This window comes from Peromyscus leucopus, chromosome X, assembly GCF_004664715.2.
Source record: "Peromyscus leucopus breed LL Stock chromosome X, UCI_PerLeu_2.1, whole genome shotgun sequence".
In the NCBI taxonomy this organism is placed as follows: domain Eukaryota; kingdom Metazoa; phylum Chordata; class Mammalia; order Rodentia; family Cricetidae; genus Peromyscus; species Peromyscus leucopus.
Window position 1 is genome coordinate 92,666,636 of NC_051083.1, and position 72,089 is coordinate 92,738,724.

Consider the following 72,089-nt stretch of genomic DNA (forward strand, 5'->3'; position numbering starts at 1 on the left):
AGTGTAGACCCAAACACCTGGTAACCACGCCCATGGTCAAATCATCCCCTTATACAGCCCTGCTGGGTAAAGCAAGCTCAGATTCTCTGACCCTGAGTAATTTGGACTCCCACAAATTCCTCCTTTTTTTTTTTTTTTTTTTTTTTTTTGGTTTTTTTGAGACAAGGTTTCTCTGTGTAGCTTTGCGCCTTTCCTGGAACTCACTCTATAGTCCAGGCTGGCCTTGAACTCACAAAGATCCACCTGGCTCTGCCTCCCGAGTGCTGGGATTAAAGGCATGTGCTATCACCGCCTGGCCAAATTCCTCCTTCTTAATAATATAAATCTTTTAAGTGAGGGTACAGAGCTTAACTTGATGCAGCTCTGAATCAGCTTTCCCACTAAGAGATTGAAAATAGCTAGAATCATTACAGCAATACACCTGCTCCTTATGGCTATACCTCCTAATAAAGTAGTAGAGGATGATCAAGATGGAATGGACTTTTTGAATGGGTCTAAGATGACTACAGCAGTCTTAACTGCACCAAGCCCTTTTGTAAATCAATAAACTCCTGATACAACTGCATCAAATAAATCAGTAAACTCCTGATGCAACCACATCAAATCTAAAGACTCCTTAGCATCACCATTAACATTAACAGATTAACATCATAATTCTAATGTAAAGATTATGATAAACAATTATAATTCTCACCAACACATCCAAAAGCAAACTCTCAATAGAACTAGTTACACTTTCTAAACTTTAGCAAACAAAAGCAACTTCTTAATGGAACTTTTTGCATTTCTTGCTAACAGAACATAGGGTACATTAGTACAAGTTAACATTAATCCACAGGGGACAAGAAAATATTTTTTTAAATGTGGTGGACCAGCCCCCACTTTTGTGTAGGGAGAAGTGAGGAGTATTTAGATAGAAAGAGATATGTAGATGATGAAAGGAAACACAGAATAGCCTGGGAGGGCCTGGGTCAAAATCCACCAGCCTAGAACTTTATTCCAAAGGGCTTTTTATAACAATTCCAAGGGGAGGGGCAAAGACCTCCCCTTTGCTAGATACAGCCAAGTGTAGGCCCTTCCAAGCACCTGGTAGTCAGGCCCATGGTCCAATTATCCTCTTATGCAGTCCTACTGGGCAAAGCCACTAGGAAACCTAGGTGGGCTCTAACATTTAAAAAGTTAAATAGTCTGAGGAATATTAACTCCCCCCTTTTTTTATAATTTTTTTAAGCTTTATCTTGAGCCTGGGCAGAAAAAAACAAATTTCTCCATTTCTACACAAAATATTTTCATTTATACACAAACAGTTCTACAAAACAGCTCCATTTCCACACAAAGTTTGTGAGTCACTACAGTTAACAAAACAAGTATGCATACACAAAACAATTCATAAGTCATCAGTTAATAAAGTCTATATGCATAAATGAATTCAAAATTGTCCCATTTCTGCAGTCTGAAAAATTCAAAAAGTCAGTTATGATAGCAGTCTTAATGTTCCACTAAAAGCTTTCTGATCAGAGCCTGGCTCACCAGCTGCCCTGAAAGTCCTTGTATAGCTGTCCAAAGTCATAATGAGTCTGAAGCAAAACTCCAAATATGAAGACCCATAACCAAAAATTTTGTCAATTCCTTTAAATACAACTCAGTTCAAACAAGAGTCTCTGAAACCTCCCTCTCAGCTACAACTTGCTTTCCAGCCTTATCCTAGGAAATTTGCTCCATGGAGCAGATGCAGAGTCCTCTCAAAAAAGTTTTTCTTGCAGCCAGCTGAACCAGGAAGCTGTCTCTTAAAGGAGCCACAACTTTGTCCACTGCCAGGAAACAGAAGCTGTGTGACGTTAGCTGATGACTCCTGGTCTGCTTTATTTATGGTCCAGGTCTGTCTCTCATCTATGGACCACCAGCCCAGAGACCCTGTGTCCGGAAGCCCCAAAGCTCTCAGCAGCCTCGTGTTATTGGTGAAATTATTTTGGCCACTCCACATAGTTAAAAGGATATTTATTTAATGGTGTAACTCACAAATTAAGTAATGGGTAGGTCGCAGGGTCTGGGGAAGGTGTATCGCAGTCCAGCGGTGTTCTCTGGAGCTCTGCACAGTCCACCTTCACCGTTCAGCAGTCCCGGCACCGAGAGCGCGCACAGAGAGAGCGCTGGTCCATCCAGCTCTCGGGTCCCCAGGCACCTCCCCTCGCCCCGCCTTGTAGGCGTGACAGTTGCCAGAGTCTCAATGGGGGTTGGAACTTCCAGATCCAAGCTGAAATGGCTACCCACTACATCATGTCATAAGGGCTCAAACTACCACCCAGCCACTACAAGCTGTGGCTTCCTCAGGTCCCATTACCTGCCCTGTCAGTGGCTCTGTATTCAGCACTATGGTCCCAGAGTTTGCATGGCCGATTGCTGCCCTCATGGTAGCCCTATGCTTCACCCTGCCACTGGGAGCTCAGGCTGGTCTCCAGTGAGTCTCCACCATTCAGTCTAGAGTGCTGCTGCCACAAGGTGCTGCTAGGGACTCAGACCCTGTACATTTCGTTGCAGGGTAGATTTCAAAACCTCCCAGGCCAGGGCTCATCCCACCCAGTGTACTGGTGTGTTGTTGTTGTCGTCCCCGCCCACCCCACCCCCATCCCTCCATGGTTCTGCCTTTGGGGAGGCTGCCTGGCCTCCACAGGCCCCACAGGGCTTCCCTGACTCACTGCAGCTCGCAGTACTTGGGCCTACCTCTGTGTCCCCGACACACGCACACACACAGAGACTCAAAGGCACCTGTTCCCTGGCCCTCCTGGTCTGCACCTTGAGGGTGTCTTTCTCTGGAGGCTTTGTCTCTAGCACAGTTGCCACAACACCCTGCAATCTCACTTGTCAGCTGCCCACACTCTCCAGGGGCATCCCTTGCTGGGCTCTGGCCTCAGGGGACTCTGGCTCCCAGTGACAGACCTGCTGTGGTCACTGGGGTCCAAAGTCTCTGCTGCTCCTCACCATAGCTTTTTCACAGCAGAAAGTACACAGACCCTGTGAGGATCAGAGGAAAAAGCCAGCTACTATATTAAACATTGAAGTCAGGCAATGGTAGCACATGCCTTTAATCCTATCACTCAAGAGGCAGGGATCTGTCTGGACCTCTGTGAGTTCAAGGCCACACTGGGAACAGAGCCAGGTGTGGTGGCACACACCTTAAATTCCAACACTAGTTAACCATGGAGATCTGTACAGACAGACAGGAAGTGACAGAGCTGGACAGGAAGAGGAAGCAATGCAGCTGGGTGGAGAGAGCAAACAATATAGCAGAACAGAAAGGCATATAGGTGGGTATAAAGGAGGTAGGTTTTTTTGGAAGCTGCAGTGCTGGGGATGTCTTTCTGTATGCTGTGAATGTGATGCTCTGATTGATTGATAAATAAAACACTGATTGGCCAGTAGCTAGGCAGGAAGTATAGTATAGGAGGGATAAGAGAACAGAGAATTCTAGGATGTGGAAGGCTGAGTCAGGAGACGCTGCCACCATGAGAATTAAAATGTAAAGTACCGGTAAGTCACAAGCCACGTGGCAACTTATAGATTAATAGAAATGGGTTAATTTAAGATATAAGAACTAGATAACAAAAAGCCTGATACAGCCATACAGTTTATAAGTAATATAAGTCTCTATGTGCTTACTTGGGTCTGAGCAGCTATGGGCCCGAGCAGTACTGGTGGGTGGGAGAGATTTGTCCTGACCACCGGCAGGCTGGGACACAGGAAAACTTCAGCTACACTGTGGGATTGGTGAGGTAAGATTAGCTGTGGCTTTTCCTATTATTTTCCTCTAATCTCTCAGGTTTTAACCCCAATATCTGATGATTTTTTTTAATTAATAAGCCATTTAACAATTTGTCTACAAATCCCAGGTGTCAGTTTAGACAGATCCATGCTTCTGGCCCACCCCTAATGCCAGATTTATTCCTTAGCTTTAGACACAAACATGCAAAAATTAATCAACAGTGGGTAAAAGATGCAATTGAAAATAAAATTTTAGAATGCATTAGAAGGAACAAAAAAAGTACAACTTATCCCCATTTTTGGCATTCAGGAGGAAATCACTAACTGTAAGTAACCACATTTAAAAAGTAAACAACTCAATAATGATTATGCAAACAAATGATATTATATTTGGAGCAAAATGTAAAGATATACTTTTTCTGCTTTTATAAAATCTATTTTTAAATGTTCTCTCACTTATGATAAAATAATAAATGCATTTATACTTTTAAAAAGTCAACAATTCCAGCTTTTCAAGGCATGCATGTCTGTAATCCCAACACTTGGGAAGTGAAGGCAGGAGGATCAGGAATTTGAGACTATCTTTTGCTATTTAGTGAGTATGAGGCCACTCAGCTAAGGTTTCTCAGAGATTGTGTGCTAGACAATATTCCAGGGATACCTTGGCATCAGAGTGTGGTGATAATTTGTTATACTCTAATAAAACTTGCCTGAAAGTCAGAGGACAGAACTAGTCACAGAATTAGCCATAGTGTTTAAGTAGTGGTAGCACACACCTTTAATCCTAGCACTTGGGAGGCAGAGATCTGTCTGGATCTCTGTGTGTTCAAGGCCATCCTAGACTACAAGAGATTAATCCAGTCTAAAAGAAACAGAGTCAGGCAGTGGTAAAACACACCTTTAATCCCAGTACTTGAGATCTCATGTCTTTGCTACCAGTATTTAGGAAGCACACACGCCATTAATCCAAGCACTAGGAAGGTTGAGACAAGAAGTAATATTGCTGGGCAGAGAAGGGCATATGAGGCATGAGGAGACAGGGAACTAGAGCCCTTTTGGCTGAGGACTCAGAAGCATTTAGTCAGAGCATTCGTGGAGTTGGCAAGGTGAGAGGTGGCTGTGGCTTGTTCCTTTGTCTCTCCAATCTTTCAGCATTTACCCCAATATCTGGCTATGGGTTTTAATTATAAGACCATTTAGGATTCATGCAATACAGAGAACAGAGACCTTTTTCCCCTGGAGGAGATACCAGGCACCTCCAACTAATGGTGAAGTCTGGACACACAAACACACACACACACACTTAAAATCCAGACAATGTGTTTGAGAGAAAACATGTATAAGTCTACTATACTAAACATAGCACCTCATTAATTCATAGCTTTTATACATTTGTGTAAGGTGAGAATACCTTTTTTAAAAGAAAGAATAGTCACCTGTCATCTTGAGAGACCCCCAACCCAGTTCCCCCTAAGGCCTGGAGAACTGAGGGAAGGGATATCTTAAAATAACCAGAACTGAGTCAGTTCCCCATTCTCAGACAGGGTGAAATCAGAAGTTTTAAAGGCACAAAGTCAGGACGTCTGGTGGTGACTAACCACGAGATGCTCCCTCCCCCAAGATAACATGACCAGACTTTGGAGATGAGCCATAAAACTCCTGACAGAGCAAACAGACAAACTAAAATAAGATAAAGTCCAGGTTCAGGAAAACTGGACCAATCAAGGATGGACCCGTACTAACCCCCTCCTCTCTGAAGAATTCTGTGGTTTTTGCCTTCAAAAGCTAACCTCCCCAAGAAAGAGAAACTCTCCTCCCTGCCTCGCTGTGCTGGGCCATGTGGACAGGGTTCCCTGCTAGCTTGTACTGCACCAAAAAGTAAACCTTGCTGTTGCATTCTGGACACCCTCTCCAGTGGTGTCTTTGGGGGTCCTAATCTGGGCAGAACAATCTGACTCCCACAATGTAAAAGCATACCCTTAAATCTAAGGTCATTTGTGTCCTGGGAACAAAATAGTCCATAATTACAAATTTGGCCGGGTTTTTTTTTTTTTTTTTTTTGTGTGGTTGTGTGTGTGTGTGTGTGTGTGCGCTCTTATTTGAAATTAGAACCTTTGAATGGAGACCTATCCAACCAATGTCAATAACATGCATCCACACTGCAAAGATGACAAGCCCTTCTGTTAGATTCCCCTGGAACCGGGGAGCAGTGGTGCACACCTTTAATCTCAGCACTCGGGAGGCAGAGCCAGGTGGATCTCTGTGAGTTTGAGACCAGCCTGGTCTACAGAGCGAGATCCAGGACAGGCACCAAAACTACAGAGAAACCCTGTCTCAAAAAACCAAAAAAAAAAAAAAAAAAAAAAAAAAAGAGTCCCCTGGAAACTACTAATGTACTAATAATGTACAGGGACTTTAGCCACCTGTTAGCATTCAGACCCACTTCTTGGAATACTGACCAATAAGCAGATAATACCCTGGCCTACCCAGCGTCCTGACTATCATCCTGTTCCCTTTAAGAAAGGACCCCTTCCCCTTTGCTGTCTCTCTCCCTCTTCCTCCTCTCCCTCTTTCTCCTTTAATAATAAAACTTTCAGCGTCTATCTCCCTTTAAGAAAGGACCCCTTCCCCTTTGCTGTCTTTCTCTCTCTTCCTCCTCTCCCTCTCCCTCTTTCTCCCTTTAATAATAAAAACTTTCAGTGTCCTATCATCCTGTTCCTTTAAGAAAGGACCCCTTCCCCTTTGCTGTCTCTCTCCCTCTTCCTCCTCTCCCTCTCTCTCCCTTTAATAATAGAAACTTTCCACATGGATGCGCATCTGTGGTGTAGCTTTCCACTGCGCCATACCGCGGTCTGCTGCATGGCATGCCTCACCCGCTGCAGAGTACCTTGGTCCAAACCCACCAAGACCTCTCATGTGCCATTTCACAACATTAACACCACCACCCCTCACGCCTCCTACAATCTCCTGACCTGTGAGTCTCTTGCTGTGTCCACCTACTAGCACGACTCCACCCAATGTGGCTTGTGTGGCGAAGATGGTGGAGGTGGAGGGCGAGACTGGATCACGAATTTCTTGCAGCTGCTCTGGTGTCTCTGGAGTGGCAGACTGTGTTGAGCACCATGAGTTTTGCTGAGCAATGGCCATGGGCAGTTTTAATACTGTTAACACATCCAATGGCCATCCCCTTTCCGGTGTGAAGTTTAGGGATTGTGAGTAACAGTAACGTAACGTATAGCCGTGTTTTCTCATGTTAAAAGCCTGTGTCCTTCCTGCTACAAGCTGTTCTTGGAGGACATGGGGAGACACGTCTATACGAAAGAATCTGGTATACAGAAACAATATACAGAAGTTCTATTGCCATGGGAGAAAGAAAAGAACCCTAAGCCCCTAGAAACACGAGAAGTGTGAAGATCCTGGTCATTCATTGGGTACATGAGCTTTGCAGGGTCTCATTTCTCAGCCAATGAGCTTAATGTTCTCCAGGAAGGTCAGGAGCCTTGGGTAGGAACCTTTGCAAGTTCCGCCTACAGCTCCAGCACATCCTTTGGTTTCCTGCTTTGTACCCTTCCACGTGAGAAAGAAGTCCCGGTTTACTCCACCCTCCCTGTGCAGACTCAGCCTATAAAGGTCTTCCTAGGAGAGAGGCCCCACCTCCACCTCTCCCAGCATGCAATGTGTCATCAGCATTGCCCTGTGTGGGTCTAAGAAGTGAACTGCCGTCCAGTGGCTCACTACAGTTGTTTTCACTTATAGTAGCTTCTGGCTGGTGCCTTTTGTGCTATGTCTGATAACAAGAAGCCAGACTGCGGCCATAGTGACTCAAATGGTGAAGATGATGGAAATAGATTCCTGGAAGAAATTCTAATGTCTCTGCAGTGGCTGATCTTCATTGCTGCCACAGCAAGTTTTCTGGCATTCCAGTTAATCACAAACGCCATTTATGAGGAGCAGTATGGGGGAGATGTGGCTTGGATATCCAAGCAGAGCAGGCAGATGTTCCCGATCGACGAGGAGGATGAGGACATCAAGGATAAGGGCATGGAGGATGAGGATGAGGAAGAATGAAGAACCAGATGGAAGCAGAGGAGGTCGGGGCAGAAAATGAGATGCTCATGGAAGAGAGTGCAGGAGCTCCGTGCCTCCTGACTTAGCGACCTGTAACTGTGAGTGATCCATGGTCCTTACTCTAGATGCAGGTTGGGTGTATTCTTAACCACATCCATAGTAAAATCCACCTGATAATATTTAGGCTCATTCCTCAGCGCCATTACTGTCTCTCATCCCCTCCTCCTCTCCACTCTCTTCTCGGACCTGTCCTTAGCACCTCTCCTACCATCCCCTGTTCCCACTCCTCAACCTGCTCCCCTGCATCTCTCATTTTTGCACCTTTCCTCTCCCTGCTCTGCTTCCTGTCCCGGCTCCCCTTTTTGTGACTTTCTACTCCCTGCTCCATCCCCCTCCATGTTCCCTTTATTGCATCTTTCCTGTCCCCCTCCCTGCTCCCTTTTTGTGCCTTTTCTCTCCCTGCTCCATCCCCCTCCCTACTCCCTTTTGGCTCCACCCCCTGGCTCCATCCCCCTCGCTGCTCCCTTTCTCCTCTCCCTGCTCCCATCCCCCTCCCTACTCCCTTTTGGTGCCTTTCTTCTCCTGGTTCCATCCCCCTCCCGGCTCCATCCCCTCCCGGATCCATCCCCTCCCCCTCCCGGCTCCATCCCCCTCCCCTCCCGGCTCCCCTTTTCCACGCCTTTCTTCCTGTTCCATCCCCACCCTGCTCCCTTTATTGCATATTTCCTCTCCCTGCTCCATTCCCCTCCCTACTCCCTTTTGGCACCTTTCTTCTGGTTCCTTCCCCATCCTGGCTCCATACCCCTCTCAGTTCTATCCCCCTTCCGGCTCCATTCCCCTTCCTGCTCCCCTTTTCCGCACCTTTCTCCATGTTCCAACCCCCTCCCTGCTCCCTTTTTGCACTTTTCCTCTTCAGATTCCTTCCTGGTCCATGCTCTGGTTTTCTAGCCTTTCCTGTCCTGCTCCCCTACCCCTCCTGACTCCCCTTTTGCTACACTCTTCTTCCTGCTCCTCTCTCCCTCCCTGCTCCCCTTTTTGCTCCTTTCCTCTCTACCTCCCCTCCCTGCTCCCTTTTGCCCCTGCCTTTTTTCTTCTTGCTCCTATCCCCCTCCCTGTTCCTCTTTTCCTGCCTTTCTTCTCCTGTCTCCCATCCCCCTCCCTGTTCTCTCCTCCTCCCTCCTCCCATTTTAGTTCCTTCTCCCCCAGCTAACATTCCCCCTCACTTTGGCTTTTTCCTCTCCAGCACTCATCCTCCTCCCTGCTCCCCTTTTTATGACTTACCTCACCCTGCCTGCCTGCCTGACTCCCATTTCCTGCTTCCCTTTCTCCCAGCTCCCCTCCTTCCCTGCTTCCCCTACTTGCCTTACACCTTTCCACCTTTTGCTTCTTCTGTCCTTCCTGCCCTCCCCTCGGCTTCCCTGCCCCATTTCCTGCTTGCCTCTTCATCTCCTCAGTCTTTCTTTTTGCCCCTCCTCTGGCTCCTCCATCCCCCTCAATCCCCTACTGCTCTGATTTCCTCACCATCCCTGCCCCCTGCCTTTTCTCCCCTGTCAATCAATCCCCCTCACTTCACTCTCCCTGTCCCCCCACCCTGTGCTCCCTTCCTACCTCTGCTCCCCCTCTAGCTTTCTACTCTAGTCTATCTATCCTCCCATCCCTCTCCCATCTTCGCTCTTCTCCCTTCCTGCTCTCCACCTCCCGCCTGTCCCCCTGGCTTTTAGCCCTTCTTCTCACCCTTCCCTTTTCTCCTAGTCCCCTCCCTGTTCCCCCCTCCCTGCCCCCTCGCTGCCTCTTTCTCCTCCTTACATTTCCATTTTCTTACATCTCTACTTTCTTTCTGCCTCCCTTCTCCCTTCCCTCTCTTCACTCCTCTCCCCACCCCTGATGCCCAGCTTCCTGCTCCATCTGTGCTCCTACTTCCTGCCTCTCCTCCTCTTTGTTCCTCTCTTCTCCCTGTTGTTTCTGCTCTCCTTCACCTCTTCCCTCCCTCTCTTGATTCTCCCCCTGCCCTCCCCCTTCTTGCACCTCCCCCTTCATCCTTTCCACCCCCTGTCCATCAATCTCCTCCCCTCTCTGCTTATTCCCCTTCCTGTCTCCTTCCCCACTTCCCTTTTCTGTCCCTCCCTTCCCCCTCTTTGTTCTTCCCACTCTGCTTCCTGCAATGCCTCCAGCTATCTTCTTGCTCCCTCCCCCAGTTGGCTTCCCTTACCTCCTTGCTGCCTCTTTGTCTGTCTGTCTCTCCTCTCCTCCCTTGTTCTGTCCCCCCACTCCCAGGTTGCTATCTGATCCCTCTTCCCTTCTGTTACCCAAGTCCCTTCTGTTCTCTCTGTCCTAGTCATCACCCAGCTCTGCCATTCCCTGCCCCCCTCTTCCCATTTCTCATTATCCTTTCTTCACTCTCTCTCTCTCTCTCCACACACCCTTTCTCCTCTGGATTCCCCTTCCCACTCTACCCCCCTTCCTCCCTTCCCTCTCTCCCCCAACTGCCCTTCTTCCCTCCCCTCCCCCTCCCCCTTCACTCTCCTCTTCCTCTCCCACCTCCCCCAGCCTCTCTCCTCTCTAAGTCCCCTTCCACCCTCCTTTTTGTTCCTAGGCCTTTTGCTTTTAAAAGGAGGTCCCAAAGCCAGGTGGTAGTGGCAGCACAGGCATGCCCATGCCTTTAATCCCAGCACTCAGGAGGCACAGGTACGCAGATCTCTGTGGGTTCAAGGCCAGCCTGGTCTATAGAACGAGATCCAGGACAGGCACCAAAACTACACAGAGAAACCCTGTCTCAAAACCAAACTGAAACAAACAAACAAACAAAGGAGGTCCCATCTGGGAGGCTAGGAACCTAACAGAATTGCAAAGTCAGAGCTGTGGGCAGAAGAAGTTGAGTGCAGCTAAGGCCAGGTATCTGATGATGACTGGAATCCAGCCAACTGGGGCTGGTGTAGCCCTAGGTAACAAGGGACTACAGAGTGGTAGTGAAGTTCTTGGTCCTTGCTGCTTCTTTTTTCTCTGTTGGCACATCTTTCCCAGATGCAGGTCATGCTCAGAGCTTGCCCAGCCTGGCTGAGTAATGGTAGAGTCTGAAAGCTACGGGCCAGTGGCTTGTTTTTTAGGACAAATTAGCATTTTGTTGATGATATTATGCTAAAAATTAACAAATACAGAATGGAGATTTTGATACCCTTCTGTCCCATGGGTTATGAATAATGAGCTATGTACACAGGAAAAAACTGTCACCATGAAGATTTTTTTAGGCTAAAATACTTTTTTTCTCCCATGTTTATATTCTCCAGATGTTCATAACCATCAATTAAGGAAGAAGGAATTTAAGTGTCTGCTGTTTTATTTCTTCGGTGAGCCTAAGTTCATGGTGTCTGCCCCATCCAAATCTGACAAACCCAATGAATGGGAGTGCGAAAATGCTGCTGAAGAAGCTGCAGGGGAAGAAGAGGAGGAAGATGGTGAAACTGGAGAGCTGGCCAGAGAGTCAAAAAAGAGCCTGGACCCTGCACAGGGCTCCCCACCGTAGGAACGCAGGTACTGGCTTCTCTAACTAACCATTCCTAACATAGCCCTGTGACTAAGAGCTTCATGTTTTTAAAACATTCTTGGTAAACAAAACAGTTGTTAAATTTTCATACTACTAAATATTAAATTAAATAAATTTTAAATTTATTTAATATTTAACTAGACTAGTTTAACATCCACAGTGTACTCATTTGTTAAGCAGGAGTGAGTTGTTTCTAGATGGAAGGCCTTTAGACTATGAGATGACTTAGAACACATGGGAATTTGTCAGACTTGGTAGTAAAAGATCATGAAGAGACATTCTGCCTGCATTGTGCGGCCACAGAAATAGAGTGTATTGTTCTTATGGTGCTGATGAAAGTTGGAAAAAGTTAAGTGTTTCAAGTGAAATCACACCTCATGATTCATTTGTAGATTATCAGCCTAGTTTTGATTTTAATATTTCAAATTATATGAAACTAAAAAAAAATTAAAGTTTGTTTTTACTGAATTGGGAATTGGGCATTATATTTTCTGTGTTCACCTTTGTCTCTTTTTATCTTTCTGAATTTTCCCATTTCTAGATCTAGTTTTAAAGAGATGAAAATCTCTATTTAAAACAAAATTAAATCTTTTTCAAATTTAATTTTTTATTTTAAATTTTAATTATTTATTTTTTAAATTAAAATATTTTAAATGAGATTTTTCAAGAGATGAAGATCTCATTTTAAAGAGATGGAAGCTGAGTAGCTGAGAAGCTAAGGAATGTGTAGGGTTGGTATATAAACATGCAAAGTTTTGTGCTCTGAGAAGCAGTTAAAGAAAAAGAAAAACCAGGCCTTTATAGTGGTTGCTAGTTGGATTATGTGGTTGATATGACCAGATTATGGAAGCTATGAACCCCATGAGCATTCTGGTAAATGAAGATCAGCTAGGGAAGCATGGCAGGGAAGTGGTTTACTTTTTCCTTGTTGAGAGACAGTGGTATTACATAGAATTGGCAAGAGTGTCAGTAGTGCCTTTTAAGAAAATACAAATGTTGCTTATCTCTTATTTCCTCCTACAGTTGGAAAGCCGAGAAGAAAGAAATGGATGAAGGAAGAAATGGTTTTCATTAGTTTTCCCATTTTTAGTAGTTTAGAAAATTGATTGTGTTCTAAAGTCACTATATAAACATGTCATCAACAGACATCTGACTACACAGTGACCTTTTTATAGATATGTTCATGTTAAAAATAAAAGTTTGTTTTGCATAAAACTACAGCCATTTTATGTTATGTTAATCCATGGGGGTTTTTTGTTTTATCTTTTTAGTTTTGTCTCATCTTGAAAAAGACGATACTAAATAATACTAATGGGTAACTGAACCAGCAGCGCCAGCAGCAGCTGGAAATTTGCTAGAAGTGTACATTCTCAGACTCTACTCCAGATGTATTGAATCTGAGCTACTCAATGCAGACCTTCAGTCAAGGTTTCCTAAGTCCTCTAAGAGCTCTGAGCGCTTGAACCTCAGAGCACCGCTGGTTTGCTGCAAGAAGGGGAAAGGTTTTGTAGAACCAGCCTTCCTTAACTCATAGGTACTGTGTTTGTGATTTGAATGTCAGCCAAGAACCCAGCTGTTAAAGGTTTGGACCTTTGGTTTGTTGCACGCTTGGTAGGTATTGGAACCTTTATGAAGTGGAGCATTTTTGGAAAGATGTTAGTGCTCTGGGGTGTGCTCTTGAAGGAGATAACAGGACTCTGGCCACTTCTGGTTTTTGTTTTTGTTTTTCCTTGCACTGCCATAAGGCAAACAGTTCAATCCACCACATCTTCCTTTGCTGGCATAACGGCTTGTCACCAGCAAACACCGAGCTGATGAAAGGATGGGCTTATTTCCCAGGGAAGCCATAACAAAGTCATGAACTGGGTAGCTTCAAACAATAGAAGTTCATTTGCTCATAGTTCTGACGGTTGTAAATCTGCAATGAAGATGCTAGCGGAGTCATTCCTTCTGGAGGTGCTCAAAGGAAAGTTTGTCTTTTCCTCTTTGCTGGCTCCTGGAGGTTGACACCAAGTTTTGGCAACTTTTGAATTTCAAATGTATCATTCTAATATTTTTCTCCAACCTCATGTAGCATTTCTTTTGGATCCCTGTCTCTAGGTTTGTTCTTTACCAGGGTGCCAATCAGTGAATTAAGGGTCCATCTTTATCCAGTATTACTTCGTCTTAACTTTATGGGGGAAAATTTTCTTAGGTCACATCCATGGTTTCTAAGAGTTGCCTCTGCAGCTTATCTCTGTGAAGGACACCATTGAACTCATTAAGGTGTGATGGGGAGCCCAGCAGATGATAACTACTCAGACACAGTTTATAGTCAGTTAAAAGTCTTAATTCCAAGCAGCTGGGACTGCACTCAGGCATCAGGACCCAAGTTGTAGCCACTGTGGAGCATTATTATGAGCAAAGAAGTTTAGACAGGCGAGCGAATGGATGGCAGCCTCGTCTGGCGCTCTCCGTGACCAGTGCAGATTGACTGTGTAGAGCTCCGGAGAACACCGCTGGACTGCATTACACCTTCCCCAGACCCTGCGACCTACCCATTACTTAATTTGTGAGTTTCGCCATTAAATAAATATCCTTTTAACTACGTGGAGTGGCCAAAATAATTTCTCCAATATCTGGCGCCCAACGTGGGGCACGAACCCACGACCCTGAGATTAAGAGTCTCATGCTCTACCGACTGAGAAGACTAGATAGTCGTAATTTCCTCAGTTATGATAAAAGATAAGTTAGATATAAAACCTTAAACTCACAAATATAAGATAGATAGGACATCTTCTTTAATATTGTAACTATAATTCTTGCTCGGTAATTGTTTTGTTATATGTAATTTTACCATGTTAAAGTTAAAACCTTCCTTTTTAAAAAAAGAAGAAAGGGGAAGTGCTGTGGATATCACTCTATATAAATAAACACTGATGGCCAGTGACCAGGCAGGAAGTATAGGCGGGACAAAGAGAGAGGAGAATTGGGGAAACAGGAAGAAGGGAGAGAGACACTGCAGCCACTGCCAGGAGAAGAGCATGTAGAGACGCCGGTAAGCCACCAGCTCTTGTATAATATTAGAGGAACCAGCCTCAATATTATACATCCCAGGGGCTCAGGAGAGAGAACTACTGATGGCGAGGACTATTATCAGGAAATATAATCGCAGCACACCGAGTTCTATAGTCCACTTGCTTTAATTCCTCTGGCATAACATCCTTTATACACAGCTTCAGTTCTGTTCTCATGTCTAGCTCCTTTCTTGCCTGATTTCTCTCTGTATTTATCTACTGTCCCCTCTAGGTTCTATCTTAATTCCTTCATCTAGTTCTGTCCCTTCTAGGTTCTCATCTATCTAGTTCTTTCCCCCATCAGCTTCTCTCCCATCTCCTTCTCTCGCATCTGGCTCTTCCTCATCTTGTTCTTCCCCATCTGGCTCTTCCTCATCTTCCATCTCGTTCCTCTAGTCCTCTCTTTTTGCTCTTCAATCTAGTTCTTCCCCATCTCAGCTCGTTCCTCTCAAGTTCTTACCCATCTCGTTCTTCCATTCTCTTCTCTCCTCCTGTCCTCTGCTTTACAGTTATATATCTCCCCCAAATCACAATCCTCCCCTCCACCCAGGACACTCAGCCTGAACTTCCTCAGACAGTGATTGTCTGAGGAAGTAAGGCTTAATTGGCACATCCGCCAGGCCTTCTCAAACAGGTAGCCTGGATGCTTAAGTCTGTTCTAGAGAGTACAGAGGTATCTCTGATAAGGTACTTTCCTCCATCCGGTGATGGACCTGGCCAGATGCTACCAATAATGATAATTACAGCGAGGCTTGAACTGGGAGTTCTGGCTGAGCATAGCTGTTAGCACAGAAGTTTATCTAAATATTCCTAGAAGTGGTTAGGTAAGTAGCTAGAGGTCTATAAAGTTAGTAAGGCTGTAAGAAAGGAGGGGTCTGAGCTAAATTGTGTAAGGCTATTACTTAATGTCTACCTGACTTGGGCAGTGTCTCCTTGTGGAATTTACCTTAAGTCAGGAGACTCGCCTGTGGGCTGTTATCACTGTTAATCCTCGGAAATTGGGTGACCACCTGGGTGATGTCTCCTTGTGGAATTTAAGTCAGGAAACTTTCAGGTGGGCTGTTATCATTGTTAGTCCTTGGCAGTTGGGCGTCCACCTGGGTGGTGTTTCCTGTAGTCCTTGAAAGTGGCCAAGGGAGATATCTGATTCCAGAGAAAGCCTTTCCCTGAGGCTGTTCTCCAAATTACCTGGAATGTGTATGTCCAGAGAGTGCTCAGTCTACACTGTTAGTCCTTCTTAGGGAAAAGTCAATTGGGAAAGCTATGAAGGCACACATGATTTTCATAACAGAATACAGCTGATATATAACAAGCCAAGTAACACCAAAAACTCCTTGGATTTGGCTTCCTCTGGAGGAATTCCATGATCCCTCCAGGTAGTGACTTTGCCATGACCAGCTGAGTTCTTATGATATATTTCTGCGGCCCGCAGCAACCAGCCACGTGGCAAGCTATAAATAAAAATGGAATTAAGAAAAAGAACATACAAAAGCTGCACGCAAAGTAAATGATAAAGTTGAGATATATAATGATTATGCCAACTGAAAAAGCCCCAGCAACATCTCACTTTGCAGTTCCAGCAGGGAGGTTCTACACAAGCAGGCTGTTTAGCAGAAGCTAAGATAAGCAGTCATCTGGAAGGGGAGGTTCTGCACAAACAGGCAGTTTAACAGAAGCTAAGTTATCAGGAGAGTGTCTTGATCTTGATTTTCTTGAACAGAGTTGGGTAATTTTCCATGGGATTCTCCATCAAAGAGATAAAATTCTAGTTAAACCTAAAGTAACCTCAGCAAGCATATAAGAAGGAAGAACCATTGCAATATTTTGCTCTGTCACAAATGTGCAAAGATTGAGCAATGGCCATAAAATACAGATAGAGAAAAACTCGGGAAATGTAAAATAGTATTTTTATTTTGTTTATGGTGAAAGGCATATATATATATGTATATATATATATATACATATATGTGTGTGTGTGTGTGTGTGTGCGCGCGCGCACGCGCATTTCTTTTATATGGTGTTTTTCTTCATAATTCTTTCTGAATGCTGTTTGTATCATTCTATATATGTACATATATGTATGTATATAAAAATATATGTATATATGTACAAATATAGCATTCAGAAAGAATTATGAAGAAGATAAATACCATACTAAGGACAGTGGTTAACGTTTGTGGAACAAAAGGTAGAATTCAGCTAGGGACATGCACAGTGAAGTTCAATTCTTTTTATAAGTGTGTTGCTAGATTGGATGAGAAACATGTGGATATAATACTCTACATACGTTTTTACAGGTTCAGAACTTTTTTTGAATTAAGGAGGAAATTTAAAAGAACAAATTTGCTTTAAAAGCCTACCTAAGGAAAATGAGTAACATAACTAAATAGAATAAAGGATTAGAGACAACAAGGATCATGTATTATAAGTAGGAATCTGTTTTCTATGCTTAGTTAAGGCTGCCTAGAGTCCTGCTTACTAGCTTCAATAGCGGTTTGCATGTTATATAGCAGCATATTTCATATCCTAGTTTATATTGATATTTTTTATACATGATCATCTCTTCACCCCATAGAAAGTGAAATTCTGAAGGGCTCCAATTACACATGAATTTATTTGTATCTTGTAAACCAGCTACACTACACGGCCTTTTTTTTTTAGAAGGTGTTTGAAGTGCTTGATAACAGTCTGGCTTTTGTGTAGATGGCCCTTCTTAACTTTAGCATCCTTTGGTGTCTTCAGACATTGGTATTTTTTAGAATCTCTGACACCTTTCTCCTTTTTGTTTAAGATAAAACCTATCTTTTAGTAACCAGAAAATGTAAAATCTAGGCAGTATCAGCAAGGGGGCAGAGAATCCATCCACTGAACTGACCAATCCATGGGTGGGAAGAAGGTTTTTTTTTTATTGTAGCTACATGAGAAGATAGCCAGGGGCTTTTGGGGAGGTACAAAGCAGCCTTGGCTCCCTCTTATGTAGCAGAGAGGATAGGATGGGGGCAGACTGGCGAGGGCAGAGAAGAGCAGGAGCAGGAAAAACCTCGCTGGTTTACCAAGAAAAACTGGTAGCTGCAGGGTGGGGGTAGTGAATCCTGTGAACTGGAATAGCCTGGAAGTTTATGATATGGAGGAGGGGGCTGGAAGCCCAGTGGCTTTGGCATGCACCATAGGCAAGTGTCAATAAGGAAGTGGTTCTTCCTGACAGACACAATCCTTTTCACAGGTTCCTAAGTAACTATGAGAGTGAGCAATAGTAGTCCTTCTATAGTGCAGCTTAAGCTGAGCCAAAACTCATCTTGGGGTTCCCTTTAGACATGACAGGCATTACTTCCCTTGAAATGTTATTTGAGTTCATAACTGCACTTTCTACTCTGCTGCTATAGTTTGATCTGAAATATATACCAAAGGCCTGTGTGTTTAAGGTTTAATTCTTAGTCTATGATGTTATTGGGAAATGATAAAATTTTTAAGAAGTAGAGCCTACCGGGAGGTATTAGGTTATTGGGTATAGGATTTATGGGACCTTGGTCTCTTTGCCTTGATAGTATGCTCTGTTGTTTCCTCAATGCCTTACTGATCACATAGGTCCAATCTCTTAAATAAGGGAGTATATTCTTAGAGGTTGCTATCTCAGCAATTAGACTGAATCAATGAAGAAAATCCTGTATGCCCCTTGGATACTGGGACTTTGGACTACAAGGACAGCATATATAAGCCCCAGATATAGGTACCACATGTGACTGCAAGGGAGCTTGGGCTCTATGTATGTCTATCTCCTTGACCTATATGCCAAACTCATCACTTTTTGTAGAGAGCCAGTGGTGGGTATAATAGAGCAAGAATAAAACCTTTGAAACATAGGGGTTCTGAACAGCTCCATTCAGAACCAGTTAATGAAATTATAGAATATTAAACCATAAAGGATTATTGGAAGAATTTTGGCTTTTAATGTGGACTCTTTTCCTGATTTCTTTCCTTCTGTCTCTCACTTGTAGTGATATATTGTGTACCCTAATAAACTTGCCTGGGAATCAGAGGACAGAGCCAGCCACTAGATGAGACATAGAGGTCAGCAGTGGTGACACACACCTTTAATCCTATCACTTGAGAGGCAGAGATCTCTCTCATCTCTGTGAGTTCAAGGACACAATGGGCTACATGAGATTGATCCAGTCTAGGAGAGAAACAGAGCCAGGCAATGGTGACACACACCTTTAATTCCAGCACTTGAGATCTCATGCATTTGCTTGGGAAGCACACATGCCTTTAATCCCAGGAAGTAATATGGCAGGGCAGAGAAAGGTATATAAGGCATGAGGAAACAGGAACTCACTCTCTTTAGGCTGAGGATTTCGTAGAGGTAAGAACTAGTGGCTGGCTGTTCTGCTTCTCTGATCTTTCAGCTTTCACCCTGATATCTGGCTCTGGGCTTTTTATTAAAAGGTCTTTTAAGATTCATGTTTTATCTGACATCCAACTTGCAGGGCACAGATTCACCAAAAAGCCACTTCTCTGTGGCCTTGCAGGCTCAGGCCCAAGCTGAACATAGCCAGAGTCTCCACCCCACATGGGCCAGAGTCCCTAACCTGCTGGCTAAAATTTTGTTGCAGCCTTTTTGCAGCAAACTCCATAGGTTTTTTTTTTTTTTTGGGGGGGGGCTCCAAAAACCATAGGAGTTAGCTGCTTTCTAGCATTCCCTCATGCAGATTGCTGGCTCTTTGGTTTCTCTCCTGGTGGTTTGTGGGCTCTCCCTGGATCCACTTTAGGTAGCTGCCTTGAAACTCGCTCAGGCTTCTAATGTACTATGCAGAAGCAGTCAGCCTCACATCAGCAGATTTGGTGAGACAATTGGGATTTCTTAAAGGAAGAAATTAGTTAAAAAAAGAATTTTTCCCACATTAAAAAAATGGGAAACATTTTTACAATGGAGGTAATTTGGTCACTGATAATATGACTGACATTCTGAAAATGGAACAATTAAATGAGAGGATAATTAATGTGATGGGATGTCTGTAATATCAATCATAAATATTATTTGCTTGATAATTTCTGTTTTATAATTAAAAAAGTTGGTAATATAAGTGCCAAGATAAAAGTTTTAGAAATATTTATTAAAACAGATCATTGAGAAATTCAGACCCAGACACAGGAATTTAAAGGTGAACCAATCTCAGCACTGCATTATACGGTTACAGAGAAACAGCCTATAGATAATACATTGTCAAAACTGGACATACAGGACCCATAGGAAAATGACCACTGAATTTTGCCAAAACAAGGCAAGATGGTCTTTCAGGTTCTTGCTTCGCAAAGAAGACTGCCAGACATTCTGCAGGACACAGGGAGAAGGGATTGAGAGACTCTACACCTATAAGCTGAAGATAGATGCCCCAATGTTGCAGAGGAACTTTGGATGATTGTCCAGGCAGCTAGATGTCTCTGTCATTTCTAGAACTTTGGAAGTTGCTTACAATGCACTTCCTCTTTACTTAGGTAATATTATACCCTTCTGGAGTCTTTGATGTAGTTGAAGATTAGATAATTATAATTTTTCTTGGTTATGAAAAAGATAAATTAGATATGAAACTTTAGATTCAAATATAGGATAGATGATAGAATATTTTCTTTAATTTTGCCAAATACAAATAAAATAGATATTGTAACTGTAATTCTTGCTTGATAGCTGGTTTGTTATATATAATTTTACTATGTTAAAATCTTTCTTTTTGATTAGACAGAAAAGGAGAAGTACTATGGGATGTCTTTCTGTACACTGTGAATATGTGTTGCTCTGATTGCTTGATAAATAAAGCTGAATTGGCCTATGGCAGGGCAGGATGGATCCAGGAGGGAAAATTCAGGAGAGACAGGAAGAAGAAAGGCAGAGGCAGAGGCACAGGAGACATCAGCCTACTACCCAAAGAGCAACATGCTAGCAGACTGGCAATGCTACAGCCATGTGGCAATACATAGATTAATAGAAATGGGTTAACTTAAGATGAAAGACATAGCTAGCAAGAATTCTTAGCCACAGGCCATACAGTTTGTAAATAATATAAGCCTCTGTGTGTTTATATGGGATCAAGAAGCTGCAGGATGTAGGTGGGAGAGATTCGTCCAGACTGCAAAGGCCGAGCAGGACCGGACAAACTTCTGACTACACTCATTCTTTTTCTTTACCTTTTTGTCTGCATCCAGAGTACTGGAATTACAGACATGAGCCACCAACATCTAGTTAGGACAGATTTATTTATATCCATGAATGGGCTCATGAAATTTAAGACACTATAAACACATTTAAAATTGTTTAAAATATCCAAAGCTCTTACCATAATTTGATAATGGGCACACAGACACAGACACAGACACACACACACACACACACACACACACACACACACACACACACACACACCATACATATATAGTAAACAAAAGCATTAAGTATGATGCATATAAAGAATGAGAGAGCCAGGCGGTGGTGCATGCCTTTAATCTCAGTACTCTGGTACTCTGGTGGCAGAAGCAGGTAGATGTTTGAGGTCAGCCTGGTCTATAGAGAGAGTTCCAGGACAGCTAGGGCTACACAGAGAAACCCTGTCTTGAAAAACAGAGAAAGAGACAGGGAGAGAGGAGGAGGAGGACGACAATGAGGAAGACGAGGAGGAAAAGGAGAAGAAAATAGAATTGAATTAAATTTGGGAAGGTATCTGGTACACTTCTGCCATATTTGTGGTGTAGGAATCTAAATTACTTTATATAGCTTAGCAATGTTTTCTAATAAAACATTTTAAACTAAAATTGTAAATTGATAACAGAATTATCCTAATGAAGATCTGGTTAAAGAAAGTTACAGCTGGCTATAGTGGAAGTTCAGAGAAGGGGAAGGGACAGGGCATAGGCAAGGACAATATAAGGCCTCATTGTACATTAATAGAAGTTTATCTCAATGCTTTGTGCATAGTCTTAATATCTTCTCACATGTTCCTTGGTAGCACATTTGGTTTGTAATTCTTTTAGAGATGATCAGTCAGTGGTGGCCACAAGGGGAAAAAGAAAAGAGGCTCAGGAAAATACTTAATGCATTACTCCATTATGCTCACAGGACTTTGAGACAGGAGGTGTATTGTTACTAAAGTATTAGTCCTGACTCTGAAAATCCCATGAGACTAGATTTGGCTGACTGCTACCTCAAGAGATGGTAAAACAAATGTAGTTGGTCAGACCAGGAAAACATGTGGTCTAGAAAACTTCCTTCCCTTTTCAGACAATAGCTCCAGGATTATATAAAGGTAGGATAAAAGTAGGGAAACCCACAATTAGGCATGTGCTTATCCGTTTGAGTCAGGCCTGCAAACCACAAGTGTGTATATGTATAGCAGTGTGGGTTATGGTGTGCTTTGGTTGCCGGCCTGGATTTGAGGATTCCTTTGGAGTCCTCCTAACATGCTCCTGAAGCCAGGGCTTGAAAGTCAGTTTATGTTCAGTTTTTGTTACCAGTATGAGATGGTGGCCTTCAAAAGTCTGGACAGTGGCATAACTTAAAGAGACTGGTTAGAGAAACACATAAAAAATATTAAAGCCATTCAAAAACAATGGCAGTCACCCTTTTAATTTTTATGCTTGAGGCTGGAAAGATAGCTCAGAATATTCGTTGCTTGTGCAAAGAACCTGGGTTCAGGGTTCGTGTCCCAGCAATCATGTGGTATCTCACAACCTTTTGTAACTAGTTCCAGGAAATCTGATGCCCTCTTTTTCCTCTGAAGTCACACACATGCTGCAAACACACACATGCAATGCAAACTCTCATTCACATAAAATAAAGCAAATCTTTATTACAGGGACCTGTGAGCCACAGGACTTGAGTGCTAGGAATTGAACTTGGGTCCTCTGGAAGAGTTTACCAAGTGATCTTAATCATTGAGACATTTCTCTAGCATCAAAATAAAATACATCTTTCAAAAGTTCTCCCTTAGTAAAGGAGACCCGGTTACAATGCCAAGCAATGCCAGACCACCTATGAAAGACGTTATCACCAGGCAGAAAACAGGAAGGAATGAGCTCTTAGGTTAAGAATTTGACTCAAGTTTCCATAAAAGAAGCAAGGGAGGAAGTTTGAAAAGTTCTGGGTTGTTTACTTTCAATAGTTTTGTGATTCGCTACACTATATGCATTTATCTGGTACCTGGCTTTGGGATGACTAAGGCAGAGGAATATTTCCTCCTGGAGTGTAAGTGTCAGAGAGAAGGACAGTTATTGCTTGGTTAATTTATGTATTAAAAGGCATGCTTTGGTTGGGCCTCTATTAACTTTGAGAATTGGCTACCCAAGGGAGGGACTGTTTTCTTTCTCCCAGGCAGTGAGGTATATGATTTTCTGTTTTTTCATTTGTCAAAACATATAGTGGATTTTTAAAAAACTCAAAGTGTTTATAATAAAATTGATTCTTTGATACTTGGCATCATGATGGAGGTTTTAGAAAATAGGACAGAAATTTTACTAGTACTCTAAATATTTTATTATGAGAATTGAAAAAAAGAAGGCACATGAGTAAAAGGGAATCTCTGCAGGCTGATTCTTAACCACATCCTCCATTCTTACAGTATTAGCAAAGTGAAATAAATTTGCAGCTTTGTAGTATGTGTTAGGAAGTTATCAGGCAAGGAGGCCAGGTCCATCAATTAAGTTGTTAAGGATATGAAATCATAGGGTAGGAAAATATATGTAAATATTAATAATATTTGAGTGCAAACCAAGGAAAGAATCATTGAAGTTGGAGTTATAAACAGGAATGCATGCTAGAAGTCTAGGAGGGTTAGTAGAAGAAAGAAGTGGAGAGTGGGTGATCCTCTATGGAAGAAGATGCATGGTTTGCTGATATGAGACAGGTGCATCATAGGGAAAGCAAATTTTTTAAGTCCAGGAAATTGAACCTAAGGCCTCATTCATGCCAGGCATGTACTCTACCACTGAGGTTCATCAGGGTCTCACTGTTTCCACACTGACCTGGAACTCACTCTAGCCAGCTGAACTAAAACTTACAGTCTTCCAGTCTCAGCCTTCTGGCTAGCTGAGATTACAGACTTATACCTCGAGGCTAAGCAATGGCACATTGTAATAACCTCAAATTTCCCTTTACACATAGGAGCTGTATTTAAGGAAGAAAAGATTTCTCAACAGTCATTAGTTTCACGGCTGAAATACACACCCATAACAAAACATAGATTATCAAAATAAAAGTATATAAATTAGTGTAAATTTTATATGGCACAAGAATCTCCAGAAATTAAGCCTCAAAGCATCAGTGAAACTTGTATATTTTTGTGCTTGCATTTGTCAAGAGTGGACAGTAATGTAGAAGAAGGATCAGACATGTGCCAGTGGTAATAAGCTGGGGAAATTTAGCAAGGCTTGCTATTTTTGCTTTTCTGATTAAATGAAGAGCCATACACTTGCCACATAAATGCCGTACCACTGAGCTACATCCTTAGCCTACACTTTTTGTTTTGATGCAGAGTTTTGATATGTTGGCAAGGTTGGCCTTGAGCTCAGGCTGAAGACCAGACAGCTCTTAAACTTATGATCCCTCCTGCCCCAGCCTCCAAAATAGCCTGGAAGACAGAATTATGTCATTATGCCTGATGATCCTTGGCTTCTACTTATAATTCATAGCTATTTTTTTTTTGGTCTTCCTACATCTGTGGACTTCATCATTTTACAGCTTCAGCAAAACTACATCTCATAAAATGGGCTGGAAACTCATTCATAAAGACATTTTATGAAATAACTTTTGACAAGCCAAATGTTCCTATTACTGTGCTTGTGTATTTCAGGAGAATTTTAGTATTATTTTTTTTCCACATACTTCAAAGAAATTTATTTATTTTCATATGTATGAGTGATTTATCTGCATATATGTTTGTGCACCACATGCCTGCTTAGTGACTGTGGGGCTCAGAAGTGGCCATCAGATGTCCTGGGACTGGAGTTACGGATGGTTTGGTTGAGAGCCATGATGTAGGTGCTGGCCATTTAAACTGGCTCCTCTGCAAGAGCAGTATGTGCTCTTAACTGCTAAGCCATCTCTCCTGCCCCCAACTCACTTTTTAAAATGCTTTCAGGACTGGTAATGAATTTGTATCTCTAGTGTGTTTTATCCTGTTTCACTAGTATGTATTTCTTCATAAAGGTCATTTCTAATTTAGATTAGATCATTTTACAGATGATATTGCTTAACTAGTTATTATGAGTCTGTTTAAGGGGGTAACAAGGATTTATTAAGGTAATAAAAGAAAAGATACACTCACCAATTCAGAACCAAGTGAACAGCCGCGGTCCGTCCTGCCCAGGAAGGAATAGATCCAACCGTCTGAATCCATGAGGAGGGGGAGGAGGGGAGGAGGAGGAGGGGGAGGAGGAGGAGGGGGAGGAGGAGGAGGAGGAGGGGGAGGAGGAGGAGGAGGAGGGGGAGGAGGAGGAGGAGGAGGAGGAGGAGGAGGAGAACAAGAACGATGCGGACTATGAGGACAGGGACTACCGGGACAGGGACAACAATGACAGGGAGGACGCAGATGGGGGACAACCAGGAAGTAGAGGAGGATAAGGACGAGGAAGGAGAGGCGCGACTCGCTTTCTCTCCTTTTAAGCCACCAGGTAAGCAGATCAGAAACCACGCCCTAAGACTTATACCTTAAAGCTAATTGGTGGAATGAATTCCCACTACAAATAGTTATTTGAAACTGAAAATATAAACATATAAAAGTTAGGCTTCCATGATTACTAATATCCAAGGGAATGAACAGCACATGCCTTCCTGGAACTGTTGATAGCCCTGTATTTTATATAAGGATAAGAAGTTCCTCATGCCCCAATAGTAAATCATCTCACTATAATTTATTGTATCAACAAAAATGGATATAAGAAAGGCACTGTGTGAAAGACTAAAAAAATAGCCTATCACAACAAAGATATATTACTTAATCAATGGGAAGTACTATGTAGATTTAAATATACTAACAGATTTTTTTAAAACATTACCCCTAGGATGTTTATTACAAAGGTAAACCCTGATCCTTGAGATGGGCTTATCGGTAGGATTTCTGTATCAAGCACGGGCACCAGGACCTCCGAAATTTTGGATTCACAGTGATTTGGATTGGCTACAAGCAGGATTGACAGGGACGCGATCAGCTACAAGCGGGATTCACAGCGACGTAGATCGGCTGTAAGCAGGATTCACAGCGAAGCTGATCCTCTACAAGCAGGATTGACAGGGACGCGGATCGACGCTGATTGGCTACAAGCAGGGTCCGGGCTTCGGAGATGGACTGTAGGATAGCATAAATTTGGGTCACATGACCACCACCCTTTACACGGACCCGGATATCCACACCAGCAAATCGCTCCTTACTCAGTAGCAGAACGGACTCCAAAAACTTGTACTGCAGGCTCAATCATCTCCAGGGGATATCTGTTCACCTTGATGACCCCATTTCCCCGTTTGCAGTGCACCATGGCTGTGGTGGTCTTCTTGTGTCCGAAGACTTGAACCGACCTCAGCGGACCCTTGGACCATATTGCTGCGAGTATGAACACAAACTCCTCACTGTAGCGCTGCCACCGGAAAAGGAAAGCTTGGGGCCGCCCCAGCCCCTAACACAGTTTTAAAATGCAAATAAAAATCAAGTTAAAAGACCTAAAAAGTGCAATTTCTTCATGCAAAGCATTCACATATAAACAATGGTATATGTTCCTGTGTTTTGATATTTTTTAAGGTAGTGTCTCCCTACCTAGGGTTGCCTTGAACTCACTATATAGCCCAGACTTAGCTCAAATTTATGGTCTTCCTGCTTCGTCCTTCCACATACTGTGATGACAGGCATACACCATGAAACCTGGCTTAATAATGGTATATGATTGGTGTTATGTTTTGAGATGAGGTCTTGCTGCAAAAAACAGGCTGGCCTTAAACTTAAAATAATCCTGCTAACACCCCCGAGTGCCTGGATGACAGGCATATATAGCCACCATGGTATATGGTTTTATCCTAGAGAAAAAGGCAAACATATGTGAATGACAAATGGAAATTTCCTAACTGGATTATACCTAAAAATTATGAGAGATGAATGGAATTCTGTGGTGGGGAAATGTGAAAGTCAGGGAATTTGTGAGCAAGTGTTTAAGTGTGTTTACAAGAATGCCGGTTTGTCTTATATGTGAGCGAAGTTGGGAGCATATTCATAAATATATATATATATATAGCATCTACATACTTACTGAGTATAATATGTATGAGTGTGTGAGTGGTTTGTGAGAGTTGTGTAATTATAGTTACGTACAATAATCATGTGTGTACTAGTTAATACTGATTTTAAGCTTGACAGAATCTAGATTCACCTAGCAGACAAACCGCTGGACAGACCTATAAGAGAGTTTCTAGGTTAGGTGAATTGAGATGGGAAGACATGCTAAATATGGAAAGCATTATTCCATGGGATGAGGTGCCAAACAGAATAAAAGAGAAAATGAGAGCTGAGCGCCAGCCTTGATCACTCTCTGCTCCTGACTGCATGTGCAATGTGACCAGATCCCTCATGTACCCGCCACCAAACCATCTGTGCAGTGAGTTAGTGTATCCTCAAACTGAGCCAAAATACAGCTTCCCCTCCCGAAATTGCTGTGTCACAGCCCTGAGAAAAGCAACTAATAGAATGCAAATATGCTGTTTGGTGGTCATAGGAACTTTTGTGTGTGTTAGTGGGGCGAGGATAGGCCCAAGTGGAAAAGTCTATCTGCTCTATAACTTAGAAAGCATGTTCATGCTCGTATGAGTAAATGAGTAAATAAACATGATGGTGTGAAAAGGCTTGCTAGGCATACAAGCTAACAACTGAAATTAATTTGTCACTACATTCTTGTTTTCATTATTTATAGATTTATTTTTATTGTATTTGTATGAGTGTTCCCTGCAAGTGTGTATGTATACCCTACGTGTACAGTGTCCACAGAGGTCAGAAGACAGTATTGGATTCCCTGGAACTGTTGCTGTAGTTGGCTATGTGGTACCATGTATTCTGGTATTGTGCTGAACTGGCCAGATTCTTCATAAAAAGGTTCTGCCTTTTGCAACACTGAAAAAGAAAAGCAATGGTCTCCCTTTAGCTATGGACTATGCATAGAGTAGAAAGAAGCCAGTGTCTCAGACAGACAATTAAGGGTGAGTTTACTTCAATCCAGTAGATAACGTTTCCATTTTAATGAGGAGGATTCTGCTGGTAATCTAATTGAATGGGAATATTTTTCTATGACTTATGGTATAATAGGAATATCAGTCTACAGGGCAATTGTTTCTTTCATGGTAAGGGCTTCAGTTGTAATAAGTGCCTAATATGTCTCCAGGGGTTGGTTCCCTAGAAAAAGTGTCATCTGGCTGAATCTGGGGCTTGCTTACACCGAAATATGTGGGTAAGACTGTTAACTTGTCTGTTTGGTCCAGAGGATCTAGGAAGTAAATCTTGGAGTTTCAGAACTGGTTGTTGCTGCGATATTACAGGGATAGTCAAATTAATATCTGTCCAGATTAGTTGGTCTGCAGTGGTTCTCAATCTGTGGGTCACAACCCCTTTGGAGTTGCATATCAGATATTTATACAACGATACCTAACAGTAGCAAAATTACAGTTATGAAGTAGCAATGAAATAACTTTATGGTTGAGGGGTCACCACAACATGAGGAACTGTATTAAAGGGTCACAGCATTAAGAATGTTGAGAACTAGTGGGCAAGTGCCTCTTGTTGCTAGGGTACCCACTGAAAAGTGTGTGACCCAGTATATAGGGCCAATAAATATTAGAGATGAAGAATGCATTTATGGTTGTAGGCCATGTTCATAGAATTAACGAGAAACCCTTGATTTGATTGGTCTTCCACAAATCTATTAAATCCATGGCACTGTGATTTCTTGAATTGTTTTAGCATTAGCCATCACTGCCAGTAAGAAGGGATTATAGTTGTTAGGAAGCCCCTGAGAAACAACTGGGTAGGCTCAGAGCTCAATTCAGCTTCCTCCATTCTTGCCAACTTACCATGCTGCATACCATCTGTTGCCTTATAAGCCCATCCCAAGATCCCAGATGATGGGAAGCTAACATTCTCCATTGTCCATCTCCTGAGGGCTGTTAGAAGGCCTAATATAGGATGTAAACCCTGCTTAGCCATAAAAATTCATATCAACAAGTTTCTATATCTGTAGACTAGTGTCCAAGTCCTCGCACTCCTACTTTCCCTATTGTGTGGAATCTTTTAGAAATGCTATCACTTTCCACACTATATAGTAGCAGTGCATTATCCAGTTTTAGGTCCTGTTAGGTGGAGCTGGCAACCCCAACAGGTACATTCTATATAGCTGGTAAGCCAGTAAGTTCAGCAGGGACTAGAGCTAGGGCAGCCGTAAGGACAGACTGGGTCGCAGGGAAAGAAAGAAAACATATGCAGTCAAGGTGTGGCCTCACATTCTTGGCCGTTCACTTTTGCATGTTCTGTTTACTACTCTAAGTGGTCCAAGAAAGTGGAAAGCAAATTGTCCTTATCAGTACCGTAGTGGTATTTTACTGTCCTTGCTTGTGAAGGGCACCAGAGTCCTTTCCTCTGTCGAACACCCTCAGGCTCTTGGATCCCAGCATCTTATCTGGCAACACTTTACTTACATACCACACTGAGCAAAGCCCAGGCTTATGGTTTAGAGCCCCTGTTCAGTAGGATAACAACTGAATTCAGAAGACTGAGAGGGACAAGAATATAAACATTCTTTTATCTCGTCACAGGCTCAGCCCAAGGATTTGGGTATGGAGACACTTTGAAGGATGAATTAGAATGGCACCTTCTTGTCACAGCAAATCCCAATTAGACAGCAACAGGGTGATGCCAACCATTTACACAAATATCTCTCCAAATTATGATTAAGAGAGAAGTCTTGACCCAAAAAAAAATAACTGCCTCGTTGGCTTATTTACATCTCACAGAAATAACTAGGAGGAAAAAAAAAACATCTTCTTATCTACAAATAACACAAATATCCAGGGAATCGGGAATAATTTACTCTCAGTTCAGAGGTTTACAGCCCTGTCCTTTCTCTATTTGGGCCTACAGGGTAGGCTGACATTCTCATGAAGCTCCATGCTTCAGACTTCGAATCAGTTGCACCAGTGTGAGTTCACAAAAATGCCAGTGCTGCTGCCTCATTAGGCTAATGGGGCACAGGAGGAGGCCATAACAAATACAAAGTTGCTAGCACAGAGGAGTGATGCTGTGACTGACCTGGAAGCATTCCAAAGTTTGATTCCCAACCATAGAACACTGCCTATGAGAAATGTGTCAATTGATTGTTCTGTTGCCTGGTTAATTTCCTGATTAACACCCATATTCTCTCCTGTTCTCATCACCACGTGTGCTGGCTTCAAGGGATTTAGGGCTGATTGAGCCAAAAGATAGGACCTCCAAGGTGGATATAGCACACAAGGAGATTTCCCTAGATGACACTTTGACAGGTTTACATGAGGTGAATATCCCACATAATCAAAGACCTTCCAGAAAATAAAAAGTCCGAGAATTCCCAGAGGATTGGGAAATCAGCGAGTGGACCTATATATCTATCTCAATGATGGTATTTGGCAGCAGGATGGGAAGTTTCTAGGTCAAGGAATACAGAAGAACAGCAGTGTAATTGGGGTCTTTTATAACTATAGGCTTTAACTTATCTATGGGTAACAGCTGTTGGGTGCAGTTTTGTGAGGAATGCAAATCAGGAAGGCACTTGGTGGCCAACAATCTGCTTATTTTGAATATATTTAAAACAACTGAGTGTGTAAAATTTGAGTTTGGTGCTAGCTGGCTTTTGCACTAATGGGTTCCAGCTTGCTGTGAAAAAGAAAACAACATAGTCAGTTTGCAGAAGTCCCTTTTGTATCTTCAATATGCCAATGTCCATGTAAATAAGTAAATAAGTGGGTCTGTTTCAGTATGACTGCACATAGTTGTGTGATTGTGTGGATTTGCACATTCATGTATATGAGTGAATAGATAAGCATATGTTTGGGTATTAACTTGTGTATGAGTATACACTAACATGTTTTGTGTATTCTTAATATGTGAGCATGTTTGAGCCAGTGTGTGTGCATATGTGAGCCAGTTCCTAATCATCTGCACTGATGCTAGGATGTGCTTATTTATGAATAAATGTGTAAGCTAATTAATGTGCAAATATATAAATAACTGAATGTAAACATAATCATGTAAGCACACAATATGTGTGTGTTTGTGAGTATGTGAGCATAATTTTTTATTCACATATGAAAATATATGTGCATTTGTATGAAAATAGCAGCCAAAAGATGTCTGTGTTTGTTTGCAAGTGGAAAGGAATAAGCAAAGAAATGATGTGAATTTGTTTATAGATAAATAATTATGGGAGTAAATCACCCTACTTGTGTTAATATGCAGTCATGTTCATGCTTCTGAGTGAATGATCATTGTTCTGTGTCTAAAAAATTCTAATTGTAGTTATGAACATAAAAACTTGTGAATATATAAAAAGTTTCATACATAAATTATTCTGTGAATGTTTTTCACGTGTCTTTGTATATTAATGTTTAGTATGTTTACATATTATGATTAGTTTTCTGTGAGCATAAGCATGTATAAAGAAAAATATATGAGCCGGGCAGTGGTGGCGCACGCCTTTAATCCCAGCACTCGGGAGGCAGAGCCAGGCGGATCTCTGTGAGTTCGAGGCCAGCCTGGTCTACCAAGTGAGTCCCAGGAAAGGCGCAAAGCTACACAGAGAAACCCTGTCTCGAAAAACCAAAAAAAAAAAAGAAAAAGAAAAATATATGAGCATTCATATTTTTTATGTGATATGTATATCTGTGAATTAATTCATAAGCATAGTTGTATGGGTGAATATGTGAACATGTTCATCTCTGGCCTGTGTATGTATTCTAAGTATATCTCTATGTGTTGATACATAAACAAGATCAAAGTTGGAGAGTTGGGTCAGTGGTTAAAAACACTCATTGTCCTTGCAGACGACCTGGGTTAAATTTCCAGCACTGACATGGTAGCCCACAATCACATGCAATTCCAGTTCCAGGGGTTTCAATGTCCCCTTCTGGCCTCCATAAGCACTGCATGGATGTGGTACACAGACATATATGCAAAAAAAAACCTCCTCATACACATAAAATAAAAATACTTTCAAAAATGTATACAGCTCATGTTTGTGTGATGAGGAATTTTAAGTGAAGTAAAGGTATATATGAATGTGTATATTTATGTGACTTAATTTGCAAATATGTTTCTATAAGCATGTTATACCTTCATGTGTGCATGAGTGTCTTGAGTGTTTTGTGTGTGTGAATAAATGAGTTGTGTATTTGTATGGGTTATTTCACATAATTACAATTTTTTGTGTATGTTAAAATTCAAATATATTGAGTGAATATCTTGCATAAAGAAAATAAGCATGTGAGTATACATGTCTTGATATGTACATGTTCATATATTTAAACTACTATGAACATATTTGTCTGAAAATCAGTATGGAATGACTTGTGCAAGCCTGTGAGTATGTGTGTTTATATATAAGTGAATTCATTATTATATTTGTGTATGTGTGTGGTTATTTCAATATGAAAGTGTGATTGAATGTATAGGAATCTGAGTGTGAGTCTTCCTCTTGAATTTGTTCTTCCATCCTCTGTGTTATTGCCATTCAGTGGTAGGACTCAAAATGTGACCACAGATTTTAAAATGTATAAAGCTGTTAAGTGCATCCACAGTGTGTGTTTATTATTCCCCAACAGTTCCAAGTTGCCTATCACCAGGTTTAGAGCTAAGCCAATCTGCTGTGTGTATTACATCATACTGATGCTATGGAAATATGCATGACCCTTATGATTCTGCTTGCTGGCTTTACTTTAGGCTGACTGCCCAGAAGCTGAGCTGCAGAGACAAATGGGTTATTTCAAGTACAATGCTTCAGGAAGCAAGTGCTATTGGACATAAGTATCTGAATGACTCCTATGTCAGGGGAAAGCCTACTGTAAACAAGAATTTGAGAAGTGCTATCTAGTTACAGGGGTTTCCAGCTACACAGTTCTTGATTATAACTTTTGAGGCCCCTTACATGGTTTTACAGAATTGTAGCTGTGTTTGGCAGTTAATAAGTGAGACTGAAAGGCCAACTCTGTCTCCCAATCCCAGGGTCAGACTTCTTATCGTAGATCATTTTGTGTCATTCAAGAAAAATTCAGTCCCTTTTGGTGGAGCTCTGGTGACCTTAAAGTTCAGACACAGAGCCCTGGCTAAGGACTCCAAACTGAAGGGGCAAGTGGAAGCTGAAATGCTATCTACTTGTCCTTTGGCAGACCGTATAAACGCAGACCAGGATTGTGCTGTGCGCACCACAATCCTCATTCATCTTTCTCTGAGACCTGGCTTCTCCACAAGTCTCAACCCACTGTCAGCTCTCATTCCCCTGTTACACCTCTCCTCCTTCAAGTGAATGAATGTAACTCATGTAATCTAGTCTTTCTTGCCCTTGATTTCACTAGAGTCTTAGTCTCTTCAAGAATCAAGTTGTGAATCTCTCCCCTGCTCCATTTCCTCTAAGTTATATGCCTCCAGTAAGTTCCTACTACTATTGCTAACTAGACCATCTCTGTGGGAGACTCACCCCCACTTTTTTCCCCAGGGTACTCTTGAGTAAGGGATGAGAGATTTTGATAGAAATATAGAGGGGAGAGAGACAGATAGAAACACAGGATAGCCTCGGGAGGGCCTGGATCCTTATCCACCAGTCAGAACTATATTTAAAAGGACTTTTTATAAAAATGCCAAGAGGAGAGGCAAAAGACCTCCCCCTTGCCAGATACAACCAAGTGTAGAACCTTCCAAACACCTGGTACCTAGGCCTGTGGTCAAATCATCCTTTTATGCAGCCCTGCTGGTAAAGCAAGCTCAGATCTCACTAGGAAACCTCTGTGAGCTCCCATCCAGCTCCAAAAACAAACTCTCACACCTTAACTTTCTGTGTTATTCTCTGTTCCCACCACATTTGGCTCCCACTCCATTCAGAATACAAATATCCCCTTCCTTAGCCTCCCTCTACACACACCAATGCCAACCAAAACTCTGGCTTTAGAGCCTGTAGTGCCTCTTACATTTGGTGAAGGTTCTGAGTTGGCTTTGCCTTCCTACCTTTCTATATTTGAGCAAATCAATTTGGCCCACCTTTTCTCAAATGTCCCAGGTCTTCATGCCAAAGACATGGTGCAGTGTACTTTTGTCTCCCTGAGAAATCAGGTATAAATCAATCAATCTGTTTGAAAGTCAGCTGTAAATTTCCTTTGAGAAAATGTAGACTGCCCACCCATGGCAATGTCTAGAGACTGATCCTTGCCCTATTCATTGCCCTTGGAATTGAATGACAACTCAGATGTTACACTGACCATAAAACAGCAGGGTAAAATATGCTTAGCATTATTAAATACTTCTTACTTAACTTTTTCTGAGAGATTACAACAAGAAAAAGGAAAATAGCTAATTCTTCACAATGCAGGTTGATCTGAATGGCTTCATCAGGCTCAGCTGATCCAAATACTGCTGTCACAAGAGAGGAATCTGGCTGTGTCCGAACATCTGAATTTCTATAGGCCCAGGCTTCTTTCTCTTGAAAGTCATTGCCTCCTGTCTAGACAGCCTACCTAGAAGAAGTACTTCTATCCCTGTAAGATAAGATAAGCCTGCCTTCTGCTCTCTCAACCATGCTTCCCAGTGTGCATGTGCACACGGTGGGGAACATGCCAAGTGAACCACATTCAAATTCGGAGTCCCTGGGGTTTTAAGGTGCAGTGATTTAGAAGAAAGTTTTCCAAAGCCTGCCCTGGGGAATTCACAATCACTGGAGTGATAAAAAGTGTTAGGACCTTTTCCAGAAGTAGAGTCATTAAAACTTGATGGGTGTTGAAGGCTTGGAGACAACCAGGGAAGTACCTGAAGGCTGGGCAAGCAAAGTAGATTGGACAGAGAAAACTATTGCCTTAGTTAGGATTTCTATTGCTGTGATAAAACACCATGACCTAAGGGAAGACAGCATTTATTCTAGCTTCCAACTCTCAGGTCACAGTTCAGTATTGAAGGAAGTCAGGACAGAAACTCAAAACAAGGCAGGAACCTGGAGGCAGGAGCTGATGCCGAGGCCATGGAGGAGTGCTGCTTACTGCCTTGCTCACATGGCTTGCTCAGCCTGCTTTCTTACAGTACCCAGGACCAGCAGCCCAGGAATGGCACCACCCACAGTGAGCTGGGTCCTCCCAAATCAATCAAGAAAAGGTACCCCAGGCTAATCTAGTGGGAGTGTTTTCTCAATTGAGATTCCCTATTTCAAAATGACTAAAGTCTGTGTCAAGTTGACAAAAACTAGCCAGTACAATTGGCCCCACACAACTTGCCACACAAACCATTACTATTTAACTGTAGACTTTCCTTTCTTGATCACCCCTAAAATCTCATAGTAATATTAACATCACAATGTAAAACATTCCAACTTTTAAAAGTGCCACAGTCTTTATAATTTCAAACAGGCTAAAAGTTTAATTTTCTTTTTTATCTTTCAAGACAGGGTTTCTCTGTATAACAGTCCTACCTGTCCTGAAACTCACTGTGTAGACCAGGCTGGCTTCAGACTCACAGAGATCCACCTGCCTCTGCCTCCCAAGTGCTGGGATTAAGGGCATGGTGACCTGGCAAAGTTCAATCTCTTAAAGCATCCAGAGTCTCTTTCAAAGTTTGCCTCTCTACAATAGTCAAAGTCCCTAAAATACCCATGGCCTTTAAATATCCATAGTCTCTCCAAAATTCCAAAATCTCTGTTATTGTGGGCTCCTGTAAAACCCAAATAAAAGTACTTTCTTATTCCAAGGAAAAATTGAATGAAATGAGGGCATGACTGCCCCTGGATATGGTTGAAGAGTTTTTTGTTGGAGAGAAAGAAAGAGAGAGAGAGAGAGAGAGAGAGAGAGAGAGAAACTAAACATGGCCAGTAGACAGAACCAGGCCATGAGAGGAAAGGGCGGGAGAGTGAGATAGGAAGAGAAGGGTGGGGGTGGGGGATGTGTAAGGGAGGAAGGAGCCATGAGAGGAGAGGGCCCAGAGGAACAAGAGAGCAGCTAAAGGAACCAACCGAGAGAGTGCAGTGGCAGCGGTCTATAGGAATAAGAAGCTGGGAAAAGGGAAGCAAAGCCCTTGGGCTGCAGATGTTTAGGGTAGGGGACAGGGTGAGGAGAGCTGAGAGGAACCACAAAGACTAAGTGAGCCTGGAGGCCAGCATATGCTTTGGTATGCTAATGGGTACCAGTTAGCCCTTTGTCCCCAGTTTCTTTTGGATCTGACAAAAATAATCAGGGCCCAGTCATTGTTATGGGGAGCCCAGCAGAGATGACCACTCAAACACAGTTTACAGCCAATTGAAAGTCTTTATTACAGCTGAATTGAACTACACTTAGGGTACTTGGGACCTAAGTGTAGCCCTGAGTGTCCAGAGCATGGGGCTTTTGAAGGCAAAACCCACTTTCTGGCATCTTTCTTGTTTGGCAGCTGCAAGGGACTTCACAGAAGCCAACAGTTACCAGACTCTAAGATAAGCAGTTATCTGGAGGGGGTTCCACACACGCAGACAGTTTACCAGACGCTAAGATAAGCAGTTAGCTGGAGGGGCTGGTTTGCACAAGCAGGCAGTTTAACAGAAACTAAGTTAGTTAGGGCATCTTGACCTTCGCTTCCTAGAATAGAGTTGGATAATTTTCTGTGGAATTCTCCACCAAGGAGACCAAATAGTTAAATCTGAAATGACCTCAGCCAGAATGCAAGATGGAGAAACCTCTGCATTATCTTGCCCTGTCACATCCTAATCAAATCAAAGCAAAACTAAAAGCCCAACAGTATTAAAAAAAAAAAAAAAAAAAAAAAAACCTCAGTGTCTCAGGGTCAGATATCCAGGATTCACTCACAGTCTTCTGGGCTCCAGAGGACTTAGCACAGTACACTCAGATTGGATCCTAGGCTCAGGCTGGCTTCACTCCACAGCTGCTACTGTCCTTAGGAGTCATCCCATGGTACCAAGCATCTCCAAAATGTTTTGGTCTCTGCAACTGTGTCTTGCCTTCACCCTTCCTGGGCTCTCTTACGGAACTCTGAACCTGCCATGTGATACCAAGCCTCCGTCTCTCTCCATGAGCCCTTCCATCCTGGGTTTTTCACTGTTACTGAGGCTGTACCTTCCAAGCCTCAGCTGCTCTCCATGACCCCTTCATGCCTTCACATGAGTACCACCTGGGGAGACTCTTGGACATTACGACCTTTGGCTGCCACTACAAGATGTGGCCTAGGCCCCCTCTTGACCACAGTTTCTGTGTGCTAACCCTAAGGAAATACTCCCAGAAGATTTCAGCTCAAGGATGCTGGCCTCTTCCTAATGACCACCGCTAATTTTTCGGCTTCAGCTAACCAGCATCAATTGTCCCAAGTAAAGCCAAGGTTTGACGTTAGTGGATTCTGTCTCTTGTTAACCACAGGCGATTCTTAAGCTCTATTTGACCTGAAACACAGATTCTTAAAGCTCAAAATATCAGACGTCCCTGACAGTCTTTAAGGAACTCTCAAACTTTCCTCTGAAACCTCACAAACCTCGCCTCCATCATCTGTATTGCTCTCAGCATTATCTTCCAAATTCCTACAAAACAGTAGCCCATTAAGCTCTGAGCAGTCAGAGGTTTTCTAGGCCAGAGTTCCAAACACTTCCACAAACCTTTTAAAATACGTGGTCAGGTCTGTCACAACAGTACCCCAGGACTTGGTACTGATTTCTGCCTTAGTGACAGTTTCTATTGGCCAGGGAAGAAAGGGTTGATTTCAACTTACAGTTCCATTTCCCAGTCCATCGCTGAGTAAAGTCAGGACAGGAACCTGGAAGCAGGAGCTGATGCAGAGGCCAGCAGCTTCCTGACGTGTTCCTCAAGGCTTGCTTCGCCTGATAGCACCCAGCACCACCAGCATTGGGGTGGCACCACCCACAGTGAGCTGGGCCCTCCCACACCAATCAAGAAAATGTGCCTCAGACTTGCCTACAGGCCAATCTGGTAGGAGCATTTTCTCAATTGAGGTTTCCTCTTCCAAAATGACTCTAGCTTGTGTCAGGTTGATACACAAACTAGCCAGGACAACCGTATTCTCACTTTTTTTTTTTTTTTTTGGTTTTTTGAGACAGGGTTTCTCTGTGTAGTTTTGGTGCCTGTCCTGGATCTCACTCTGTAGACCATGCTGGCCTCAAACTCACAGAGATTCGCCTGGCTCTGCCTCCTGAGTGCTGGGATTAAAGGCATGCGCCACCGGCTCCATATTCTCACTTTTTAACAAACTAAACTGGGTGGGTGCCCAGGGTATAAGGAATGTGTGCCCAAGTGCCTAAAGCACGTGACAAGTAGAGCAGAGAATTCTAGCCTGAGAATAGTACCCTGTATACCTAGGTCTGTGAGCCCTGCTACTTTTACACACAAGCATTAGGCTTGGTGACTTCAAAGGAGTGGAGAAGGTGCTAAAGGCCTTTTTCACATAGAGGTATGGGAGAAATTCTAGAGGTGGAGCAAACGACCTCGAGACTGGAGGTCTGGGTGTGCTCAACTTCGGGGCTCTGAGGAGCGGCAGAGGTCCCTGGGGAGCACCACTGGTCAGGTTATTTGGTAAATCGTTTACTGTGTCTCAGCTTAATTCAAAGGCCTCAAGAGTCTAGGTCTGGCTGACAGAAACTTTGCAATCTGCTCTCCCATGGAAAGCATATCCTGCCGGCACCTGTCTAGACCTCTTAAACCACAGCCTCATTGGGAGCCTTTTGTTTTTACTTCAACAGGGAAATCAGTAGTCATCAGTAAACGCCGCGTTACTTCTCAGTAAACGGCAGACAACACCTAGGTCATCAGCTTCCCAAGGTCCCCTTCTTCTGCGGACATGTAGACAAGCCCAGTCATAGGTATTTGCGCTCTTTTTACCTCTCCCTTCCAATGGTGAAGCAGCTAGAAACACAGCAATCAGGCAGAATTATTGTTCCCACAAATGCCTTTTTCCAGAGGATGAAAAACAATGATTTGGTGCATATTACCAGAGAGGCTGTGGCACTGAGGTATACACATTCTAAGAAATAGAAAGGGAGGAAGCAGCCAAGTGGGAGCCTCAGAGAAATGCATTGCTTCAACTCCCTAAAGGGCACAACATGAAGTCAAAATGAAGACAAACTCCAAATTGGTGGGATCTTCCCTCCAGGGGCACCTGATTCATTTAAGAAAAGTAATCTTCTATTTACAGTGCCCTTTTGAGCTGAGCCATCCAGTTTATGTGCTCAAAGTCACATTTCCGTAGCCTTTTCTGGATAATACACATTGTTATCACTTCCATCTAAGCCTTGCTCTTGTATATCCGTTCCCAGGGCTGGACATGTGGCAGAAGATGCAAAGAGGCCATCTTACTCACATAGCAGAGACTCACAATGTTTACTCAGTAAAGCAATTTCAGATTCCTAAGGTTTAGGGCTGTCACCACAGACATGTTTTCAGTGACTTGGCATTTTACTAATCATGCATTTCTGGCCTGCAGATGTAGGTGATGGCATATGTAAGTACTCTGTGATCGTGCTGGGGGGCTGGGGTGGGACTGGCTATTTCAGAGTTCTCTGACTTGAGCATTCAAAACATCGAAGTCTATTATGAGTGCTATTTTCTTCCAAAGAGCAGCTTGTGAATGAGAATCGACTCAGTGCCTTCCTAGGAGGCACAAATTCTTTCATATGATGACCAGGGTCTCTGTAAGAATATGTGTGTGTATATGTGTTCACTAGCAGTCTCCTGCAGGAGTGCAGATATGGCTTGAAAACCTGCTGTAACCTTGTCCAGCTACCCATTTTTTTCTTTGTTCATGTTCACGTTTGGTTTGCCTTATACGAACAAGGTCTTCATTATTTTTAACATAAAGTTTTATTTTTAATTATTCCCAAAGTGATGAGGCTGGATAAGATGGCTCAGTGGTTAAGAGCACTTACTGGACAAGTGTGAAGACCTGAGTTTGAATCCCCATCATGCATGTAAAATCCAGGCATGGTTACCCGTTGGGACCTTGGAGACAAGTGGATCTGGGAGCTTGCTGGCCAGCTAGCCTGGCCCAATCCATGAACACCGGCTTCAGCGAGAAACCCTGTCTCAAGTAAATAGGATAGAGAATGGTTAAGCAGGACATCTAACATTCTCCTCTGGCTTCTGCACACAGGTGGGAACATGCCTACACACACACACACATATATACACACACACACACACACACATACACACACACACACATACACACACACACACACACATGCACGTGCACGCACGCACGCACCAGACATACAAATATTCCAAAGTGAGTACACATATATCTTAGTTCTGAATCCTGTTGCTATGATAAAATATCTGCCCTGACAAAAGCAATTTAAGAGGTTGCAGGGGTAGGGCTGGTGCGGGAGGAGGGATGTGAGGGGGATCTGTGATTGGTATATAAAATGAATAAATTTTTTTTAAAATAAAAAAAGATCAATGACTACTTGCAATGAACACTTGCAAGTAAAGATATATGGACAAAGGGTTTTATAGCATGACTCACTGTATCACACTGAAACTTCCTCAACAAGATTTTAAGTTTTTTCCCTTTTTAATTTTTTTTTCCTTTTTTCTCTAAAATTTTGTTTTATATGGGGTAGGAGTACAGGGGCAGAGGATAGATGCAAAGGGACAGGGAAATGAATGGGATCAAGATACCTGATGTAAAAGACTCATAGAATGAATGAACTAATAAATAAATAAATAAATAAACAAACAAACAAAAAAATTTCTAGAGAGTTATTTTACACACACACAAATTGAGCCAGGTGGTGGTGGTGCACGCCTTTCATCCCAACACTCAGGAGGCAGAGGTAGGCAGATCTCTGTGAGTTCAAGTTCAGCTTGGTCTACAGAGTGAGATCCAGGACAGCCAGCAGCCAGGACTGTTATATAGAATAACCTTGTCTTGGAAAACCAGAGAGAGAGAGAGAGAGAGAGAGAGAGAGAGAGAGAGAGAGAGAGAGAGAGAGAGAGAGAGAGAGAGATTAAGAGTTTATTTGGCACACAATTTCAGAATACGATCCACCATTGTGGGGAAATCAAGGTGGTAGGAACTTGAAGCAGCTGGCCGCCACATTATAGCCATAGTCAAGAAAAGGGAGCAATGAAATAATGCAGTCTGCTAGTGTTCCATCCCTTTTTCTCCTCACTTAGTTCAAGAGCCCAGCTGAGGAACTGAACTGGTACCTCCCATGTTAAGGGCTAAAGTTCAAACTCAATTATGTGCCTCTTGTCTGTGTTCCATGCCTTGCCCAACATACTGCACTGTTCTAATCACTTCCTATCACCAGCTCTTGGCATCCAGTACAGGGCAAACAAAACAACAGCACCGTCATCCCTGCAAAGTATCACATGGAGCCATATGATGTTGTACTCAGGAACACGGTGGACAATCAGAGTCTGTAGGGAAAAGGCAAGGTTTGTAAGATCAAGAAAATGAGATAGTATAATTTCTGGAGAAAAAACATATGTCAGGATTATTCTAGATTATTTACATAATTCCACAGGCTGGAATTTTGTTGCGAATAAGCAGAGCTTAATTATGCCTGATCCACTTAGTAAGGAAGATTGTTTAGTTAGGGAAGAGTCAAAGGGCCTGGGATGGCATAACTGGATATTCCTCTCCTCACTACAAACCCTATCTCTGTAACCCTAAAGCAGGACTCCCCCAGTGGAATGGATAGGAGGTGACAAGAGCAATACAAGTCACCAAGCAGACAGGAGACACATGTTGAGTTTGGACTATAGCCAATTTCCATGGTTTTCATTAATGATTTTATTTTACTCCTTGAAATGCCCCATATGCACGGTGATCACACACTGTCTAGTGTTGCGAAGCACAAGAGAAGGGTGCTATTCATCCTTACTCTGAAAATAATGTCTCAGGCATGAGTTATGATGCTGTTACCCAGAAGTTCAATGAAATTAAAGCAACAGTGTGTAGCAACCACCTGTGAGTACATCAATAATATATATTTTTAAATACTTATTTGAGTTGATGCATGTTAGTATGAGTGTCTGCCACATGTGTGCAGCTGCCTGCAGAGGCTGGAGGAGTGTCAGATCCTCTGGAGTTGGAATTAGAGGCAATTATGTGCTGATCTAGGTGGGTACTGGGATCTGAACTCAGGTCTTCTAGAAGAGCAGCAAGGGCTTTTAACTACTGAGCCATCTCTCCAGTGCCAATGAAACACCTTTTAAAAGGTATCTTTATACAGAAGCAAGCATACAATAAAGTTGCCTATTGACAGCTGATTAAAATGTGGTGACAAGGTCTTAACCCACATTGGGTCAATAGTTTAAAATCCATTAAATCATGACACACAGGAACTCTTTGGAAAACAAAAATACCACAAATGTGCTACTACACGAGTACAGATATCTGTTATGTGGCACATTCATATATGCAGACTGTCATTGTCACTCTGACACTATACAACGTAAGGCAGAGAAGAAGAGTTTCCTATACTGGAAGCCCACAGTCAACTTACAGCCATCATGGGTGGTCCAGAGTCCCCAGGGGCCATTGTGAAGAATGTCCAAGTTTCTATAAGGGCAGAAGAGCAAGACCCTCCATTATGTTCAGGGCAATGATAAACATTTTCTCTTTGAAAATTCTTGATGTCAGACACATCTCTTTGGAGAAGGATGCCATTCATGTCATCTCATACAGGCCCTAGAGGAGGGAGATTGGATACAGTTATGACAATGCTAGCAAAGACTACTGAGATAACCCATGGGTAGCCTTGATATACATTTATCATTTCCCTTCAGAGTACAACCTATGCAAGGCTGTTGACATAGGAAGAGAACAGAACATACTAGCTGAGTATATAATGGAAAAATATTTCTTTGTTCATGTTGAATGGATCCAATAATCTATGTAAAATTGGATTGAAAGGTTTTAAGGGATGCAGCCATAAAATTTAAGGTTGCAATAATAAACCACAAGCACACTTCATTTATTTGAGGAATAAGAACAGGATAAACTACACTATTAAATAGACTCTGTGGAGATAATCACTTTTTCACTGTTATATAACAGATTTCAGTCCTTGAAGGTGTTAGTTTTAATTTACTTTTGGCCATATTCACTGTTTTGATTGGGAGTTCATGGGGCCTCATTTTGTCATGCAATTTGTCAAGACTTAATTTTAGTTTATTATTGATTGAGAACAAGTATCTACCCACTATGGGATATTTTGGGATAATAAGTGTTATAGCCACAAGGATTTTATACAACCGTTCTGATGGTTAAAGTGAAGTACACCTCTTTCCCCTGTAATTTATGTTTTGTAGCTTGCATCATATTATAGAGAAGGATCATCTTTAAATTTGGAGAGATCCCCCAAATACAATAGCTAATTAAAGCCTGAAGACTTGCCAGTTGATGTGTCTTAGCAGATGTTAATGAAGAAGCCACATTGTAGAAGAACAAAAGACAATCAATATGCTTTTATCGTTTTGTTGCACACACACAAAATGTTTGTTTTGTTGTATTTTAGCAAGTTTTGGATTTCCAGTTAGGTAAAGTTTTGAACTTTTGTTTTTATTGCAAGTTTTATTTGTTTCCTCATAGATTCTAATTTGTTACTTTCTTCCATTTTTCTTGGTTGTTAGTTATTGGATATCCTTTAGAGGCTATGCAGCTTCTTTACTCCGCCCATATTTATATATTTCCTCATCTATGGAGCCTCACATCAGTGTCTTCAGGATTAGAAGCCTCCTCTGTACTACGTGTTCTGTAGGGTTTAAGGACTCTGGGTTTAATCTGAATTAACCATATCACTGTGCCACAGGGATGTCATGGATATTTTCCCTTTACCTATGATAATTAGGATTGTTGTTGTAACAGGAGCTAGAATACAGTAAAACTTTGCTGTGTTTACAACTTAGAGGTCAATGAACTGAAACCACCCTCTTCTATGGATATGCTATGAAAAATTCTGTAAAAATTTCTTTATAATATTTTATAATACTATAGTTTTTCTAATCAATAATAGATTTGTGATTTTGGGGTTTCATCTCTAGCCAGTCACATGTGGTACAGGTTTTCTGGATAGTTACAGAAAAATATTGGGTATGTAATATTCCACTTTGGTGTTATTTCATATCATATCATATCTATCTATCTACTTACATAAACATACATATATACCTTCTCCATGGAGTGTCAATTAACCTCTCCAAGGTCAGGATTCATATCCAGACAGGTCATTTATCTATGGATTAGATGGAGTGCATTAATCTCTTGTTTTCAAGATTAACCCTTTCACTTGCTAGTCTAAGTTAAAAAAACAAAACAAAACAAAACAAAACAAAAACATAGCTTAAGTGCACCGAACAGAGGTGACTTGTATTGAAAGGTAAGTTTATTGCCAAACGTATCTTTCTTTTTCTCTTTTCTTTTCTTCTATCAGTGCCTGAACTACAGGTCACCTTGCATGTGGACTTCAATATCCCTGGTGCCAGGAAAGTGTGCATAACTGTGGTCAAGAAACCGAAGCACAGGAGATGGGGAAAGTCACTACATTTATCTGAACAACTATCAGAAAACTGCAATGCCACCAGGCGGTGGTGGTGCACGCCTTTAATTCCAGCACTCAGGAGGCAGAGCCACACTCAGATCTCTGTGAGTTCGAGGCCAGCCTGGGCTACAGAGTGAGTTCCAGGAAAGGCTCCAAAGCTACACAGAGAAACCCTGCCTCGAAACTGCCCCCCACCTACAAAAAAAGAAAAAGAAAAAGAAAACTGCAATGCCATGGTTAATTCTCCCTGAGGTGGTACCTCCTTCCTTTATAGAAACCTAACAAGAAGCCATTTCAATCACAAACACTATGTGCATATCTGCTCCAAGCAGTCTACAGTGGTCATAAGGCTAGACACACTGGGTACTTACTGAGGGTCACTAGTTCAAACCACAGTAATCAGGATTCAAGCAATGCCAGGAAAAGGAATATATTGTCCAAGGGCTAGAGAGATGGCTCATCAGTTAAGAGTGTGTACTGCTCTTTCAGAAGCCCATGCTGAGTAGCTCACAACTGCCTGTAACTCCAATTCCATGGGTTCCAACAACCTCATTTGACCTTTGTGAGTACTTGCACTCACATGCATATACCCACACACATACACACATATACATATAATTCAAACCAAATAGTTTTGAAAAAGAAAGGAATGGAGCTGGAGAGATGGCTCAGAGAGATTAAGAGTACTTGCTGCTCTTGCACAGGACCTGGGTTTGGCTCTCAGTACCTACATAGCAGCTTACAACACCTGTAACTCCAGGACTCATGCCCTCTTCTGTCATCTGTGGGTACTAGGCATGTGCATTGTGTCCATACATACATGCAGGCAAAAGTTCATACATATAAAATAAAAATAAATTCATAAACATTATTTTAAAAGGAAACAGCAAAAAAAAAAGGATTGTGTTGTCCACGCCTTTATAGGTAAGAGCCTCAGAGACCACCTATCAAATTCATGCCAAGCTTGATGACATGTCACAGTAGGGTATAATTAATTTCAATTCAATATATATTGTTAATTAATATACTATATATTTTATATTAATATAACTATTATGTAATATAACAACATAGTGTCATAAGTCAAAACATGGACCCACCAACAGTTGGTAGTTTCATTTCAGGTAACCTTCTCTATTATCATGGAACCATTTAGTTAGCAATGGAGCAGCTACATAAAGCTGACCAGACTTCATGATTTGGCCATCATATATTGTCCTAGCCAATATTCTATTGCTGTGAAGAGACACCATGAGCACAGCAACACTTATAAAGGAAAGCATTTCATTGGGGCTTGCTCGCAGTTATCAGCATGGTGGGAAGCACGGCGGCAGGCAGGCAGACATGATGCTGGAGAGCTGAGGGTTCTACATCTGGATTGGCAGGCAGGCAGGAAGGAGAGAGACACTGGGCCTGGCTTGAGCATTTGAAACCCCAAAGCCCATCCCCAGTGACACACTTCCTCCAACAAGGTCACACCTCTTCTTCTTTTTTTTTTGTTTTTTGTTTTTTGTTTTTCGAGACAGGGTTTCTCTGTGTAGCTTTGCGCCTTTCCTGGAACTCACTCTGCAGAACAGGCTGGCCTCGAACTCATAGAGATCTGCCTGCCTCTGCCTCCCGAGTGCTGGGACTAAAGGCATGCGCCACCACCGACCGGCAAGGTCACACCTCTTAATCTCTATCAAGTAGTGCCACTCTCTAATGACCAAGCATTCAAATCTATGAGCCTGTGGGGGCCATTCCTATTCAAACTAATACATAATGATGACAGTTGCATTACTAACTTCTTATTCTCCCCACTGGTAACTGAGACATTATAACTCTAATTTGTTTTAGGGTTACAGTTAAATTGGATGGCCAATTACACAATGAACAGACAAGGTCCCTAACAAGTTATTGGCCATAACAAGGGAAGAAAAGTCTGCATGTCTTGAAGTGCTGTAAACCATGGGCTGTGGGAAGCAAGCCATTAAATATCAAAGAGATACTGTCCTCCTTCTGAAGGAGGATTTGGTTGGTTTGCTTGAATAATTCTGTGGGCTGCCAAAGCACTGAAACAAATATTAAGATAAAAGAAGAAAATATACTGAGCCCATTTGATACGGAACAGTCCTTGACCAAGGGAGCTTATCCAGGAGCAGAGCTGGAAGGGTGCTTTGTGGTTATGGCATTTGACATTTTTTTCAAATCCCACATGCCCACATAGCACATGTTAACCCTAAACCTCATCTAAGAACCCCTTCATGCACATTCAGAGGCCAAAATAAGAGACTAGAAAAATCTGTCTAGCACCTTGGTCCCAAGGGATGGACCCTTGGACCCTGGGACAAAAACATACCAGTGCCTAGTGCCATAACAATTGAGCTGAAACACTGGACTGTCTGAAATGGGCACTAGCATTCCTACTCCAAACCCCTCTAGGGACTGACAGACGGGGCAAGTGGCAACTAGGTACACAATGACAAGGGCCAGTGTCTAGCTCTATCCAACCTGGATTTAGACTCACTCTCTTGGTAGGTGCCCTGAAAGAATACAAAGTGGTGGATGGCACTTAGTATTGTCTAGCCTGCATCCTCCTTTGCGCTCTCCTCCTTTAGACTGCTGTATTTCTTTCTCAAAGCCCCATCCCCTTGCCCACTGGGAGGCTGGCCTGGGGATAAGCAACTAAGGATACCTTGTCCTGTTCTCCTGAAGAACTGTAAAATGCTTTTCTGTTGGAATAGCATATGGCTCTGCACTTTGTTTCTTTTGATTAAAAAGAATGCAATTATTTTCAAAAGCATGTCTCCGTGGACATTCTGAAATCCTTGGCACTTTGTGGGGTCAGGAGGTATGCCTCTTTTAGTCAGTCTCAGATCCAGCAAATGTAAGCATCTTGCCATTGCCGGGGTCGGGAGGAAGTTTAGAGGAAGCTCACCAATTGCTTTTATGCCAAGGATTTGAGTCAACAAGACTTTGTCAGTTGCCTGAAAATTTAAATTTCTCATAGTTTTTTTTTTTTTTTTTTTTTGGCCCCAAGCTTAGATCCCCAAGACAAAGCTCAGAGAACTGGTAAAGTAGTTTCAGTGATTAGGGTCACCCCAAGATGAAACGCTATCTCTTATCCAGGAGATGCAAAATCAAAGTGAAAGTTCTTTACTAACACTATAGCCAGGATAGGGAAGACAAAGGTCAATATGTTCTTGAAGGAAGGCAGTATCTAGAAAAACAGGCCTTCCCGGTGTTCTGCTGTCCTAGCCCCATCATGTGGAAAGATCTGGTATTTTGATTTGTTAGTGTAAAAAAAAAAATTCTGAAGCAGGATACCAGTTTATTATGAACTGACACAAAAGACCATATACTCTAGGAACACCAGCTCAGGTTAACAGCATGAGCTCTAGAAAGACATGGCTCTCTCTATGATGGATTACACAAATCTTTTATAGTCCTAAGAAGGAAGTCTATAGTTGAGGTCATCAGGGAGACAAGCTATAAAAAGGTAGAGACATCCTCCACAAGATTCAGGTAGCCTCTCCTTCCCGGTTGCTGGGGAAAGAAGAATCACTCTCTGTAGAGGATGTGGCTACTGGTAGGTTTTGTGTGCTCTCGTGGATGGCCCCTCACCCATGCATACATGGACAGCACTAGCTAGACTCTGTGTTATTAAAAAACGAAAGAACTCTTCAGGGGGTATATGGAAGTACTTTTAAGGGGAATGGGAGCATATATGTGAGCATATGCTATTGGATGTCTGCACGAACACCTCAAAAATGATTTTTTAAAAATATTTAAATAGAGATCATAGGTCGCTAAGCCTTACATACATTACAAAATTCCAGACAGAAGTTACACAAAAGCACTAAGGCTGACACAGAGGCCAGTGAGAACTGGCCGTCAAAGGGGCCTAAGGAGTCCAATACAATCCAGGTTTCTCAGTTTATAACACTCCTTTCCATGGAGACTCTCTGTCGTGAAATGTAAACAGTCTGGAAGCTCCACACATGGTGTCTTTGGAAGGATTTCCATTTACGACCTAGAAGGCTCTTCCCACTACCAGGAATACTGCCCCATGGAGCAGGATAGCCTCGGCAGATGAAGAAATGTCTCCACTTAATCTTACCATCTTTATTTTTAAGCTCGTGTCAAAGCAATTCAGAAAGAAGCCTTCCTGCATAAAATGGATGATCACCAATACAGTCCAATATTCTTCACTGTTGTTAGATCTCCTAAGACATGTATATGAAAGGCTTGAAATCTGAGTGGACTTCCAGTTCATTCTTTGTTAAGTAAAGCATTTAAACAAAAACATGTTCTCCTCTCCTTTCTTGCTCAGGGAAAGTAATTAAGCTTGACTGTGCCCTGCTTTGATGGCCAATTGGAACTGTCAATTCAATTGGATTAAGAAATGCCTTAGGAGGGATGGAGACATGTCTCTGTGGTTAAGAGCACATACTGCTCTTCCAGGGGATCAATAACCATGGCAGATAGCTCACAACTCCCTGTAAACCCCAGCTCCAGGGTGATACTACACCTCTGGCCTCTGCAGACAACTGCATTCATGTGCATATACTCCCCCCTTACACACACAGAATTTAAAAAAATAAAATAATTCACACACACACACACACACACACACACACACACACACACACACACACACACCATTCCTTGGCCTGGGGTTCCAGAGGAGAAAATGAGTGGAACCCAAGCATCTGTCCTTCTTTGATTCCCAGTTCACCCAGCTGTCAGTGAACAGCCCCATGCTTTTGCTGCCACAGCCACAAGCTATTCCCACTGCCATTTCTCTTCAGTGTGACAGACTAGACCCTCAAACCCTGAGTCCAGCCAAATTCTTCCTTTTAGCTGCTTCCTATCGTGCACTTGGTCATGGTCACGGCAATGAGGCAATTAACCACCCTCTCTACAGCTGCAAACTCCCACTGACTAGGAGCTATGTGGCATGGCCGTTTTACACAGCTAAGGATTTCAACTCGTAATGAGCCATTTTGAAACCACCTTTCAATGTGTTTTTGAACTAAGTGCTGCATACCTCCCTAACTTTAAAAAGTCAGTGAAGAGCTTGGTACTTTCTTCCTCCCTCCTTTTCTTCTTGCAGCAAATGCTTGTTTGCCACATGAATGCAAGAGAAGAAAAAGAGTGAGAGGGGCCATATACTGCTGACCGTAGAAATCCTGATCCACCAAGAATAAATTAGGTGCCCACACCACTGTTGTCCTTGGTTCCTGGTCACCCAGGCATCACTGAAGATAGAAGTCTTGTCTGTCACAAATGCAAAGGCTGTTTTAAGTCATTTCCCCAAGTACCAGAGCTATACAAGTGGAGAAAACCGAGTCTGAGAAAAGGAAGAAGAAAGAAGGCTGGCTCAAGATTTCTCAGCAGCAGAGGACAAAATTGGAGTCTTATAATATGTCCGAGTTTGCCTACTTATGTAACATTATTTTTCAGTAACACTCTTTGACAAGTAGTTCAGGGAACCGCCACCAGGTGGGGGTAGATTTGTTTGGAATTAGGCTGTTCCAAGTACATCAGACCACATTTGTTAGACAAAACAAACCTGAAGTCTTTTTTTTCCATCTTACATGCCATTATAACTATGAAGATTTCCCCAAACTAAATAACAATGATAAATTCACTTCCAGAGCTTATATCCCAAACTCACATAACAAAATGGACCCAAAACAGCAAGACATAGGAACGTGTCAGTATAATTTGTATATGTTCAATTTTTGTCTAGATAATTTATTAGACTATCTGAATTGAATAGACTTAAATATGAGTATTGATTTATTTTTATAAAAGACAGAGGACTGATATAGGAGTTATTCCATCTGTGTTCTGACCTAATTCTTCCACAGACAATGAGCACAGGAGTTTGGCTAGAGCATTAGGTAAATTGTGCAGTAATATGAGAAGTAAAAATCATTCAGAGGCAAGACAATAAACAATATCTGACCTAACCAGAGCCAGACATCCAGCACACTGTAAACACTTATTCTGTGAACTAAAAGCAGCCAAGGGAGTTTGTGGTCCAACTACACAAACTGAAGAATTTGATTACCATTTTAAAGCTAAAAGTGAACTTTTAAACGTTTCTACATGTCCCGTGAAAATGCTCTCACCAGAGTGGCATCTTAGAAAGACACTTTAGCTACTTTATGGAGAAGTAATTGGAAAGGAGACTCCAGAAAAGGACAGTAGTTAGCAAACTGCCATGTAGAAGTCTCAGGCTAGCTAATTTGGAGAAACCATTGCAACAAACCCAACCAAAAAGTAGACAAAATATAAAAGAAATGTATTAAGAAATGACTAGAGAATGTGAGCTGGCAAAGTTCAGCCCTGGGATCTTTTTTTCCCTAAGGGCATTTGCTGACTCCAGAAGAACGAGTTCTGAAACTGAGCTGTAATTTTGGGGGCCTTATGTACAAAAGGGACAGGAGTTACAGCTCAAGGCCCAGATGAGTATCATACCTCTTAAGTCCAGCAGCCAGTTTCTGCTCCAACTCCAAGTGCTACCTCCTTGGGATAAAGGTGAACCAGTCCTTGCATAAATTTCTTGGCTAGCTGCCCCATCACCAAGGAAGTACAAAGAACCCCAAGTTTTGAGCTTAGATTAAAGTGACGTTCAGATGAGAGAATCCCCAGGTATTTATCAAAAGCAAACCAAACTATTCTGCCTGTAGGAAGGTGCTTCTTTCTCAGCCAGTGGGTAGAGGAGCTTGCTCGAGGGCCTGGTGACCCGAATTTAATCCCCAGAGCACTCATGGTAAAAAGAGAAAACCAAGGCCCAAAAGGAGTCCTCTGGCCTCCACAAGCACTCTGCAGCATGAGTATATCCCCCCCTCTCTCACACACAGACACACAGACACACACACACACACACACACACACACACACACACACACATCACACAAACATAAACCCACACTCAAAAATAATAAAAGTAAAAGTTAAGTTTTCATACTATAACCACCGTAGGGACTAGCAGTGCTCATAGTATAAGCATGAGACCCCGAGTGAAATCTTCAAAACTCATTAGCATGCTTTTTAAAAACTAAAATACAAAATGAGCTGGGCTTGGTGACTTTAGTTACAATGCTGAGGAGGCAGAGATGGTCAGCTCCTGAGGCAGCCATCATAGCCTACGTGGAAACTTCCAAGCCAGTGCTTAAAAAACAAAGTGATAGGGGGCGGGGGTGGAGGGTGGGAGGAGGGAGGACAGGGGAATCCATGGCTGATATGTAAGATTAAATTAATTATAAAATAAAAATATTTAATAATAAAAAAACCCAAAGTGGATGGCACCTGAGGAATAACATCTGAGGAAGACCTCTGGCCTTCCCATGCAAATTTACACATGTGCACTCAAGTATGCACATACATACACTTGTGAGCACACACACACACACACACACACACACACACACACAAATAGTATAGTCACATAGTCAAAAACTGCCTGTAGAAAAAATGAAATGGAAACAAATTCAAAGAAAAAATCGTAAGATGAAGTTTAATAGTAACTATGATTTCTTATGGCCCCCAAATTAAAAGATTAGTTTTGAAGTATCTTCAGGGAAAGAAAATGACAAACAACATATCAGTTGGAAAACTAATCAAATATGCTCCTGGAACTACTATTATAATGAATCCACTACAACTGAGAGTTTAATGGAGTCATTTAATAGAAAGCTAAACACAATTATGTTAGGTGTTGTAGAGAAAAATTAACGTGAGAGGGAATTATTCATAGATTAGAAGAATGAGAATTCTTCCAGAAAGAAGAAATTACATGGAGTAAAGGAAAGAGCCTGCTGATAGCAGACAGGTATAATGAGGGTGGGCAGAGGTGTAAAGAAAGAAGGGGAGAGGAGGATTAACAATAACAAATTATGGGGCTGTAGAGATAGTTCAGTAGGTAAAGCACTTGCCTCACAAGTCTAATGACCCGAGTTTGATTCACACATCCCACATGGTAGAAGGTGAGCTCTTAAGGCCAGAGGAATGACCTGTGGGACTTTGGTTTGCTCATTTTGTTTTGTTTTGTTGTTCTAGATGTGGATCTCACTATGTAGCTTACCTGTCCTGGAACTCCCTGTGTAGACCAGGCTGACCTCAAGCTCACAGAGCTCCAACTGGCCCGTGTGCCTTTCTAAAAGAAAGCATAATGGTAATGAATCTCTTGCTGCTGCTGTCTGTTTTAAGGCAAGGTCTCACTCTACAACTTACACTGACTTGGAACTCACTATTTAGCCCAGGCTGGCCTCAAGTTTGGGATCATCCTGTCCCAGCTTTCCAAATGCTTGGACTATAGGTGTGTGCCACCATGCCCAGCTAATGCTTAATCCTCATAGAATTTCTTCCTTCTGCTTACCACTCAATTTTCTTTCTGTTCCTATGTGGAAATACATAAAAATGAATATCGTTATGGCTTCCATGCTGTCATATTATAGCTTTACAACTTCAGTCTTGACCATGGGTACTCACTTTCTGGGCGATCTGTGCTTGGCTGTTCTCTAATTCCTGCAGGGGTTTCTATTTGGTTAAAAAGCTAAAAATGCAATGGTCTATCTTGAGAGAGGGAGCTCTTTACAATGGAAAGGTGTTCATACAAACAGTCAATGGCCACTTGTCAGAATGGCCACTCTGGTCCGTGTCATTTGTTATTTCACGGGCTCTGTAGTCCCCTGACTCTCAGAGATTTCCAGATAGCAATGTAGGGTGAAAGCAGCCCTCTGTGGTTTGCCAAAGAGAATTTCAAGGGCTTTTTCTCAAAACACATGAAGCATTCATCCTCTTTAAAGAACAAATATTTTAGGCAGTTGTAAAATCCCAGCCCTGTAACCCCCATAGCAAACTGTCTTCAAGACAACCGACTCCACAGAACTGTGCTCAGATTTCCATACACATTGCTGTCACATACATATCACATGCACACACACACACACACACACACACACACACACAGGCACACAGCATGCACACATACATTTTCATTTAATATTAGATGAAAGCTGTCTCACAGAAAAGGCCGTGAGAATGCACTGTCTCTGCTGCCTGAGAGGCTGCCCAACAGTGAAGCTGCTACATGGGTTCATCTTTGGTATGCACTATGATGCTAACAATTTTGGCGAATTGTCTCCAAGGGAAGAGATGCTGAATTGTTCTCTGATCTTTGCCCAGGGTTTCTCTTTATTTTCTCAGGCAGTCAGTATTTCTATAGGTCATCGTTTTCACCCCAGGGTCCACAGAAAGCTGCCATTTCACACTTGCTTCACCTTCTAGAAGTATTTTCCTCCCTTGTCATGGAAAGGCTAGAGCTGGGTAACTATTCTAGTAAAGTCTAAGGTTTGTATTACAGGGACTTGCGTACCACAAAGAGCATTTGACCACGAATCTGAAGATCTCGCACCACCGCCTCTGAATATAAGCTTTCTCCTATGAAAAATGAATATGATAATAGTGCCTATTTTAATGGAACAACTCTAACAGAAGGGACTATTTATCTGACCCAAATTTCTGGTTGTGAGACATAACCTACCTACTTCTATCAGGTTTTTTTCCTAAAGGATCACATCTGGAAAGACTGCTGTTGCCGGGCGGTGGTGGCGCACGCCTTTAGTCCCAGCACTCGGGAGGCAGAGGCAAGCGGATCTCTGTGAGTTCGAGGCCAGCCTGGTCTACAAAGCGAGTTCCAGGAAAGGCGCAGAGCTACACAGAGAAACCCTGTCTTGAAAAAAACAAAAAAACAAAAAAACAAAAAAAAAAAAAAAAAAAAAAGACTGCTGTTACCACATATAGCCACCAGGGGTCCTCAGCGGTCCTGATTTAATTATAAAAGAACCTCTTCTCTAATCCGCAATAATAATGTCGCTGAAGCAGGCAAGATAGGCTGATATTTACAGAAGAAACCTTTCTCAGAAGCTCGGTGATACAGAAGGGTACAAGCATAGGGAGTAGAGTCCCTTTTAAGAAAGGCGCTTCAATGCACAGAAGGCCTTCACCTGTTTCACCCCGGTTTTAGCAACTAAGGGAAAAATCTGCCTTTCAGTAGGTTTTTGATGCCTGGTGTTTGGGCACTGCCTGACTCTGGTGGTATTCCCAGGATGCAAAGGTAAGGGGTTTTCATCAGTTATAAATAGCAGTTCCTGGAAGTTTGCAGGACATAACCTTTATGGCAACATTTCGTGGCCCTAGTGAGAAACACTTCTTTAATTTAAGTTTAAACACACATAACCACATAATATGGTACATTTATTGGGTACTACATGATATAAAGACACACATGCACATCATGCAATGTTTAGGTCATGTTAAACATATCTGTCTCCCTTAAAAGTTACTGTTCCTTTAAAAAAGTTTTCATCTTAAAGTATGTGATGTAGGATGTGGGGATGCACTTGTGCCCAAGTACATGCAAAGGCCAGAAGAGGGTACGAGATTCCCTAGACCTGGAGTTATATACATGGATGTGAGCCATCCTGTGTGGATACTGGGACCAAATTCAGGTCCTCTCCAAGAGCAGTATATACTCTTAACTGCTGTGACATTTATCCAGCACCACATTTATCATCCTTAAGGCATGCATTTATTCTTCTGGATGTCAATATCAATTTCCCCAGCACAGTTGAAAATATTTCTATTTGTTTATATTACCATGTGAATATTTAGTTTTACTAACACTCTTTTTTTGAGACAGGGTTTCTCTGTGTAGCTTTGGTACCTGTCCTGGATCTCGCTCTGTAGACCAGGCTGGCCTCGAACTCACAGAGATCCACCTGGCTCTTGAGTGCTGGGATTAAAGGTGTGCGCCACCGCCACCCAGCTAGTTTTACTAACTCTTTTGTAGATTTTTTTTTTGTGTTTTTTGATTGGGATGCACAGATTTCTATAATCTGCATTTTTTTTGGTCGTGCTTTTTATGTCACATCATGCTTCGTGGTATATTTTGAAGAGGGGGGGTGTTATGGCTCCTGTTCTACCATTTTTGTTCAAGATGTCTTTGACTATTGGGTGCATAATTTTGTTGCTGTTGGTTATGGCTCTGTACAAATTTTAGAATTATTTTTGCTGATCCAGGTAACTGGTATTTTATAGGTAGGATGGAGAATTTATAACTATCTTAGGAGTTGTGGATGTTATACTGATTTTTCCTGTTTGTGAACATGGCGTGCTTTTCTACTTTAGTTCCTGAGTATCCTCATCAATTTCTTTCATCCATGCTTTATAATCTTTATTACTGACATCACTCATCCCTTGAGCTAAAATTATTCCTAGATCTTTTGATACTACTAGAAATAGAATTTATTTTTTGATTTCTGTTTCAGAATGTTAACTAGTGGCATTGTATTAGTCAGATTTAAATTGCTACAGAAATATTTAAGATAAACAACTTAAATGTAGAAAGAGGTTTATTTTGACTCTCAGTTTTTGTCTTTCTTTTTTCTCTTTTGTACCTAGCCCTGGCTATCCTTAAACTCACAGAAATTCTCCTGCCTCTGCCTCCTGAGTGCTGAGATTAAAGGCGCGCCACCATGCCTTGCTCTGATTCAGAGATTTCTACCCATAATCATTCAACCCCATCATTTTGGGTCGGTGGCAGCATAGGACACAGCAGTATGAGCATATGTGTGATGGTTGATATTTATGGGATTAAGAGCAGGAAACAAACTTCTTGTCCTGTCTGTGAAGGAGTTTCTAGAATAGGTTTATTGAGGTAGGAAGATTCACAGATGTGCACAGCAGCATTCCATGGGCTGGGTCCCAGACTAAACACAAAGAAGAAAGGGAGCTGAGCATGAGAATTCATCACAAGAAGGCTTCACTAAAGCGTTCTGGAAAAGATAGGAAGAAATTATGATGGTTGGTTTTAATCACAAGTAGCCAAAGTCATTATATTTTCTAGTTCAAAGATATTATTAGAGCTGGGTGGTGGTGGTGGCAGCGGCGGCGGCAGCGGCGGCGGCAGCGGCGGCGGCAGCGGCAGCGGCGGCTTCGGCAGCGGCGGCTTCGGCAGCAGCTGTGGCGGCGGCGGCACATGCCCTTAATCTCAACACTCAGGAGGCAGAGGCAGGCAGATCTCTGTGAGTTCAAGGCCAGCTTGGGCTACAGAGTGAGATCCAGGACAGGCACCAAAACTACACAGAGAAACCATGTCTTGAAAAAACAACAACAAAAAGATATTATTAGGCCCAAGTTTCTAGTTCTGAAAGAGTTCCTTGGGGCTGAAGAGATGGTTCTCCAGTTAAGAGTATTGGTTGCTCTTGCAGAGGACTAAGAGTTTGTTTCCTAGCACCCACACAAGGCAGCATACAACTGCCTCTAATGTTAGCTCCAAGAGATCTGATGCCCTCTTATGACTTCCTTGGGTACCTGTGCACATGTGCATACATATCAATTTTTTATTTTATAAAGATTTCTTTTATCTTTAGTATAGTCAGTAGAATGTGGAGTTTTATTATAGATCACTTCAATGCTTAAGTAGAAAGGAGGAATGGAGTTCTTGCAGTGATGCTGGAAATGATTTCCTCAAATAAAAAGCACAAACTGTTATACTCAGGAGTGGGCAATGTAATTAGTTCCAAGCATACACTACTGTAGAGACTGTGAAAAAAATGTTATCTGTAAGACCACACCTCCATCCATTTATATAAGCAAAACAGATGCATTGTGCTTATCTTTCATTAGCCACAAAGCCAGGAACTGTACTCTGAGATCTTCATCATTGCTGATGCAGAAGGAAGCAAAGGCTTCCAAAACCATACTCACTACTAAAGCCTAGAAATCCTAGAAATTATGGACTATCCCTCAGTCATTCCTATAATATGAAACTTCGTTCATGTTCCAAGGCCAAAGTGTGCATGGAATTAAGCCATGAAGGTGTTTGGTAAATGCAGTCTAGTTTTCTAACCTCTATCATAGAACAAATCACATGACAACCAGAGTTTAAACTGAGTCAAAACAATGAATCTATATTTGCCACAACAGTATATTCCAGAATGGAGGAGGTCAGTTAGTAGGCTGTTTTCATAGTCTACCTCAGAAATAATGGTGACCTTGGGCCAGAAAGAAAAAAAAAAGGCAGAGAGAAAGAAACTGAACATACTGAAAAGTAGTTGGATTTCTACTTCACTCTGAAAATGGGACTTGCTTATAGATTTTCTTAGGGTTGAGGAAAATACGAAAGTGTCAAGAGTAACACCTATTTCCAGCCCTGCCCAGTCATCCAATTTACTTTGGGAGCCTGGTTCAGGAGCCCCTCTTGTGTAGCTAACAGCAGCACACAGTACCAGTTCTGCTTGTCTCATCATCTGGACTTCTGCTAAATTATCACATCCCCAGGGTAGAGCATGTGTCTAGCTGTGCATGGCAACCTGCCTGGCAGATGGGGTTTGGCTAATAAATACTGTTTATAAGACTATATAAGAAGGAACACTGGATCATGTTCAGTCCACCAGCTCAGAAGGCTATGTACTAGCGGACCCTTCTGACTCTCTGCTTATCAATAATATTGATGGGGGCCACACTTCCCATTGTGCATTGTGAAGCCTCTTTTAATATTTTAATTTACTCTAACAATTTTCCACATGTGAATGTCATTTGATCATATTCACCCCATTCTGCTCTTATCCCACTTCTACTCCCTCCCTACTTCCTTCTCCCAAACAAGTCCCTTTTCATTTTCACGTTGTTAAAAACGGACTTACTGAATTTAATTAGGGTTGTTTATGTCAGTGTGGGTCAGAGGTTACTTACTGGAACATGGGCAACTACTTATCAGTGATTATACCACTGAAGAAAATGTCTCCTGCCTAAGAATCAATTATCTACAACTAGCTCCTCAGCTCAGGATGGAGCTTCATGAGCCTCTCTCTCACCCATGGTGGAAATTTGTGAGGCCTCATCTAATACAGGTAACCACAGCTGCTATGAATTAATGAGTGTGACAGCCATGCCATGTGCAGAAGAAAGCAATCAAACTCTTTCTGAATTCAGGAGCCAACTGTGAGGGAAGGGCATACAATCAAGCTATATTCAAGCCAATCTATTATGTTCAATAAATTTCCCATCTGCTTCCCAAGGAATAGTTATTCTAAGCGTACTTATTCCTCACTTTAGCAAATTAGTAACAAAAAGAAGAAATCTTGAATTTTGTCTTGTGTTCTACTTTGAACTAACCAGCCACATGGATATATGAAACAATTGTTAACATGAAGGTATGGATGTGCAGTAAGGTAGCTACTGCTATCAACTGCCTATGGGTATGAAAGCAAAGGGAAGACACTAGTTCATACAATGTGGGCTGAGAGCTTTGAACAAAATACTTATATTGGAAACATTTCAATTTAGAGATGGCAATAAGACACCAAGTCCAATCAGAAGTTACAAAGGAAGATGCCAGGGTGTGTTGTTGTTTTTTTTCTCTTTTGGGGGCCCACCACCTAGCTCCCAAATAAATCACACATAGAGGATTATTCTTAATTATGAATGCCCAGCCTTAGCTTGGTCCATTTCTTGCCAGCTTTCCTCCACTCTAAATTATCCTGTCTACCTTTTGCCTCTGGGATTTTCCCATTTTCTTACTTCTGTGAATCTCACTCTGCAGCTTGCTGTGTAGCTAGTTGGCTGGCCCCTGATGTCCTCTTCCTTCTCTGGCTACCTCTCTTTTTCTTTTCCCTCCCTATATATTCTCCTATATATTTTCTCTGCCTGCCAGCCCTGCCTATCCTTTCTCCTACCTTGATATTGGCCTTTCAGTTCTTTATTAGACCATCAAGTATTTTAGACAGGCACAGTAACACAGATTCACAGTGTTAAACAAATGCAACATAAACAAAATAACACACCTAAAAGTACCATTCTACAAGGGTGGCCCCATGGGACTTGGGTTTTTCACTCTGCTACTAGCTCCACTGCTGATCATGCTTGCTAATTGCCAAGGTAAAACCACAATGAGAAGTTGATTGTTTTGTATACTTCTATATTAAGAGGAAAAATAGTTGTATCAAAATGAATTAATTTTGATTAATTAAGCTTAGTGCTTTGTTCACTTCTTGGGTTCTAGCTTCTCTTGGTCTGTGTAAGAAATGGCCCTTTCCCCCAATTTCCTGAACTCCAAGACATTCCAACAGGGACAAATACCTTTGAGCCATATCCCAGGTACTCAGTATCCCTAGATTGCATTTTTCAACCCTTCTATATACTTATTCTGTTCCTGTCCCTATTCCCAACCACATTCACACAACTCATCCCAGAGACTACACATCAAGCCATGCTTCAGTAAATCTTTTTCTGTTTTCACTACCCTGCTGTGCTGTGGGACGGTCTGTATGTCAAATTGCTCTGATTGGTCAATAAATAAAACACTGACTGGGCCATGGCTAGGCAGGAAGTATAGGCGGGACTAACAGAGAGGAGAAATAAAAGAACAGGAAGACAGAAGAAGTCACTGCCAGCTGCCCGCCAAGACAAGAAGTATGTGAAAATGCAGGTAAGCCACGAGCCATGTGGCAAGGTATAGATTTATGGAAATGGATTAATTTAAGCTATAAGAACAGTTAGCAAGAAGCCTGTCATAGCCATACAGTTTATAAGCAATGTAAGTCTCTGTGTTTACTTGGTTGGGTCTGAGCCGCTGTGGGACTGGTGGGTGACAAAGATTTGTCCTGACTGTGGGCAAGGCAGGAAAACTCTAGCTACAAATGGCACCCAACGTGTTGACAAGAGTTTCCACCTAAAACCTGAGAAAAAAGATTCTAAAACGGAGCTAAAAACAGTTTCTAGTTGTTTCTCTCAAATTAGTGGCAGCCTGCGTGTTTGAGCTACTATGGCGGGTTTCTGGCGTGTGTGCTTGACCTGCAGTATGGCGGGAATGAGGCCTCTGCAAGTGGCACATTAAGCTGTGTGGTAGATTTAGCCTTTGCTAGTACAAAACAAAAAAAAAAAGAGGTTTCTGGGCTACACGCTGCCTTGATAGAAGCATAGACCCACTATTTCTGAGAATTGATGACTCCCAGAGCTGGGGGAAAACATACCATCACCATGTTAGGAAGCTGAAGTGGGCGGAGCCAGCAGCCACAGCACCATTTCAGGCTTAGATTGGTGCAATTTAGAGCAATAGGCTCAAGGTAATATAAAAAATAAGTCACGTAAAGATAGCTACCACACAGATAATCTGGATTATGTTCTCTTTGATATTTGTAACTGAAGAAAAACATTTGATTACAAAAGCTGTTCAGTTATGCCAAAATGTATATTTTAAAGGTACCTTGACTTTAAAATTTGGATGTAAGGATATGTTGCTTTGGAAAGGAGGCTCTGCTTTTGTTTCTACAGAAAGCCAGAGGCTATGGATTTGTTCCAGATTAAGATACATCAGGTTTGACCAGCCAAGACCCCCTGAAAGGTCTCCAATGACACCAAGGCCCAGATGATCCAACATCCAGAATCGTTTCAAGGCAACTGGCTCAGACGATACACCCTCACGGACTACTCCATAATCCTAAATTTTCTTTGTGTCCCCATAGATACAGCACCCCCCTCCAGCAGGAAGTAGTAAGAAAAGCTATGCCCAAATTCCCAAATATACCAAGCTGGCTTTGGAGATGTGTAAAAGTTAAAACCTTCCTCTTTAAAAAAAAAGGGGGGAATTGCTGTGGAATGGTCTGTATGTCAAATTGCTCTGATTGGTCAATAAATAAAACACTGATTGGCCAGTGGCTAGGCAGGAAGTATAGGTGGGACTAACAGAAAGAATAGGAAGGCAGAAGGAGACTGCCAGCTGCCATGACAAGCAGCATGTGAAGATGCCGGTAAGCCACGAGCCATGTGGCAAGGTATAGATTTATGGAAATGGATTGATTTAAGCTATAAGAACAGTTAGCAAGAAGCTTGCCATGGCCATACAGTTTATAAGCAATATAAGTCTCTGTGTTTACATGGTTGGGTCTGAGTGGCTGTGGGACTGGCGGGTGACAGAGATTTGTCCTGACTGTGGGTAAAGCAGGAAAACTTTAATTACACTACTGCATGGAAACAAATGGTCCTATAACTTTCAATATTTTGAGCATCAACTGTGTGCTTAATAATAGATTTAGGTGTTTTCACGTATTTTTATATTTTACCATATAAGGAAGTCCTATTTTCTGACTCTAGAAATGAGGAAAATGAGGCATAGAGAAGTTATATAACTTGGTCTAGATCACACAATTAATGAAACATGAGTAACAGGGCTGGGACTCAACTCCAAGCACTTCAGACCTCTTGGTTTAATCTTTGACCTTTACTATTGTTCCTCTCCTTTTCACTGAAAATAGAGGAGGCAGCTTATATTTGTTTTTCAAAGCTGCTTTGAAGATTGAATTATTTTTAGATATCTGGGATAGGATGCTCATTTTATGATCAGTGAGAAAGTAGAGAAAGGACATTTTGCAAATCAAGTTCCAGACATGTCCTCAAGCTGCAACAAGCATTTCCAATTATTTCAATAGATACAAAGTGAAGTTCTGCATAAACAGAGAGGGGAAAATAATGCATTTCAGTGGAAAGAAGCTCTTTTAATGAGTTTGTGTTTAATGGAATGAACATAAGACAGGTCAATCTGATTTCATTTCCATTGCTGACACCTAAATAGAATTTGTAAGTTTACAGCAAACCTTTTCTAGATGCAGTAATTTTTAGAATAAGTTTATGAACTTGAATATCTGTGCATGTTATTCCCAATGTTCTTTGTTCCACTTTAGTCAGGTTAGTATTGATAAACACAACCTTGGTTGCCCTTCACACACCTCATGTTCCACTATAACCCAACACATAACATGTAGAGGACCAGTTCATTGGAAGGAGCAATGTTCTCATAAAAACATCAAGAACAGGAGCTATCAGAAGAGTTTGGTGGGATTCTATCATTCGTTTTGTGAAAATGAACCTCACCTATATAAATCCTATATTTACCACTGGATTCCAAAACAGCCCTGTCTGTAAATAAATGGATTCAATGGGCCTATGTTCTGAAGAGCATACTTAGAGAACTGTTCATTTCTTTAAAATTCCATAGTAGCCAAGAGCAAGCCAAGGTTAACTCTGATAAATCCACAAACTACAGGGTGAATCAAATAAGTGTAGCAACTTTAAATTTGACTTTTTTAAAAAGGGAAAGAGGTACCAGGAGAGCAGATCATCTCCTTATACACTAAGAATAGCTAGACAGTATTCACAGGCAGAAATGAATGACTGTACTCTCACCTTTTTTCTGTGATTTGTTTTAAGCAGTCAGGTGTCAATATTACTTTGCAGTAAAGGCCAAACACAACTGCTTCATGTTTCTTTATTCATTAAAATAGCTAGAGATTCAGGAGCTAAATCACACTGGGAGAAAAAGTTTGCTTTAAAAAGTATAAGCTGAGGTATTGGTAGCCTGTCTATAATTCTGACACTAGGGAGCCTTAGATAGGAGGACTGTTCCAAGAGTAAGATGAGAGAGGAGGGGTGGGGAATGTAAAAACAATGCAGCTACTTACGAGAGAAGAAAAGCTTTCAGAATCTTTGGGAAATGAGACATAAGCACACAGAATTCTAATAAAAGCCACTATGGGATCTGAGCATAGGAAAAGCCACACATTGAAGTAAAATTACAGCTCTCACAAGTGACCTTGGGAGAAAAATGCATGGTCTTTGCTTTGAAAAGATGAGATTCTGGTTGAATCACTGAATATCTGTATTCCAGGGTTGCGCATGAAAAGTTCAGTAGCCTCATGAAGTTGGATCTATCATGGGCCTGACAGGAAGGACAGAGAGGAGAGAGCTAGATTAAAAGTTTATTAGAAAAAAACTATATCAGTAATGAAAACTTGGACTGGAGTCAGCAAAAGTAGAGAGGACACAGTGGAAAGAAGTGTGGTGGTGACAAATTTGGAGGACAAACTGAAAAGGATTGTCTATAAGCCATGTATAAAAAAGCTTAGATAATCACAAAACACTGTAAACTTCTGATGTCTTCTCTTCCAATGAGAGCAAGTTGTTGTAAAACCACAAAAGGAGGAGGGATCAGCACTGGAAGCTCCAGTTGACTGAGTCAAGGAATAAAATGATACAAGGACTTTGGGGCACTTGACTCTTAGAAGATCATGCACTGCTAAGGCAAGATGCCAAGTATGGAAGCAATAGGCAGCTGAGTAGACACTGTATTCTCAAATCTGAGATAGCACTGCTCATTGTCTCTATAGTCCCTCAGGTGGTACGTACATTTAGGAGAACAGTTCCAAACAGACCCGATTAGGAATTTAGGCCTCCACTATTCATAGTGTGAGCTCAAGCAACAACTGTTGTGTGGTGGTATTGTGTTCCCCAAAATATTGTGTACCTTAATAAACTTATCTGGGGTCAGAGAACAGAAAAGCCACTAGTTAGGCAGTGATAGCACATGCCTTTAATCCCAGCACTTGGTAGACAGAGCTAGGTAGATCTCTGTGTGTTCAGGGATACAGCCAGCATTGGAAACATACGCCTTTAAGACCTGGAGAACTGTACTTACAGGCAGTGATGAGGCAGTCATGTGTTTGGGTTTACAACCAATGAGAAGGCAGAACAGAAAGACTATATTAAAGACAAACACACAGGAAGTAGCTCTCTTTTGGAGAGGTAGGAGCACTGCAGGAGCAAGGGTAAGGTTTTAGCTCTGAGCTCTGACCTCTTGGCTTTCTCTTTTACATTGGTTTTGTGTTTCTTATTTAATAAGACGGTTGGTTACATCTACATCTGGCACCCAACGTTCGTGTTACAAATTCATGAAAAAGCTGTTTGCCTGTGGCCTTGTGAGCCCCAGCTCAGGCCCAAGCTACACTCAGGCAGTTGTGGTGGCGCACGCCTGTAGGATTTGCTGAAGGAGACAGAGGCAGTAGGATCCCGAGTTTGAGGCCGGCCTAGGAGGCTTAGGAGAATCTTTGGCCCGGACTGAGCCACAAACAGTGGTAGGACCATGGAAGCAGTGGCTCCACATTGCCAGCTCCTTCTCATCGTGTTGGTGACTGCGATGATGCTGCTACCTGGGATGAAGGGTTTACTGCTGCTGGTTCAGAGAATTGCCAGGACCATCGTGTTACAAGAAAGCATCGGCAAAGGTCAGTTTGGAAAAGTTTGGCAAGACAAATGGTGGGGAGAAATTGCTGTGAAGATTTTCTGTTCTAGGGAAGAATGTTCATGGTTCCGAGAGAGAGAGACATTTATCAGACTGTGATTGCTCCAAACCACAGAGGAGGCACACACACACACATACACAAAAAGAAGTCTGCATGGAACCATGACCACAACCACACTTAACAGCAACTTTGAAATCTTCAAAAGGACTATGGTAAAGCCATTAAGCTGATTAACACCACGGAAAAGATCTGCTTTGGACTACAAACTGCTTAGGACAATTTTGAGATGACTAGCTGAGATGATCCAGCCTGACAGACTACTTGAACAAGGACTTGAAACAAGCCCTGAACTTTCCTTTTATGCAGAGACTGGACAAATGATACAGGACTTGACAATTAACCCCAAAATTTTCTTTTCAAGATCCCCTAAAGATATCTTCACCCCTAGAAAGCAAAAAGAAAAAGAGAATAAGATATGAGATAGATCATTGAATCTACTCTGAGAAAAAAGATAAAGAAATAATAGGATAAATAGGTAGATCATTGAATCTACACTGAAGAAAAAGGGGAAGATATAAAAATGACAAAAGGTAGACTACTGAATGTATTACGAAAAGAAAAAAGAGAGAATATGGATATGATAAGATAAAAAGGGAGATTATGGAACCTACTTTTTAAAAGGAACTACTTGTTTTAAATAAGATAAGTAATGAAAATTTTTTGGTCTGAGTTTATCAGATGTTACTGGACTGGACATTGTTAATATATATAATGGAGTTTTTATCTGAATCTGTCAAGTGTTAATGGACTAGACATCATTAATGTAACTTTTGGCTGTATATATTGTATATACTTATTGGATAGTTATAAGCTTTCTTTAATTTTAGACAAAAAGAGAGGAAATGTGGTGGTATTGTGTCCCCCAAATATTGTGTACCTTAATAAACTTATCTGGGGTCAGAGAACAGAAAAGCCACTAGTTAGGCAGTGATAGTACATGCCTTTAATCCTAGCATTCCAGAGCAGAAATCCATCTGGGATCTCTGTGAGTTCAAGGCCACATTGGAAACAGCCACGCGTGGTGACTCACGCCTTTAATCCCAGGAAGTGAGCCTTTAATCCTAGGGAGTGATGATAGAAAGCAGAAAGGTATATAAGGCGTGAAAACCAGAAACTAGAAGCATTTGGCTGGTTAAGCTTCAGGCTTTCGAGCAGCAGTTCAGCTGAGAGCCATTGGGATGAGGACACAGAAGCTTCTAGTCTGAGGAAACAAGACCAGCTGAGAAGGTGACCAGGTGAGGTTAGCTGTGGCTTGTTCTCTGATCTTCCAGTTCACCCCAATACCTGGCTCTGGGTTTGATTTTATCAATAAGAACTTTTAAGATTCATGCTACACTGTTGTTTCTGCAGTTTTGCTGTCTGGGATTCTTAAATTACAAAACGGAAGATTGGAAAGGACTTTGGTGTTAAGCTCACAAAATCATTAGTATCTCTCTGTAAATTCTCACTACAGATTCATGCAGTCTCTCCATAAGCATACCCAGAACATTTTATCTCCTCCTTCTTTGCTTTGTGTTGTTTTTCATCACTCCTTCTCTGTCAGGAGCTATTCTAGGTACTTTACTAACTTGATCTCACTTACTATTCCCATCAAATTTTACAAATGATGGAACAGCAGATCAAAGAAAAATGAATTGTCCAAATCACAAATCTAGTGAGTGATAGTTGGCATTTAGGTTCTAAATCTATCTGACTCTGATGCTTTCTTGATTAGACTGTATGTAAATTCTGTCTTCCCATAAATTCTGTCAACAGTTGCAGCTATAACATCACTTTAGGGAGCAAGCTGGTCTCTTTGAGTTACAGTTAAAGATACAAATCTTCTGTATCATTTTCATCACACCAAAAAAATGTAAGATGTATTTGAGAATTTGATACATAAGATTTTCAAAATCGAGGCCAAACAGAGTAATGTAGCAAAGCATTCAGAAGGATTATCTGTCCTCCCCTCCCTCTTCAGTCCTTGGGATGTAATACTAAGTTTTCTGCTCTGCATGTTCACCAAAGTAAACAGTCAATTTCAAGCTCATGTGCTTGAAAACTAGCTCCCAAGCTGGTGGTGCTGTTTTTATTTATTTTTCAGATTTGGGAAGGGGGGGCATTGGGTATAGGATCTTACTTTTTAGCCTAGGATGGCCTGGGAATCACTGTGTAGCACAGGCCAGCTGGAATTCCCAGAGATCCTCCCATCTTAGCCACGGTCAACCCTGTGAGTACAAGTAAGAAAACACTAGTTTCTCAAATTCCTAGGGGCTTCTCCCCTCTCCTTTGGGTACCCACAATTACTTTTCTCATTGTGGAGACTAATAATAACTAACAAATAGCAACATTGCCGACACTAGTAACTGAAGAAAGGTATGTGGGCTCACATTAAGAGGGAATACAGTTCACCCTGGTGGAGAAGGCATTGTACAAGGAGCATGAGATCATTGCATCAGTTATTAGGAACCACAGAAAAATGATCCCTAGTGCTCAGCTCTATTTCTCCTTCCTATTTAGTTTTAGATCCCAGTGTATGGAATGGTGCCAACTACATCCCTTCAGGGTGGGTTTTGCCACCTCAGTTAAACTCTGGGAACACTCTCACAGACATACCAGGAATGTCTTCTAATGGGCCTGAATCCGATAAAGCTGACAAAGAAGTTTAGCCACCACAATGAATGAAGGCCAGAATTTGAAGCTGGCATATATTAGGTTTTGGGAGCTAAAGATTCCTGGAATCAACAACAAAGGACACTGCTGAGTTCAGAGGGTTTGCAAAGAATGACTGCTGAAGTCACTGAGCTAGCTGGGTGCTGTTCTAGTTTACTTCTCTGTTTCTGTGATAAACAACATGACTAAAAGCAACTTGGGGAGGAAAGGGCCTCTTTGAGCTTACAGTTTATAGTTCATCACTGATGGAAGTCAGGACAGAAACTCAAGGCAGGAACTGAAGCAGAGACCTTGGATGAAAGCTGCTTACTGGCTTGTTCCCCATGGTTTCCTCAGCCTGCTTTCTTACGGAACCCAGGACCACCTGCCCAAAGGTGGCACTGTCCACAGCATGCTGAACCCACTTACATCCATCATTAATCTAGAAAATGTCCCACGGACTTACCTACAGGCCAATTTGATGGCGACAAATCCTTGACTGAGGGTCCTTCTTCCCAGATGACTCCAGCATATGTCAAACTGAAAATAAAACTTAATCAGATATTTGCTGCTGCGACACTACCATTTACCATGGCTCTGGGCACATGATAGTTGCTCAGCAAAGCAAACAGCTAGTGATTGATCTAAGACATGGGCACATAGGCGGATGAGCAAATCAGTCACAGTAGGTATGTAGCAATAACGATGGCTTGATGAATCAGATGTTTTGGCTCGAGCCTGCAATCTCAACACTAGGGTTTCCTTACTTTTTTCCCCACTATATGACTGCTTATCTGGCTATGAGTTTAACATCCATGCCATCCTTCATTATTGCTCTCCAGACAGCTGCTGAGATGTACAGCTTGTCTGTCCTGGATTCTTTTCTTTTAAACTCTAATAAAATTCTCCTCAAGCATCTATTCAAGCCTATTCTTAAATTCTTTTAGTGATGATACTAAAAACCCTAAGAGGGAAGTCCAATTTCCCCTGTATCATCAAGAAACTGACATTCAAGTGTAACCAGAGAAGCAGTCCTGCAAAGGATTTGTTCCTAGATTGCTTTGTTATAAGGATTTTACATTGGGAGAATTTGTTAAACAGACTCTGTAAGGCCAATATTGGATCTTGAAGCCCACAGGTCACTTGACAGAGAAAGGAAAATTAATTTAAGTTGGGGAAGAGCATAACAAGATGGGATTCTTAGGCATGTTCTAGAGTTCAAAAGACGAACTTTTCCATTTTTTACTATGCTGTAGATCATCCTTGGGTGTTCTGGAGCAGCTTGGATCCTTTCTGTGTGAATTAAATGTGCATCCTGCTTTAGAAATTAGAAAGCTAAAATATCATCCAGAGGATATGGAGTAATTCTAGAACCAACTGCTTCCTTACAGCAATATAAGCTAAGATATGTCTGACAAAGTTTCTGAATTACAAAACGACGATCTTCTCCTGCCAAACTCTCACAAGAATTTCTCCCATGGCTTACTCTCACCTATAGTAAATGGAATTCTGGGAAACATTTTGGCTAAGCCAGTTTTACACATTACAGAACCAAATACTTGGTTCTGTAATGTGTAAAACTGGTAAAAAAAAAAAAAGGTATATTGTGAAATATACCTTTTTTTATTAGAAGGCTGAAGGGATTTTATGCAGATATGGCAGACTGAGGATATTGATGTAATATATGGCTATGTTTGATAGCCAATGAATGCCCCATGTTTCAGACACTTGGGATCTAACAGGGCATCTTGAAATTGAACTTTTTCCACTTTTGATGGCTTTTCACCCAAGAATTTTTACATAATTCTGGTTATGTAAGTACATGAAATAGGCATATAAATCAAATACTTACTGATAATAAGCCATAGAGAAATTTACTTTAAAACAGTTCTTTGATACACTTATAATTTAACCATTTATCAAAGATGAAGGAGAAAGGAGATGGAGGCAAATTTTCATGCTAATGAGACTGACAAGGTTGTTTATTTTTACAGAAAGAAATAAATCTTGGCTAAATGTTTGATACAGCAGAACATATAGCATCTTCAAAGTTTTTCAGAATCGATTTATATTTTGATTTTACGATTGTCTGTGGTAGGAAGGCTGTTTCATGTTAATATATTATGCAAAATGACAGAAATATGTATAAGGCCATCTCAGAAATTGTTTGAAATTCTGTGGTCATTTCAAGCGAATTTTTACTTAATTAAAAAAAAAACCTCAATCTAACAACTCAAACTGCAATTATAAAAACATATATGATAACACAATACAATCCATAGGTATATAATTTGACACTTGCTTGTTAAGAAATACAGTATGGAAATACAAAGACTTTAGTCTCTGTAATCAAACTATTAAATTTTTATAAGAGCAAAAATATTGTGTGTGTTATAGAATCACAGCAATTCGTAGCACAATACTCTTGGATCTAAGCTGTGCTGCTGTATCAGGAAGCATTCATTGGCATGTGGGAATATGGCATGCACAATGCCAAGTGTGCATGTTGTGTATTCAAAGGAGATCAGGCGCATTCAGGCTGCTATGGCTGTAGATAGGTTGTCCATCCAGAACCAAGGGTCAGTGAAAAAACATGGGCAAGTGCTGCCAGAAACACGCTAGATTCATTACAGATGATTTTGAATTATTTTTTCTTCTTTGTAGCTTCAAAAACCTTTTCCTGTTTGCCAAATTTTATGTTACCCCCACAATCCATTTAAGAACTGTAAGCTACAGAACAGGCAAGTATAAAGCTGCTCCTCTAAGACTCCTGGATATCACAGAAGAAGGGGTGAAAAGAATGCAAGAACCTAAAGATAGGAATCTGGCTGGGGAGATGCTATCCTCTGGGTACCACAGGAACTCACAGAAGCCACAAAACTGAGCATGTCAATGGTCAGTCATGGATTGGGCACTGACTCATGGAGCTCTAGCCCTCCCTGCCGAACTATTAGCTACTGAGGGATTCTAGAAGGGAAGTCATTATCTTCAGAAGTGTACCCACTGTTGAGTTCACCAGGTTCCACTGGATAGCTCCATATCCATGGTCATACAGATGGCCCTGCTTAAACTCAGTATCACAAAACAAAACAAAAAGACATGAATATGGAAAAGGAGCCTGTAGAGATGAGTGCTTCTGTTGCTGTGATAAAAGCCATGACCAAAGCAAGTTGTGAAAGAAAGAGTTTGTTTGGCTTACATTTGCACATCATAGTCCATCACTGAAGGATGTCAGTATGGTGGTATTTTATTCGTACTAAAATGTGATTTGTGTGTTAATAAAGTTGCCCGGGGGGTCAGAGCTATTAGCAAGACATAGCAAAAGCTGGGTGGTGGTGGTGCACACCTTTAATCCCAGCACTTGGTAGGCAGAGCTAGGTAGATCTCTGTGTGGTCAAGGATACAGCCAGCATTGGAGACACACACCTTTAATCTCAATACCAACCATAGAAGACCTGGAGGTCTGTACAGACAGGCAGTGACTAGGAGGTCATGTGGTTGGTTTTACAAACAATGAGAAGGCAGAACAGAAACTCTATAAAAAAGACAGACACACAGGTCTCTTTCAGAGAGATAGGACAACAGCAACAGTGAAGGGTAAGGTTTTTAGCTCTTAGCTATTGCTCTGACCTCTTGGCTTTCATCTCTGTATTGGCTCTGTGTTTCTTATTTAATAAGATGGTTGCATCTACATGTCAGGGCAGGAACTCAAACAGTGCAGGAACCTGGAAGCAGGAGCTGATGGTGAGGCAATGGAGGGGTGCTGCTTACTGGCTTGCTCAGCCCAGAACCACCAGTCGAGGAATGGTACTACCCACAATGGGCTGGGCCCTCCCACATTATCACTAATTAGGGAAATGCCTTACAGGCTTGCCTGCAGTCGGATCTTATCGAGTCATTTTCTTCGTTAAGGTTCCCTCCTCTCTGATGACTCCAGCTTGTGCCAAGCTGGCCTAAAACCAGAGGGTTTTGACAGGGGTGTGAGGTAAGTAAGAGAGGGTAAGGTGAAAGAGTAATCAGAATGTATTACATACATGTATGGAATTGTCAGAGGACAAATTTAATTAGTAAAGAAAGCTGCAAAGAAGATGGGGCAATGTTAAGCCATTATTAAATATTAGGTGACAAAACTAATAAAGTATTGAATTAGGGAATAATTGAACATTGCTGAATAGCTAAGTGGCATATTTGGAAATGTAATCCATCAAAATTCAGCACACAAGGGAGAGACTCAAACAAGAGAGAACGTTGGTGCCAATCAGAGGACTTGTTTCTGCTCCACTGAAGTTCTTAAGCAGTAATGACACATGGGGGAGGGGGGGGAACAGGAGTGACTTTAACGTCACTCAGTTCCCAGTTCTGCTCTGTGTGGTACTTCTCGATGGCTCCAGTTACAAATTACCCCATATCAAGGAATACTCTTGATGTTCCATCTGAAAATCAAGAGGCCTTTAGCAATCACGGTCATTGTTATTCTCATGAGGGACACATGGCTTTCCTAAGATGTGTGTTTGGGATATCTCAAGGTGGGGTGGAGTCTGTTAGATGCTGGTTATATGCAAACCCGAGTCAATTAAGCCAAGTGCTTGGGGAAAGAAGTGAACATATTTGAACAACAGGAATAAGAAAAGATGGAGTAGCAAACTACTTACTGATTTAAGACTTTACATTAGCTCTTCACCTCCCATAACGTCAGGGAGTAAGAGGTAAGTGACTCTGCTTACTGTGGGACCAGAAAGGCATGGGCCAGGCCTTGGAAGTTGGTGTCAGGAACAATGGTACTTAGTCCCAGACTGAGACCCATTTCTTAAATGTGAGACCCTAGGAAAGCACTCCTTTTAGGAATTCAGTTTATTCCTGTGTTTAATTGCAGCAATGTTGATCCCTGCATTGTCCGACAGCTGTTGTCAGTTGGCCCTAAGATTACAGCTGTGAAAGGATCACCAATCAGCTGACTGAGAGCACACTCACTCACTCACTCCTGTATGGAAATTGTGAGGAGGCAGGAAGGTGTTCAAACACTGGCCTCTTGCAACTTTTCTTTCTCTCCATGCTTGGCAGCAGCGGTATGTCAAA

At 41.9% G+C, this 72,089-nt stretch overlaps 1 protein-coding gene and 1 pseudogene across 1 annotated transcript; one reads left to right on the forward strand and one right to left on the reverse strand.

The window, feature by feature from the left end:
* The first annotated feature begins 7,542 nt into the window (after positions 1-7,542).
* LOC114687287 (tumor rejection antigen P815A-like) lies at positions 7,543-11,349 on the forward strand. The gene is made up of 2 exons (XM_028861977.2): positions 7,543-7,798; positions 11,112-11,349. The coding sequence occupies exons 1-2, from the start codon at positions 7,543-7,545 to the stop codon at positions 11,345-11,347; spliced, it is 492 nt and encodes a 163-aa protein (XP_028717810.1). The 3' UTR covers positions 11,348-11,349.
* A 9,156-nt stretch (positions 11,350-20,505) lies between these two features.
* LOC114687284 lies at positions 20,506-28,580 on the reverse strand (annotated as a pseudogene).
* Positions 28,581-72,089: the final 43,509 nt, after the last annotated feature.

Coding starts and splice junctions, on each gene's coding strand:
- LOC114687287 (XM_028861977.2), top strand. CDS start 7,543: ATGTCTGATAACAAGAAGCCAGACTGCGGCCATAGTGACTCAAATGGT. Junction 7,799..11,111: donor TGAGGACATCAAGGATAAGG/GCATGGAGGATG, acceptor TATATTCTCCAG/ATGTTCATAACCATCAATTA.